Genomic DNA, 71,432 nt, shown 5'->3' on the forward strand with positions numbered 1-71,432 from the left:
ACACTGGAGCAGAATAAAGCTTGATGGGATTGCCGAAAGCTTCTGGACACAGCATCACTGTCATTCTGGTGTTATGGGACTACCACACACCCAGAAATTTGGACCCAGATGCTCAGATGAGATACTAGAAGAGCACCATGGCCCTGAGTGGGCCTGGACTAGAAATCTGAGAAGCTTTCTCATGAGATTTCCCCTCTCTCTCCTGGTTCTGTTTGAGCTGGAAACACCATGAGAATTACTTTCCTCCTCACATTTCAGCAGTTTTGCTTCCGGGCCTGGGCTAAACAAGGAAGTGCAGAGGCGTGGGAACCAAAGGGAGACACAAACATATGAGAGCATGGGCTGAGCTGCTCCAAATCTCTGTACACAATTCATTGCTTCCATCGAGGCAGTTCTGCCAAAGTAACTCCTCCATCTGGATGGTACCTACAGATGGAGATGGCTTTGTCAGACTTCGCAGTGAGCCAAATCTCATTCAGACAACAAAGCACTCGCAGAAATAGCTTCTCAAATTGTAACAGTGCCAAATACTGTGTTCACACACAGATTCAGAATTCTGATGCATTTCAAAGACACATCAGCCCATGGACTACAGAGCACTTGGGCTTGAAGACCAAACCTTCAGAGAACCTCAGTCTTCTCATTGTCTACCACAAGACACAGGAAAAGGGCTTCATTTCTTGACTTATTATCTCAGCACCCTGAATCCAAGGAGCATTTCAGGTGACTGAAGTTAAGCTTCCAGTGTGGAGAACCACAAACTATTGGCAGTTCAGGAAGGGGTTGACCTTATCTTCCAGAATCCAGACTGCTTCACTGTCATTTGTCTTCAACACCAGCAAACCAAACAAGGTGTGCTCACAGCAGCACGTATGGTATGCAGGGATGAATAATGCTCCTCTCACCTCTTATGTATGTCAGGATAAAGTTCAGCCATCACCACGGGCTAATGCATAATGTAGGTTTAGACCAAACATGCAGTATCTCAAAGCTACAAAGAATGAGGAAATGGGAAGGAGCTGTTCCCACCCCAACCGACTTGCAATTTAAGACATTGCTCTTTCCCACAAGCTGCCACCAGATTGGCATGAAAATCTCTTTAGGATTAGGAGGATCTGTGCAGTAGCTCAAAGGTTAATTGGAGCAACAACAGAGTTACAAGCAGAAAGATGGGGACAGCTTTTCAGTAGGACTAGAGGTAATGGCCTTAAGATGTGCTAGGGGAAGTTCAGGTTGGATATTAGGAAACACTTATTCCCAGAAAGAGTAGTAATGCATAGGAACTGGTTGCCCAAGGAGGTGGTGGAGATACCATTCCTGGAGGCATTCAAGAAAAGATGTGACACTGAGGGACATGGTTTAGCAGGTATGGTAGTGATGTGTTGGACTAGATGATCGTAGTGTCCTTTTTCAACCTTAATGATTCTATGAACTTCTAGCATTAAGGTCATGGAGCTCCTGAGCACAATCCTCTGGAGCATTTGTCAATATTTACTTATTGCTTTACTAATAGCTAATATGATTTAAGGTATTTGAGATCTCTTAAGCTTTTCAAAAGAAGCAAGTCTGTTTTATTTGAGGACTTCCAAATTGGAGATGGATGTAGCAGCCTTCTAGCTCAGCAGGCCTTGTTTCAGCACTGAGCACTTAAGACCATAGGATTTCATGACTTCTTATCGGGATCTGGCTCAGATCACAGGCAAAGCAGTTCAGGTGTATCTCAAGGACCTGATTATTGTTTACACAGACCCTGAGACAATTTCAGTGCTAGCCAGGACAGTGACTCAAGAGTCATTGAGAGCAACTCTGAAAAAAGAGGGATTTAGGGGTGCTGATGGATGAAAGATTCCGTATGAGCTGGCAATGTGTGTCTGCAGCCCAGAAGGCCAACTGCATCCAGGGTTTCATCAAGAAAGTGTGACCAGAAGGTCAAGGGAGGTGATTCTACCCTTCTACTCTGCTCTCATGACACCCCACTTCAAGTACTGCATCCAGTTCTGGAGCCTCCAACACAAGGACATTGAGCTGCTGGAGCAGGTCCAGAGGACAGTCACAAAGATGATCAAGGGCTGGAGCACCTCCCCTATGTAGACAGGCTGAGAGAGTTGGGGCTATTTAGCCTGGAGAAGATTCCAGGGGGACCTCATAAAGGCCTTCCAATTGATGAAAGGGGCCTACAGAAAAGCTGGGGAGGGATTTTTGTAAGGGCAGATACTGACAGGATCAGGGGAAATGGCTTTAAACTGTAAGAATGTAGATTTAGACTAGATATTAGGAAGAAAGTATTTACTGTGAGTGTGGGAAGACACTGGAACAGGTTACCCTGAGATGTTGTGGGTTTCTTCTCCCTGGATGTGTTCAAGGGCAGGCTGGATGGCACTTTGAGCAACCCCGTCTAGTGGGAGGTGTCCCTGCCTAGAGCAGAGGGGGTTGGAACTAGATGATCTTAAAGGTTCTTTCCAACCCAAACCATTCTATGATTCTACAATTCAAGATGTCACCTTCAATTCCATCTGAAAACATGGCTACCTCTACAAGCTGCTTAGCACCAATGGATCTCCATACATTTGGGAGACAAAGGGACATGGCCTGCCTCTTTTCAGTGGTCTGTGGGGACAGGACAAGGGGAAAGGCCTTAAAATGGAGCATAGGAAGTTCTGCATCAATATGTGAAATAACTTCTTCATAGTGAGGGTGACAGAGCACTGGAATATCTTCCCTTGAGATATTCAAGACCCTTTTGGACACCTACCTATGCAACCTGATGTAGAGACTACTTTGGCACTGGGAGTCGACACAATGATCTCTGGAGGTCCCTTCCAACCCCTTCAATTCTGTGATCCTACCAGATGCTTCTTGTTCAGTGTGTTACATCTGATTTTGAGTCTGGTATTCAGGATTAGTACTGGTTGCAAAGCTATATTCTCATTCTGAACAATTCTGCTTATCACCTAACCAGGTTCTGTAGTCCTTCCTCCACAGCAAGCACAATTTGCCTACTCTGTACACTGGTATTAGCTGCACAGCTGAAATTGCATCCCCAGAGGGTTGTGCATGGTTTCTCCATGTCCTTAGCTCAGAATTCCAATGGTCCCCCCCTTTGCCTGTTAAAAGAAGCAAGAGAGGTAGAGACATGCCCATGACTCTGGTCTTTGCCATCTTCCTTCCAATCTGTCCTGCCTAAGGCATTTTTCCCCATCACAGTCTGGCACATCTACTTTAGATCTGAAATTCAGAGGATTGTCACATATCATAGGGAATGAGAAACAGATTCCCACTGGGGAAGGCGGGTCCCAGAGCAGTGTGGTGTCAATGGCATGCCCTTGAAGTTCAGAGAAGAAGGACCCAGCTGTCTATTAATCCTACTTCCCAGATTTCTAGGGATAACCTAACCAGGGAATTCTAGGGAAAACTTTAGAAAAAATTCTGGCAATGCACTGTGAGAATAAAATCCCCAGCTTTGCAGCTCACAGGGAGGCAATGCTGCTCATTACACAATAAACCACATGTGCCACTGGACACAGATCCAAAACATGAGGGAACACACAGAAAAATCTCTATGCCATTCTAGCAAAATTGTCTCTCTGTTTGAAATGAAAGCATTGATTGGCATTAGAAACCTAGGCACAGTCTCATGCTCTGGGGTGGATTATATCATGTCTCCATGCCTACCTTTCAGACCCATTTTCCATGATTCTAGGATTTTCTTACATTACTTTACCCTTCAGTACTTCTGTTAATTCAGAGTTGCCTTGTCTTGGAGGACAGGAAAGAGCAAGATGGATGCCCAAGGTAAGGCCACAACTGCTTCTCCAGAGGACAAGCATTTGCTCAGTGGTCACCTTAATCATTCTTTGCATAGTCCTGCTGATAAGGGATAAGAAATGAATCAACAGGACAGTGTTTCACCTTTACACTGCAAGGAAGAAGAGTCAAGGATGAGGGTAAGTCATGACATCAGAGCTGCATCACTCAGCGTGGTCAGTGTGTCATCGCATTGTGTGACTGACCACTTGAGTCATACCAGTGGAATTCATCTCTCTCAAATTTATACTCCAAAAATGCAGACTTTTATGCCTGGCCATGCAACTTCATCTTATTTTATAGCCTATGATTCACTCGACCTCTCTTAGATACTGTTGTAGACTGAATCACACTTTGTTTCACACTTCTTATTTCTCTGCATCGGAAATGAAAAGAGCCAACAGTGACTGGTTCATCTGAAGTCAGACAGCTCTCTTTCAGATGCTGAAATAAAAGCAAAGGAATCCCTCTCTGGGCATTGTCATTTCTCCCTAATTGAAGGGCTTAAAACTTTCAAAGTAGGAGGACAATGACAGTTGGATTTGTGGTAGGGTTTTTCATGCCAACATTCAGAGATTGTTCCTCCCCTGCCAGCTTGCTCAGCTTAATTCATGGGAATGTCTAGAAACAGGAACCCCTGGAGCACAGCAAAAACAAGCCCAGCTCTGGCATTTGTGTGAGCAACTAGTTCTTTATTATTTGAGTAATCCTAGCATTGTGTACCAAAGAGACTACAAAGAAAGACCCACATGCAAACCTCCATATGGAAGGTGGACTAGCATATCTGCAGTGCTTCAGGTGCAAGGGTACAATACCCTGCGATGAGTTTGGGGTCTGTTTGGAGAGTTTAGAATGTGTAAGAAACCAGAAGTGGTCATGGCATCAAGCTGCCAGAGTTCAAGAACTGCTTGGGCAATGCTCTCAGACATAGGGTTTGAATTTGGTGTGGTCCTGTGTGGAGACAGGAGTTGTACTCAATGATCCTTGTTGGGTCTCTTTCAACTCAGGATATTCTGGAGAGGATAGGAGTTTGCTGGAAGTGGGAGTGATAGGAAAACCATGAGTGGGTAAAATTATTCATCAGTCCACAGAGGTTTGATCCCTGGGGAGATGTGGTTTCCCACTTCCATAAGAGACAGACGAGGGGAGGTTCAGGTTGGATATTAGGAAAAATTTCTTCTCAAAATGAGTGGTGAGGCATTTGGAAAGGTCGCCCAGGGAAGTGGTAGTCACCATCCCCAGAAGTGTTCAAAAAACATGGAGATGTGGCACTGAGGGACATGCTTTAGTGGTATGGTTGTCATGTTTGATGGTTGGACTTGATTATCTTAGAGGTCTTTCCCAACTTTAATGATTATATGATTCTATAGATCACATGTGACTAGAACTTCATCATTTCCGCTTCCTGCCCTGAGAAGTGCTGCTTGCAGAATAAGTAGGGTATGAAAAGGCTTGGGCTGTGCCCACAGACTGCATTCAGATCCCATGGAGCAACAGCAAAGCACTGGAGAAGGAAGTATTATGGCAAGGTTGTACAGCAGCTGTCTGCAGGAATGAACCCAGGAGCAGCATCCTCCTGGGATGGGCCAGGAGGATCTTGTGTTGACTGACTGCCCTTCCTGAGTTTGGGAGGAAATTAATCTCCCACCACGGGCTTTGGTTTATTTTTACTTTGCAAGTTAGCCCAAAGGGGGAAAAAAAAATCATAAAAAAAAAAAATTCTATTCCCTAAAAGGAATCACAAATTTCACAGCGAACTAAGGAGATTAGTCAAATCCCTGTGACCGTCAGCAGTTTCACTTAGGTCAAAGCCTGGCATAACTCAATCTCTGTGAGAATAGAGGAGTGGCTCAGACTGCCCAGCTCTTCAAGCCTCTCTGACAGGTCCCTCTTGCAATATCTGGAGGGAAATATCCCTTTTACTGGCCTGGAGAGGAGAGGCAGTCAGCCTGGCCCAGAGTGCAGACAGCATAAGGGAACATTATCTCTTGCAGATACCAGAGTGAGACCTTCCAAGCTGGGAAGCAGGAGGGGGACCAATTTCCCAGGCTAAGAGACATCAAAGGCTGTGTGAAACCTTCTGAAAATGCTCACCCTGAATTTCTCATGCCTGGTTGGGCATGTGGGATAACTCTCCATAGGGTCAGGGAAATGGAGAAAGTAAGAGCAGTTGGGTTCTGATTCACCTCTTGCTCTAGAGGAGAAAAAGAATTTAGTTCAGTAGCTAAGATTAAATATGCCACCCGTAGGTTTGGTTTTGCACAGAAACCAGCTCAGGTTTCTGAGGGCCCTTTTTGGATGAAGTCATTTCCATGCCTTGGCAAATGTGTCTCCACTGCTGGGCTTCCAGGACATCAGCCTTTTGAACCACGCTTCAGATTTCATCCTGGATATCAGTAACACTCAGGAGCTGTCATACTGTCGCAATGCACGTATCAAGCAGAGAAGTGCTGGAGAAGGAAACCAAGGACAATTTTTTTGATTGCTCTAAGGAGAAATTGGCCTTTCAGCTCGTAATCAGTGATTTAAAAAGAACTGTAAACTTTTCTCTCTGAGGAAGGAGCCTCCTGATAGTAATTGAACCAACAGTCTCCTTCCCTGTTATATGAACACAGACAGTATTGTTTTAAATCGTGTCATGAAGCCAAATAGGATGGGAAAGCCCATGGTGCCTGCCTTCCACAGCAGAGAGGCCAGAGGCTTTCTGCAATTGTTTCCCTTTCCTTGATAGAGTTGCTGGTGCAATTTTGAGATGAAATCAGCATTTTCTGCAATTCTTATCTCTCCTCACAGGGCAGATTGGTCTCTGCCATTTGAACCCTTTCAGTAGTAGCAGCCCCAAGGTTTCCAAAATTATGAGTCAAGCATGGGGAAATCCTTACACTGATTTAGAAACAACAAGATTAAAAACAAAACAGCAAAAAGAAAAACGAAATGTGGGTACTTTCAAGTTGCTTCTGGTCTTTGAGCCTTTAATGTTGAGAGTGGAATGGTCCCACTGTGGTGTTTCTGGGAACCATCATGCCTGCAATTCCAGGTGCAGATTTTATTCTACATTTTCAGCCCTTGGTATTTGCTCCTGACCCAGTGAGAGCTTTCCTGCAGGAAAAAGGAAAGAACAATGAAGATGATTTCAGTGGTACTGATGTCAAAGCACAGCCTGCATATAGAAAAAGACATTCGGGTCCTGTTTCTAATAGCAGACATTCCGGAGGTGCCTGAAAGACCTCTCTGATCAGATTCTCAGTGTGATTAGTACTGCTAGAGCAAGTGGGAAGATACTCCACTCCCAGAAAGTTTACATCTGTGAGGCAGAGCACAAAACAAAAAACACAGCCCTCACCTCTGCAGGAGGAAAAAGCAGATCCAGAAGGAAGGAGTAAGCCAAGATCCACCAGCACTGGTCTGTGGGATGGTCAGAAAAACAGAGATAGAGCTTCAGAGCTACACAGCTGACTCAAACATGGGCATGATCTACCAGCACCCAGAGCACCTCTTACTTCTAAGGGTCAGAGCAATGCTTGCACAGTACCATGTCCAACCACTAAAGCCAGTCAGACCTGCTCTGTCCAGCCCAGAATATCTCTTCAAAGAATATGTCCTTTGCAAGGTCAGGCTGCTCTGAGCTGGAGTTTGCAGCCCTGCACCTAGAATCCATGCAAAGAGGACACAAGCCCTTGCACTGTTTGACCAATTGATTGCTACTTGTTTCCAGGAATGCTGTGAAAGTGCCTTGTGAAGTGCACGGCTTTGTTGTTTCTGCCAGTACAAAATGTCTATGATTCTATGATTAAAGCTTACTTTGACCTTTATTTAAGGAATGGGAACTTAGAGGTATGAGTGAGGAAGCTGCAGTGGACTGACCTTAGAGACAGAATGCAAGAGTGGAAATGCAACTGAGAAAAGAAAAATGTTCAAAATCTTTGAACCAGATGGAGGAGCAGGATCAAAATCAAAGTTGTGCCTACTTGGCAGATCAGCCTACCTCAAGGCTGTCTTTCGTTCTGAATCCGCAGAAATAATCATGGAATGGCTTATGTTGGAGGGGACCTGAAAGATCACCTAGTTCTGCTCCCCTGCCATGGGCATGGTTGCCAGCCACTTGATCAGGTTGCCCAGGATCCTATCCAACCTGGCCTTGAATGTTTCCAGGGATAATAATATTAAAGCAGTATTCATACTACTTCAGTATGCTACTATTTTTATAACATTGAGATGACCAAAAGCATGAGTTGGACTTTACACCCCAGCAGGTTCAGAGGTAACATGACCTTTTGCTTCTGATGATCTCATCAGTCTGGTATTTGTTCTCACACACTTCCCCACACTCCATCCTATCTCCCCCGTCAAAGAAAAACCCTAACTAGAAACACACATTTCAAAGTAATATTTTCCAGACCATATTGCAAAAGGTAAAGCAGGACAAATTTTTTTCAGCACAGCTTTGGCAGAATCTCCCTGCTCTTACCTGGCCCCATGTTGTCTGTGTCCCAACAGATTCCTCCAGCAACCTCCAGCCCGTCTCGACTTCGCCTTTTTGTGGTGTTTGTTTCTTTGCCCTTCTTAAATAAACCATTGGCAGTTTCTATGGCAACATGCCTCATTCTTTCTTCCTCCTCCCTAAAAAGTCTATTTCTATTTAACAGGCTTTTAAAAAGACTATTTATACTTTCTTTTGTTATCCTGCCCCTGCTCCCTTGCAGCCAGACAAGGGCAAGCAGCGAGAAGTGCATGCACGAGCTGATGTTACTAATAATGGCTATAAACACAAGAGCGAGCCACAGGGATCAAAGCTGTGACCTTCATCAAGAGATGTTCTACGTCTCAGATGAACAAAAAGAAAACCTGAGACATGGCACATGGTGAAGAGTGGCAGGAAGGGGCCATCCCCACCTTCCACAAAAGGCCACAAGTCCCCAGAAAAGCATCATGTGAAAAGCAGTCATGCTATCACTACAGGCAGTTTCCACCTTTCATCCATTCTCAATGTCAGACGTGCGTCTGCTCTGCTGGCAACTGGATAAAAAGAAGAGCCGTGCTCCTTTTTGTTTCCGGTGAAAAAGAAAGGCTGCCTTCTTCTCTTTGCTTTTTCATTTTAAATCTCAGGGCTATTAGCAAGTGTCAGTGTTTACTTCCTTAAGGCTCATTATATCATTTCAGTGTGCAGACCACAATTTATCTTAACCCTTAGCTAAAGCAGTAGGTGTCTGATTTTTTACCATGGCAGCTTTTCTCCTATTGTTTCTCAGGCATTTATGTTCATACAAAACAATGGGTCTGAAACAGTCTCCGTTGAGAGGTTTCACTTGCATGGTCAGGCTGGTGCCAGAAACCACACGTTTTCTGGTCATCTTTAGGGTGTACCAGGAAACATATTGTCGACAGATCTCAATTTTTCAGGAGGAAAAGCAAGCAGAAGAAAGACGCCCCAGCCCTTCCCTTCTTTCCTTCACATAAAGATAGCTTTCAAGATCTCTTTATTGATGAGGCACAACCCCAAAAATCGTTAATCCATTCTTTTTATCGCTCGCAATTTCTGGACGGCACTAGAAAATGAGATGCTCTCAGTGATACTCCAGAAAGGGTTAAGATATCTAAAACTTCAGCCTCAATAAGCATCTAGCAGAAGTGTCCTGTCCCCAGGGTAGGATCAGTGTATGAGAATTTGCTCAGATCATGTAATGTTTGTAACTTGATTTCCTGCCGGAAAGCTTCAGTGGGTGGAGTTTCTGCTGAACCAGACAGAACTAGAATTATTTCCTTCTCCAGATTGCTTGTGCATGTCCAGTCAAGCTCAATTGAATTAATAGCAACCGGCTCATTTCCCCCACACACCCCTTCCCATTCACATTTTGCAGTGGAGGTGCGGGAAATATGTGATAATCTTTCTGCCTGAGGATGTGGGATGGTCCTCCAAACTTGGCCAAGTCCCCTTCTTTCTCTGTACCTCTTATCCAGGTCTTCTTGAATTCTGGAGAGAGGATGTCCTCATGACCAGCTTGCTGCCCTATTGATTTCCTACATGACCTTGGGAAAGTCACTTAACCTCTGTTCTTTAAAATGGAAAGGAAACTAGTGGGAGGCTTGGCCTCCCTGCTGCCAGCACCAGCATCAAAGCAGGATCCAACAGAACTGAAAGAAGGAATTTCTCCAGTTTAATAAGCTTAAAAAAGTCACAGTCTTTTCCTGGAAAAGTGGTGGATTGCCACAGAGGCACTTCTGCAAAAGAAACACAGCTCCCATGCTCCCAACTGCAAACGGATTCATCTATCCCCTGACTCCATCACTACAAGAACTATGAGTTTACATCATATCCATCACTGAGCACAACCAAGCCTCCTTCAGAAGGCCAGTTCCTTTTTACCAAAGTTCTGGACTTCACCTAACCTATTGCCGATGTGGCCTAAGCGAAACTTCAGCAAAGTGCTTTTGTCTGTATCAAGAGCATCTCTAAAGGGATGAGCACTTGCTTCACCAAGTGAGATCCTACAGATCCTGTAGGAGAATTAAGAGCCAGGGCCAGGTTTCTATACCATGTACAGATTCAGGACTCTGTTGGTTTTGAATTGTGCCAGGTCAAGTTATTTGGCATTCATCTGGTAACCCAGTTAAGAATCACAGAATATCTCAAGTTGGAAGGGATCCATAAGGATCATCAAGTCCAACTCCTGGCTCTACACAGGACCACCCAAAAATCAGACCATAAAATGAAGACGGACAAATTCCTTTCCCCCACTCAATGTTCAGCAGCACATTTTGAAAACCTTTTTCAGTTACCCTGACCAAAATAAATGAAGCACCCTTTTGTTGTTGTTTGTTTTTGTTTTTATTTTCACATGAAACCAAGCAAGAAACTCCTCCAAGGCACAGATATACCTGAGCTCCATTTTTCTCACCCTTTTCTAGTTGCAGAATCATAGAATTGTAGGGGCTAGAAGGGATTTCTAGAGATCATTTAGTCCAACCCCCTTGCCAATGCAGCTCCCTATACCAGGTTGCACAGGTAGGCGTCCAGGCAGGTCTTGAATGTCTCCAGAGAAGGAGACTACACAATATCTCTGGGCAGCCTGCTCCAGGTGAGGCCTCACCAGGGCAGAGTAGAGGGGTAGAATCACCTCCCTCGACCTGCTGGACACATTCTTTTTAATGCACCCCAAGATCTCATTGGCCTTGGCCACCAGGGCACACTGCTGGCTCATGGCCAACCTGTCATCCTCCACAGCCCCCAGGTCCGTCTCCTCAGTGCTCTACTCCAGCAGATCACCCCCCAGCCTGTACCAGTGCATGCAGATATTCTTTCCTAGGTGGAAGACTCTACACTTGCTCTTGTTAAATCTCATCTGCTTCCTCTCTGCCCAACTCCCCAGCCTGTACAGGTCTCACTGACTGGCAGCACAGCCTTCCGGCATGTCAGTCATTCCTCCTCAGCACACTTGTCGTTTTCTCTATCAGCCTGGGGCACACCCTATCCCTTCCACACCAATAGTATCATGCCCTTAGGACTTGTCTGCTCTCCCATGTAGAGCTTGTTACACAGAATAGTCCTTTCCATAAGTGTGACTGAGTCTGGATGCTTGTGTGTGAGATAGAAAGAAGGCACTGCTGCTCATCATACAAGGAAAATTATGCAAGCTTGTCCTTTACTAAGGGAAAGGCTAATCTAATAGTTGGTTGCAGGTAACTTTGGGCAGTGAGAAGGGCTCTTGCAGCACGTACCAAGTTTTCCAAGTGCCAGATGAAGTGGGGTAGAGATGGAGCAAACAGCTGCACCTCAACAACTTCCTTAAATCAAAGGACCACTTCATCATCTGGAATGAAAAAAAGGACAAAACTTGAGGACAGCTGCATGTAGCATGACTACAGGGACTGCCACCAAGATGCAGAACTCAAGATTTTTATCTATTACTATTACTCCTTTGCTACCTCCTTTCTGATTGGTGTCTCTTTCTGGCATGGGAACAGCTTCTGTATGCATGTGTACAGCTTAGGGTTTTTTTGTTGTTTTTTTTTTATTTGCAAACAATTTGCAGACCACATTCAGGCATGCTGGAGACCACCAATAGAGCAGGGACCACAGGGGAAGAAGCCCTGCCCTGGGAGACCCATCCTGCCTTCTCTGATGTGATTAAAATACCATTCCACGTTGCAAAGATGTAACCAAGTTCTCAGACAAAAATAAAAGCTCTGGACTATGCCATGTGCCTCAGCAAGAAGGACTGAGCCACAGCTGCATTGGATGGTAGCAAGGAGGTTATCAAGCCATAGCAATGATCCCTGCATAGCCTCTCCCATCTCTCCAAAATGCAAATGAAACTTCTTAGTGCCTGGGCCTAGCTCTTTCTATTCTGAAGTCTTCATGAGCTATTAATACCCACAGAATCTATGATGTATGCAAATAAGGTTTTGGTGAGTGTGGGAAAAAGAAAGGCTGTAACACGTATGAGTGAACTTCAGTTTCACTCATGTGCTGAATACAACTCAATTAGTCAGTGCCTTCAAGTGAACTTCATGTGCTGGTCCAGCTACTGAATGACTCTTCATGAACGGGTAAATGTTCAATTTTCAGCCTTTCCTGGAAGAAAAAATAAATAAAAAATAAAAAAGCCAATTTAATTTAAGTAAAAACAAACCAACACAATAATACCTACATTTTAATCATAACTTTTGCATATGTATATATATATATTCTAGCTTGCTCAGCTCTCCCAGAAAGAAGCACTCACCAGTCACTGCACAGCAGGTTCTGAGAGCTCTGCAAGCTGGAGAAAACCAGATTGTTTGTAACACAGGTGAACATGATGTCTGTCTACTAACTAGAAACCTCATCCAGATGTGGAAATCCCAGTGGAACACCATGTGTTAACTCCTCCAACAAAGCAGCAGCAAAGTACTTGTGTAGAGAAGGTAGAGAACTTGTTTACTTAAAACAATTAGTAGAGGAGAAGGAGCAATTAGTGTTGAAACATTGGAACTGACCTATCAGGAATCCATGTTTCACATCCTACTCTGGAGTTGTTTCTTCTGCATCCTTTCCAAACTGGAATTACCATTTTCCTGCCGCTTTCCTCTAACACAGCAGCTATGAGAAGTATTCTCTGCAAGTGGCAAAAAAAGATAGAGCAATTTTTTTCCATCACTGATGTGTTACAGTACCCTGACTCAAAGAAAGCTTTTGCATTCAGCTGAAATGGAAATGACAGAAGTACCATGGAAAAAAATGATTACAGAAACTCAGACAAAGCAGGTGCATGGGTGCTGTTACCATCCTTTCAGAAAACATGGTGGCTGCACGGACTTGATGTGAGCAGGTGTTCAAGCTGTAATACAAGCCCTTCCACAAGCACACATGAAAACACAGCCAGGCTTTCCACTAACTCTAAGGCAGATACAGTCCTCTGGGATTAGCATCCACACAGAGGTTACAATCCTCCCACATCGCTTTTCAGTGCATTATGCTGGAAACTGTGCTCAAGGATGCTAACGTTCACAGGAGATTGTCGATATTTCTGCTGCAAATCCACTCAAATTCAGGAAATTACAGCTAACATGAAGCCTATTTGATCCTCTTAAGGCAGTGACCTGATTGCAGAAACATTTCTCTGTCTGTTTTTCTAAAATATAGAGAAGTGAGTTGGCTGAAGATGAATTCAGGCTTGCCAAGAGACCTGAAGGTGTTCCACATATCAATTTTTAATGTCGCCATTTCCCCTTCAGCTTAGATGGGACCCACCAAAGAGCAGAAGCACAACCAGTATGAATTTGTACCCTTGGCCAAGAAACTCATGCCCAGCAAGACTTCAGCTTATTCCATGAAAGAAGGACCAAATTTTGATGTTTGCGGGCACTTCTGAGACGTGCAGGAGGCTCATGCTGTTCCCCTTTTTCTTTTGCCAGAGCTCTCAAGCTGAGATTGCACTCGAGTGCTTGAATTTGCCATGTGACATTTCAAATGGTAAGTAAAGAACAGCCTGCCAAACAGCACTCTCAGGTTCTCAACTAAATAAAAACAGATTACTGGCATTTGCTGCATCTGAAAGGAAGGCAGGCAGATCATATTCACAAACAGTAAAACAAACACATTCCCTTGGAGCCAAACGCAGTTCCCCCATCATGCCTGGGAAACCCCATGGAAGGAAAAAGGGTCATGCTGTTTTAACAAGAAAGCATTTCACCAAAAATACCGAAGCAAAGGAGCTGCAAAGTTGTTTTTCTTTGTGCTGTTGGTTTGTTTGTTTGTTTCAGTTGGTTTTTTTTTTTTTTTTTTTTTTTAAAGAAAGCATTCTCAAGTTTTCTCAGTCATTTCTAGCATCACCAGCACTAGCAGGAGTGCTATGGTCCTTGCATTGCCAAAAGACACGCTCTGAGTATATTGTTATAAAAGTTGATGTGAATAACAGATTATTTTCCTCACTTAGAAAATGTAGCAGGGAATCAAAGTGCAAAACCCAAACGGTGATAGCAAAGGAAGTAACAGTTTTGTTTCCTTTTTCAGCAAAGTTGAATTGTAAGGTGTGAATTTGCTGATGTCTCATCAAGGTTAAGCTTATGCTATGCCTCTCTTGAGAGGGGAAGGAGAGAGGTAGGTGTGCTGATGGATATCCCTTTTATCCAGCTGCCTACTTTCAAACCTGCCAAAACCCAACATCCCCTGAAATTCATCAACAGCTTCAAAAGTTTTAGCAAAGGAACCATTCTATATCCTTATCCACATACACTGTGGTCACTTAAGACTCACTGCAACAAGAAAGCTTGGGAAAACTATCTTTTATTAGTAATTCTTGTGTGTGTGATGCATTAAGAAATTCTGAACCGTCTCTTTTCTCCCTCTAGAAACACTGAGATGCCAGATGAGACATTCTCAGGTTTTGACAGAGAACTTGTAGATTGGCCCTGAGTTGAGGAGGAAGCCTCCTGACCCCTTTAATGAAACTTGTTCTCAGAAATGTAAAGCTCCTGGACAGTTCTGGTTTCTCTGTATTTGAGTACAACTTCTGAGAACGAACTGCCTGTCCCACCCAAAGAGGCCTAGCATACCATACCATCAAAGGCCACCATGTTTTCGGCTGTTTGAGCAACGAGTTTCGCTAGAAGAAGCCTGCAGTAAATTAGAAACAAATGAAAAGAGGCCACTGGCACTGAAGTCGTATGTGCTTCAATTTCCTTCTTCAAATATTAAGGCAGCTACTTATGCTAGGAATCACAGAAACATAAAATGAATTGGGTTGGAAGGGGCCTGAAGTATCATCTTCATAATCCCTTGCCAGGGGCAGGGTTGCCACCCACTGGATCAGGTTGCACAGGACCCCATCCAACCTGGCCTTGAACACCTCCAGGGATGGGGCACCCACAGCTTCTCCGGGCTGTTTGTGTCAGTGCCTCACAGCCCTCTGAATGAAGTTCTTCCTAACATCTAACCTAAATATCTCCTCCTTTAGTTTAAAGCCATTCTCCTTGGTACCTTTGCTACTATTTAATGTAAGAAGTAGATCCTCGTCTTGCTTGCAAGCTCCCTTCAAGTACTGGAATGCCATATTGAGGTCTCACAAGGGCTTTCTCTCCTCCAGGCTAAACAAGCCCAGCTCCTTCAGTCTTTCATCACAGGAGACGTGCTTTTCTTGTACTTCTTCTGGACTCACCCCAACAGCTCCTCATCTTCCTTACACAGGAGGGTGTTCCAAGCTTAGACACAGTACTCATGGGGCCATACAAGGGTAGAGCAAAGGGGAATTATTTCCCCCTCCCCTGATGCCACCTCTCTGTTGATGCAACCCAGGATATCGCTGGTCTTCTGGGCTATGACAGCGCACTGCTGGCTCATGCCCAGCTTTTCACCCACCCGAACCACACAGTCGCGGTCAGCAGGAACGGAGCGCACCCCCCCCCCCACAACCCACACCAATTTCCCGCGCTCCCCCGTGATCCCAACCCTCACCCCTCTGCCTCACTCTTGACCAAACTTCATCCCCTATCCCCCATGACCCCGCCCCCATCGCCACGCCCACCACCACGTATCCCCGCCCACTTCTCTCCACCCCTCCACCTCCCCTTACTCCCCATTGGCTCTCCCGCGGCCACGTGACTCCAGGCAGGGGGCGCGGCTCTCAGGGGGCGTGGCCTGCTGCGCGCGCGCGCGCGGCTCGGGACCAGCGGGAGAAGGAACGGCGGCGGAGCGGTACCGGCGGCGGCTGCATGTGCGGGTGCGGAGCGGAGTGGGCGGCGCGGGGCCGAGCGGGGCGGCGCGGCCGGAGCTGGAGCCGGGCGGGCAGCAGGTCGGTGCTCACCGGGGAACCGCGGGGAACTGGAGGACGGAGGCGGCGAGGCACGTGGGGGCGCAACAATGCCGGATGGGGTGGTGGTTGGGGCGGGAAGGGGAGGGGGGTGAGGGGGGGAAGCAGACCGCGTGTTGCGGCCTCTCCACGCGGCGTGGGGCGATCGTGGCGGGGGAAGCGGTGAACGGAGCCGTCTCGCCCGCACGGCGCAGTCGTGGCGTGGGGTTGGGGGGGTGGGGAGGCCGCGCTCCGTTGTTACGGCGGGCGTGGGCGCTGAGCGCTGCGGTGCACTTCGGAAACGGGTGTTAAGTGTGGGGGGTGGTCTCGCGTGGTGCAGGAGCCATGAGGGGACGTGCAGGCGTTGCACAGTGCAGTAAGCATGGGTGTGGTACTGAGGGGGGGGGGGGGTCGTACACGCATTGCACGGCGCTGTAGCCCTGGGGGAAGGATAGCACCGCATTGCACGGTGCGCTAATCGTGGGAGGGGTGCAGGGGGGTCGAGCACCGCGTTCTAAGGTGCGGTAACCCTGGAAGGTGGGGAATAAAACGGGTTAAGTACCGTGCTGCGCGGTGCAGTAACAGCGAGGAGGTAAAAGGGGGTCATGTATGGCATTGCACGGTGCAGTAGCCGGGAAGGGGGGAGGGGGAGGAGGGGTAGTGGGGGTCTTGTACGGTGTTGCATGGTGCAGTAGCACTGCTGGGGGATGGAGAAGATCATGCGCAGAGCGGTGGTCGTGAAAGCAGCTGAGGTTTCATGCACGATGCTGTATCAGTGCAACAGCCCCAAGGAGGCCACGTGCAGGGCTGCACACTACAGCCCCCTATCCTAATGGGGCTGTGCGTGTTGCTCTGCACCACCAAGGCAGCTCCACGCAGAACTCCATGTTGCTAGGGACAAGTATACGCTCCCTTGAAGTGCTCGTTTTGTCTCTTTGCATAAAACAGCGTCAGTTGGATTGGTTGTGAGGGGTTGCAGTGTCTTTCTCCACACTAAATAAGGTGGATATTGCTTGGGATTGGGATTGCTAATAGCAGCAATGAGCTGGAATCTGGCAGGCTGCTGCCAGTTTCCAGTTAATTTGGTTACAGCCTTGTCTTCCTGCTCACAGGAGCTGAAACGTAAATGGGGCATCTGGAGCTGTTGGGTTGGCTCTTTGCGCAAGCCTGGCATCCTTCCTGCTGAGAAAGGATCAGCAACCAAGCAGAGCCTCTAAGAAGTCATGTTATTTATTGATAGCGTTAGGGAAGGTGTATTTTGGGTAAATGTGTAGTAGATGATAGATACGGATCTCCCTACCCAGTGTTTGTTTACTGCAGTTATAATATTTCCTGTTTTTTGGGGTCAGGTTGCTGCTAACAGTGTGCAGTGAACGGCTGCAGGTGGGTTTAAAGCTGGGGGATCTGTACACCCACCAGCATTCAGCACTGTTAACTATATACAGCCCAGGAGGGTTAATCTTGTGTTATCAGTAGGCTTTGTATAGTTAACCGTCCAGGTGCATGCAAAGGGTATTGCAACATCAGCAGAGCTGCATTTTGGAGATGTCAGATGCCAGCAGCTGCTGTCAGATTTGGCACTTGGGCAGGTGGAGGAAGCGACTTTTACCCTTTGGTGAGTGCTCTGCACTGAAATCTACTCCCTCTGGAAGGTGATACTTATGTTTGCATGGGGCTGAAAATAGTTGTCACCAGAGCCCTGTCAGCTCTGCTTGCAAAAGCTAAAACCTTCTGCAGGACCCCAGAGTGGTTGGGGTTGGAAGGGACCTCATGAGGTTATATGGTGTAACCACCTTCTTTCACTAATACTCTTTTAGTTTCATTTTTGTGTGTATCTCAATAACTGGAAATCACACATTGGTTTCCAGGTAGTTCCTGATCATAGAACTGGTTAAGGTTGGACAGGACCTTTAATATCAAATCTGTCCATCACCACCGTGCTCACTCACAGAATCATTAAGGAGGAAAAGACCACACTGAGATCATCTAGTCCAATCCTACCCCACCATGCCCACTAACAGACATCCCTCAGTGCCGCATCTGTCTGCCGAGCAGCATCCTCTAGGATCAGCCTGTAAAGTGAATTCCTTTGATCTGAGGTACAAGTGCCTATAAAAAAACATTGAAAAACAAACAAACACTTCTAGCCCCATTTCCAGCTTAATTATCAGAAAAAATCAGTAAAATCAGTAGGAAGGAAATCAGTACCTTAAGGTCTAGCAGCCCTTGTTATCAAAATAACCAGCAGTAAACATTAGCTCCTATCAATAACTTTAATTACAGCTTGGGTTTTGTCTTAAGTAGCTGCATGCTGCTACACTATAGGGAAATCCAAGGTTAGCATCTGGATGTGTTTTTATAGCCTAAGTGAAAAAAATAGGATTTCTTTGCCTATTTTTTTACCCATAACGTGCTGTTGTGGAGGAAAACAACCAACTTTGGGGTTGGGAGTATGGGGCTTCCAGGCTGTGTGTGAGACTGTCCCACCTATTAGGCATCCTCGTCTGCATCCTGAATGGAAACAATAAGTTTTACTGCTTGATTGCTTATTTATTTTTCCTCCAATTTTATCCCCGATGGATGGAGGCGATCAGCACCCGTTGCTCCATTACAGTCCCATTTTCATGTGGTTATACCACTTCATGAACACGAGAAGGGCCCGGATTCCTGTGGCAAGGAGCCCTTAAAATTTCAACAGCCCTACCTATAAATCTATAAATATATTCAGCGTGAAAGGCAATCTGCCTTAAAAAAAAAAATTAAAAAAAGGAGGAGAAGATATGCACAACTCATGCTCTTTTTTTAGTCCAACTGCATCTGCCTGACTTTAGTGCAATGCAATGCAGTGCTTCTCTGGAGCTGAGCACTGATTTATATGGACAAAAAGTCATCGTTGCAGAGTGAAAGACTGGGATTTGTCAGCTGGGGGGGTGGGGGGGAGCAACTTTTGCAGATGGACTTTTGCTGCTGGTTTGGTGCTGGAGGAGGTGCGGCACTGGTGGGTGATGCACTCAGAGCCCTTTGGATGTGGAATGATGCCTTGGGTGAAAATTAAAGCAAAAAAAGAAAAAAAAAAGATGGTAACAGAGGGAAATCCATCTCTCCGAGCAGGAGCTGGGTGTTGTCCGTATGTCTCCGGTGCAAAGCACAGGGTCACCTTGCAGACTGAAAGCCGGGGACCGCCGGCTGGGTGGGGAAGTGCTGCGTGTGCACTTCTTGGGGCTGCGCTGGAGCTGCAGACAGCTCCTCACGTGACCGTCTGCATTTCAGATGATCACTGGACCACTTTGCCAACAGCCTCTTGCAGCTCGTCGGCTGCAACAGAGCTTCTTCTTTCCTTCCCCTCCGCTTTCCCCCCCCCCCCATCCCCCCAAAAGTCTGATTTCCAAACAGGAGCGACAGACGGCTGTGACGGAGGCTGGCTGCAGATGCACACAGCTCTGCATCCAAATGATTTTCAGGAAGGCAAGTAGTTTTATGGTAAAGAAATAATTTTTCCCCTCTCGTCTCTGCGCTGGTTGAATGTCAGGTTTTGTTTCCCATGACATGGGTGGGGGGAAGGAAGGGTCAAATGCCTTTCACGCATGGATCTCCCTGCTGTGCTATCATGCCCAATCAATGGCAAATGTGTCCCCTCTCATCTCTGTGATAGTTCCTGGCGATTTCCTCTTTACGTCACTGCAGTTAATAAGATGTTTAACTTGGGAGCTGGCAGCACTGATGCATTATCACATTGCAAAGGGGGTGGGGGGGGGAAACAAGTGCCCTGACAGCCCAGTGCTGGGGAAGAACAGATCTAGGCAGCCTTTGGAGTGGGGGAGAGCTGATTGTAAAGCCCTTCGCCCTCCCTATGTCCCCTTTTTATTTTTTTTTAATTTTTTCCTTTAAGTGCTGAGGGAAGTAACTCAGTCCCTGCACCTGCTGTGTTGCTGCAGTCAAGAACTTGAGTGCACTCACTGTCCCTCGTGAGGGATTTGGTTTATTGAGTATAGACTCACAGAACCATTAAGGTTGGAAAGACCACTAAGATCATCTAGTCCAACCATCAACCCATTCGCATAAACTGTCCCTCAGTGCTACATCCATCCTTTTCTTGAACAACACCAAGGACAGTGATTCCACCTCTTTCCTGGGCAGTCACTTTTATGATGCATGGTGCTGCTGGCTTGACCATTGGACTTAAGTGATTTTAATGGTCTTTTCCAACCTTGATGATTCTACATTTTTTTAAGTAGTTTGTATTTACTTGCCTGAATATAGGCTCGTTTTTTCCCATTTTTTTCCTTGCAGTGCATTGAATGAGTATATTTGATGACTTTTTAGTATTATCACCTGCAGAGCCAGAGCCATCCCCAACTCCCAGCTTGGATTTGGGAGTCCCCTGTGTGTTCCTATTTGATGATAAAGTGTCTCTGAAACATGTGTCTGGACAGGAGTAACATCCCTCCTGGCTGTGGTTTGTAGGATCAGCTTGCTGGGAGCAGGTGAGTTGGTCAGAAGTGCTTCCAGTGGCACCCTTAAGACTCCTGCACCAAAATGGAAACACTGATATCCTTCATCCCTTCCTTCCTCACCAAGCAATTTCCTTCCTTGCTCCAATCTGCATCTCAAATCCTTTCCTTTCTGCTGTGTTTTTCCATAACTCTTTCGAGCATGGCAGCAGTGAACAAAAGCCAGCATGGGGCCATGGGGCTGTTGCTATCAGCCCCTATTGCCTGTGGCTTTTTGGGATGTGGCAGCTGCAAATGTTCTTGCGGTCAGCATTGCTTGCACATAGCTCAGCCCTTCCAATTTAGGGTTTGAGGGTGCTTCACACACCAACAGACCCACCCCACATGCCTGCATCTCTACTCATAGACTGGCCTTGGTTGGAAGGACCCCATCCAATGTGGCCTTGAGCACCTCCAGGGATAGAGCATCCACAACTTCTGGCTCTAGTTAAGCTTCTCATCTGCGAGAACCCCCAAGTCTTCCACAGGGCTGTTCTCAATGAGTTCTCCTGTACATATATCTGGGATTGCCCCAATCCAAATGCTGCACTTTGTTGGACCTCATTAGGTTCACAGGTGTCCACTTTTCAAGCCTGTCCAGGTCCCTCTGAATGGCATCCTTTCCTTCTGTGGTGTGAACCTCCCTGCTCAGCTTGATGTCATCAGCAAACTTGCTTAGGGTGCACTTGTTCCCAGCATCTGTGTCATTGATAAAGATGGTGAAGAGTACTGGTCCCAAGACAGACCCTTGGGGGACACTTCTCATCACTAGTCTCCACCTGAACGTAACTCTGATCAATCCCAGGGTTCCTTCTCCTGGTCACCCTAGTGGGTTAACTGAGATGCCCCAGTGCAGGTGATGAGTCAAGAAGTTCCACATAACCTAACTGAGCAATGGGGTAAGTAATGGGACAATAGAATTTAGCAAGAGCAAAATCAGCCCCAGTGGTGGCATCTCCCAAGGCTTCCAGTCTTCACGCAGGACCTGCTGCTAGCTCAGACTTCATGCTAGTGATTTTGCTCAGTAATCCATTTTATTTTTATTATTATTAATTTTTACAAAGAGCAAGATGCTTCCTGGCAAATAGCTGAATGAGAACCATGTGATGAGTTTTGGAGTTGAGGGTGCATGCAGAGCAGGGCTCAACTGCCTTGTTTTTTGGAGGGTTGCAGCCTCAAAGCTCTTCTTTGAGTCCAGGAAAGCTACATGGATGCAGTTTTCAGCTCACTTGTGTTTAAAGAGACTTTTGCATCCAAGCTGTGTGAGCTCATATTTAATTGCTGGGTCTGGGAGTTAATTTTTCTTGCTTCTTCCATGCAAAGCAGCCTTTCCATTGCAGGAGCAAGGGGAAATTAAGATGAGAGTTGGGGCGATCCCAACTCAGCATTTCCCTGATCTGGGCAGCCACCAGGGGCCCCTTGATGTGAATGGGGTCAGCAGCTGGGAAATTGCAGAGCAAAGTGCCTCCATGGTAATTCCCAGCTGCCATTAAAGCAGCTTTAAAATAAATTCCCTCTGAGAGCAATTTCAAGTATTTGAGGGTTTGAACTTTTCCGGAGAGGACTTTGGGAGCTGCTGTGCTGCACCCTGGCACGGCGGGGAAGCGAGTCAGGGGAATTGGTTTGATCATCTCAGATTCTACATTAAAAGCATTTTCTATACGCCATTATTTATAAAGTATATACTGATATTTATATGTATGTATCATGATTTTTGTTTATCAGTTTCACGAGCAGTGCACCAAAGCGCTGCTGGAAGCACAGCTTGCATTATGCTTGAGTACACACTGAGCGTTGGAGGTGTTGCCCACAGGGCTCGATGGCCCTCACTTTGCCACCATACCTGTCCCCACTCGTCCCCATGGGCTGGGTGCCCCTTTGCCACGCATTCCTCAGGCAGCACTGCTTGGTAACGTGGGCACAACAGAAAACAAACTTTGCAACGTGCTTCACTCTCCCAGAGCCCCTAAAGCTTGCTTAACAAAACAAAAAAAAAGAGAAGAAAAGAATGAACTTTGGAGCAATGTGGTCCTTTTATTTATTTATTTATTTTCTCATGCTCTTGAAAATTCTCATACCAAAGCAGTAACCTCTGCTGTCCCAATTTCTTTTTTTTTTTTTTTTAAGGTGGAGTCTGGGGGCATTTGAGGGGAGTTTCATCCAGCCTTTGCCTCCCTTTTCTTCAGCACCCTTTCAGTGCTGGATTGCAGCTTGTTCTGTAGGCAGAAAAATGGGGTTTTTAGTCAGCAGGTGGGAAAATTCTTCTTGACCTCATGCAGATGGATACCTGATATCCCCAAATAATAGGGATGCTGACAGCAGGGCTCAGTCCACACTTGCTCCTCTGTGTCCCCATAATCTTTGCCTTGTGTGTTGCTGCTCAGAGCACTCTGGGGATGAGCTGAGCTTGTCTGGGTTCAAACCATGCTGCAAACCCAACTGCAGCAGAATTTTCCACCTTTCTTACGGCTCAAACCAAGTTTGTACAATTCTTTGTGAACTCCTTTTCTATTCTTTCACCTAGCTGTTCTTCACTCCAGCGCCTTTAAATTAATGATCATGTTCATATTACTGTGCATGGAGATGGGAGAAACACATCTACTTAAAGACAGAGCAGAGAAATGGCAGAGAACTTCAGATTGCATGGGATGAGAGCTCAGTGGGTGCAGTCCTTGCTCTTGGCGGGGTCCAGGCTCCCATCCGCAATTCACATCCATCAGACCACACACTGAGCTCTCTCCTTTCTCACTCCCAAACTAATCCCTCCAGCCCCTTAGGCTTTGTTGTTGTTGTTGTTGTTGCTCCTCTATGAATTCCTTCTCATTTACAGGCTTGCTGCCAGCATACAACACGCTATAAAAAGGGGACTTGTTCTTCAGGCTCTCCTCTGGTACAGAACATTCACACAAATAGCAACAGAAGTCGGCCCCATTCCCCCTGCTAGGACTGAAATGTTGGTAGGGTGCTTGGGGGAACAGGGCCACTATCTTAAGAGAAGCCAAGACGAATTTCACAGAGCCCAAATCCAGTGAGCAGTTAAGCTCCCCTCCTCCTCTTGTCAGCTGGAAGAACAGAGCCATGCTTTTATTTTTATCCCTTCTCAATCCCCGCACAGTTACCCTAAGAGGATGCATAGACAAGTGCATTGCAGTGGATTTATAGTGCCATAGAATCAAACAATTGTTTGAGTTGGAAGGGCCCCTGAAAGATCATTTAAGCCAACTCCCCTGCAGTGATCAGGGACACATACAGCTAGAATTTGCTTTGCATCTTTTTGGGCAGGTATGGCCATTGGGTAGGATTTGGGCACAACCCCCCAGACAACTTCCTTCAAACAGCAAACCTATTTCATCACAGCAAATCCTCTGGAAACATGCTACTTGTAAAGTGTTCTTGTTTTTAATTTGAATTCAGTTGTGGATGACTTGGACCCATTTGTTCTTGTGCCTGTGTTGGCTTTTAGAGTCACAGAATGGCCTGGGTTGCAGGGGACCTTCAAGATCATCTATTTCCAACCCCTGTGTTTCATTATTTACCCTTTCCTGGGTTTTACCCAGTGTCACGGGGTTGCCAGCCTAAATAAACCCAATGCTTGTGGTTCCAGTGTGGCTGGGAAAGGTTTTGCTATTCTGGGGGCTCTGTGCTCATTTGTGGAGGTGCCAAGATGCTCATCCCTGTGTGGACCACACAGAGCTCTCACTAAGCTGCTCCTTCCTCAAAGCTTCCTCATAGCTCCACCATCTAGACCTGCAGAAGGATGATTTGCCATCAGCTGATTTCATTACCACTATTTTGCAGTGCAAAAAGCCTTTTTGGCAGAGGAGGATTTTCTTAATGCAGCCTTCCCTAACACCCTTCCCTTTCCCTCCAGCTTGAAACCCTGGGTAGCAACATCACAGTTTGCTGCTGGCTGTGCTAATCTCTTGCTAATCTCTGCCCTGGTTGTGTGAAGCAGAAATTTCCTGTGTGTAGCTGAGCCAGGTGTGCTTTGCTCATAGTTGATGTTTGTTTATAATGTTTAAGTTCATCAAGGCAAAATGCACGTGTGTCTTTGTAGCACTGATCCCCTCCAGGCGCATGGGACTATCTCTGACTTGAGATGATTTGGTTAAAACTCTACTGAGTGGGTTTGAGGCTCCATGCATGAGACCTTGCAAAACTCAGGGTGATGGTTGGGAGCCTGCTCAAATGTAAGAATTACTGTGAGGAGTCTGCTTTCACCTTAGAGTTGACAGGTTCTCACTTCATTTCCCCCACTCTTAACTTTGAACATTTTTGCCATGGGTTTTTTTGGTGCCTCTGTGCTCCTTCCTGGAGATGCTGAGATGCTCGTTATAGTCTGGACCCTCTCTTTGGCAGGTAGAATTCAGTTGATACCTCTGATGCAGGGAAGGATGCTCCAGGTGTCCAACTTATCCAGTCTATTAAATACCACCAGCCAGATCTTACGCTTAGAGTTAGATTTTACTTCTTGCAGATAGAAGCTGATTTCTGTGGGTTTTTCATCCTTAAGCTAAACTACATCAGCATGTGCCTATTTGCAACAGTTTTATATTCTGCCGCAGCGTTCTTCCCTAATGCCATGTCGTCGTTAAACCACGCATAAATTGGCATCATCGAGGAGGAGCTGGGCTCTGCGGTTATTAGCAGGATTACTCTTGGCTCTCCATTTACCAGCCAAGCTGCTCTGCTGTAATAACACAATTCCCAGCTCTTCTCTGCTGTCGGGTGCCAACCTGACGCTGAGGATCAGCAGCAAATTCCTGGGAGCAAACCAGCAGAACCCATCGCATTGCTCCACGTCAAGTGGTTTTCCACCCTGAGCTTCTCTTCTCCATGCTGTGTGGTTTTGTACATTACGTCGGGCATTAAATCTCCAACCCAAATCCTTTATAAGCAGCCCGCAGGCTTCTTCGCAGCCCAGATCTCCCATTGTGCATTGTGTCCTCCTCACTGGTTTTGCTTTCTTTTTTTCTTGTGGCATTGTATTTTCTCACTACCTAAATCACCCTCTGCTGCTTCCAGCACTTGTGGGTGCAGGTGAGCATTTTCTCCCTGCAGTTGGTCTTCCTCTTTTTTCTCTCCCCATTTCCTCGATTTGAAGGCAGGCGTGCGTGTTTTGCAACCTTCCACTCCTGTTGTTCATTTCTTAGAAACGAAGGGGAAGGAACCACAAGTAGCAGAGAGCCCAAGGTTTCAGGACTGGCTGTTTATTTGTCAAACCTAGAAATGCTGAAGGAGATGAGAGGAAATCCTTAGCAAAAACGAACCTCAGTTACATTCAGGCTTGGGTACTTCAGAACTAAGGTGAATATGGAGGACTGATGAAGCAAGGTAGGACTGATGGAGCATTGCCACAGTAGCTGGAATGGGAAGGATTTCATCAAATCATAGGCTCATTGAGGTGGTAACTCCACCATGTCCCTAGGCAGCCTGTTTTCACTGCTCTTTCTGAGAAAAAAAAATCCTAATAACCAATTTGAACCTCCCTTGAAACAAACTGGAGGCTATTCCCTCTTGTCTTGTCACTGTTACCTGGGAGAAGAGGCCAAACCCCACCTTGCCACAAACTCTCTTTAGGGAGCTATAGAGAGAAATGAGGTCTCTGAGCCTCCTTCAGACTCAACAGTCCTAATTCCCTCAGCCACTCCCCTTAAGACTTATGCTCCAGACCTTTCTCCAGCTTTGTTGCCCATCTTTAGACACATCTTCAGTTTCCTTCTCATGGAGGTGTTATCATTTCAGTGATAGCAAATAGTATCTCAGGTTTTTGTTTTGCAACCCTCTGACTGGCACCTGTTTGCACAGTGTTGCCCATCTTGGTGGCACTGTAGCATCACCTGCAGTGGGTTTGCTTGTGGTTGGCCATAAACCAGCCCAAGGGGTGCAGGTGCTCGCGAGGAGACTCAGACCAGCTGTGAGATAATTCAGAGAAGGAATACAGTGCCGAAGCACAAGATGCTCTGAGGCCTAAAAAGGATAGAAATAGGTCTCCAGATTATTAAAGAGCCTTGAGGACTGATTAAAATCTTTTCCCTTGGAAGCAGCAATTTACCAGATGAAAGAAAATGTCTTCTAGTAGGCATCTAGAGATGTTGGAGCATCTGTTTTGGATTTTGCAGCTGTGTTTGGGGCAGCAGGAAATGCTGCTTGCCATGTTTATAGCTGGGCAAGGTGGAGCAGTGTCCTTCAGGGAATACTACAGTGCTTATGAAACGGTTTTGACAGGAGTGATTTCCACATCTTCCCTCTTTCAGTGTGCATCACTGATATTTTTTTCAGGTGCTGACACTAAGCACGAGCTGCATTTCTGCTCACAGGAAGAGTCCTTGCACAAAGGAACAGGCTGGGGGGTGAACATGCAGTTTTCTCTTTTCTTTTTTCCCCTCCTTGCTGCTGAGGAGGCATGGGCATGTAATTACCACCAGCTGTAATCCAGCATGACCAACTGTCTTCCTGGCAAATGCAACCACAGTAGGAGCCAAAGACTATTGCATGCCCTAGATAAACTGATTACGGCCCCCAAGCAGTTTGCAAAGTATCCAGCATCAACTTAAAGCTGTTTTCTCAAAGCCAGAAGTCTTGGTTTGATGGCATTGGCCAATGTGGTTTGTTTTTTTCTTGGTTTCTATGCTAAGCCACCTGCCCATTGGCACTGGCTGCATCTTGAGGTGCACCTGCAGCTGTCAGCAGCAAAACATGTGGCTGCTGTTAGCAAGCCTCCTACGGACTGTGCTCTCTTCAGAGCTTTTTTGCTAAAATTATTCATGTATTGAAACCAGGAGTGGGCAAAGACATGTTGAGGTAACTGGCACATGACTATGTCCAGTGCTTTTGATGGAAGGATGGAGACACCAGGCATTGTATAAAGAGCCTTGGAGGAGCCATCCTGGAGCATCTCAAGGGCCACTAAGATATTAAGGGCCTGGAGCATTTCCCTTACAAGGAAAGACTGAAACAGCTGGGACTGTTCAGCCTGGAGGAGACTGAGAGGAGGTCTTATCAATACTTGCAAGTATCTAATGGGCAGGAGTAAATTGGATGGGGCCAGTCTCATTTTGGGGGTATGACAGGACAAGTGGCAGCAGGAAACAAACTGGAACATCAAAAGTGCCATATGAACAAGAGGTATGCGCAGCCTACTCTGTGGAACCTTATTTTGTAGGGGGACTGGACTGAATGTGGTCCCAGAGTTCCCTTCCAACCCCTACAACTGATTCTGTGATCCCACTGCTTCACCTTCAGCTCTTGCTCTCAGCTGAGATTTATAGTGAAACTCAAAGGATTTAACTTTCTAGCCCTGAGCAAACACAGCTCAGAGTGATGCAAGTGCATGACCTGACCCAAATCTCAGGAAGAGGTAAGTATTGCATCACACAGAGCTGGCTGTCACCTTTGTCCAACTCTGAGGAGCTTTGCTTTTTCCATCATCCTCCCCAGTGCTTTTGACAGAGAAGAAGGTACTATAGAATCATCAAGATTGGAAAAGATCACTGAGATAATCTCATCCAGCCATCAGCAGCCCAACCAGTAGTTGGGCTTAGCCCTACTGACTGTTCATTTGAAATGCTGATGGTTGTCACCCAGCTGGAGAGGCACTTCTGCTCTTGCATTGCACAAATCTGAAATGTTGCAGCTCAAACCTAGCTCTGACCCAAGCAGAAGGTTTGGAGAAGGTGGGGAGGAGATGTATGATGGGAAAGGCTTTGCCCATGTCACCCAGTTTTAATGTTTCTATGATTCTATAATGATTAAGGTTGGAAAGATCAGTCAGATTGTTTAGTCCAACCGTCAACCCATGCCTGTGACCACTCTAGACCATGTCACTCAGTGTGACATCTGTCCTTTTCTTTAACACCTCCAGGAGTGGGTGTCACCATTTGTAATGTGTTAGGCATCCATCCTATTCCCCTGGCTGCCAGCATCCCAGTAGAGCTGCCAGCAGGGAGTAATTGGGTTTCACAACCTTTCCAGGCTCCCAGAAGATTACTGGAGGGAGAGGAATGTGCCAGAGAAAATATCCCAACTGCTGTTAAAAGGCATGACTTTCTCTACTCCTTCCCTCCCCATGTCACCCTGGGGTGCCTTTACCCTCCTGGCCTCCCCTTTGTGTGAAACTAATTGCAGATGTGATAAGAAGGAGCTGTTTGGCTTTCCTATGAAGGAACTTGTTGCTTTTCCTCACCATGCTCCTGGGACAAAACTCAGCCACTTGATATCTGAACAATAAATCTCATGGCTGCCCAGGACACACCCTTTGCACAAGGCAGTAATGCCTCTTAAATAACGAGCTTGCCAGATTCTTATTCTGTCTAGGTGAGTAGCACACCAGCCAGTTGTAGCATCTATAAGTGGTTTTCCAGGAGGGCCCAGACAGCACGGGAGTCTAAGTCAAATCTATTTCACCCAACACTTTGAATCCCTGAATTTATTTCTCAGTGCTCGGAGAGGAAACATCAATGTGCTGGTTGGTCCCTACACATCTTGGGAAGTAAAGTCATTGAATCTTTAAGGTTGGAAAAGACCACTAAGATAATCTAGTCCAATTGTCAGCCTATCACATCCTATAACCATGTCCCTCAGATGGGTGCTGGGGAGGAAGGTTGGGAAATATCCCTCCTGGCTCCTCCTGCTCCTGAAAAGCAAGAAATCCTTGCCAGGCAAAGGTTAATTTAAGCCATTTGGATCCATTCTTTGTGTCCAGTGATACCTTGAAGTATTAAAAGCATAGCTTGGAGAGATGTGGTCCTGGGTAGTGGGGATGGTGGTTTGTTTGCTTTTGAATTATCTCTTCCTTGTCCATGTGGCCTTAAAAAGGCTGAAAGTGGGGAAAACTGATGTTCTCCACTGCTCTTGTTTTGGGGTACCCATGACCCCAGTCACATTTTTCCTTCAGCGAGAGGAGCTCCTACAAATTCTCTGCAGATCTCATTGCATCTTACACATCAGGGATGGTGTCTTTGCAGAGCACTTGCCTTGGTTTCTCTCCCAGGCTAATTACAAGCCTCTTGGACTCTCTGAAGCGGCTTTGGCAGGTGCTTTGCTTTTCTAGCTTCAGCACTGGGGAGCCCTGGCCGCAGCCATCAAGTCTTTCCCCAGCTATTAGAAAGCATCTTCCGTTGCTGGAATCTGCAAAGTGAAAGGGACCTACACAAATAAAACGTCTCAAAGGCAGGGAGTCAAAATATCCCTGGGCATGTTTGGTGGAAAAAAGTTAACCAGCTTGAAGCCTTGGACTTGCTGCTGACCTGACCTTGTTGACAAAATGTGGTGTTATTAATTGGAGTTGCAGGCAAACAGCCTGAGGATATTTAGCAGGAGTTTGCCCATCGCAGTGACTGAGACCTCCCTGGGCAGCATTGTGAGAGCACATCTGACCCTGCTCTTCGGAGAGCTCTGCAGAAAGCTGAATGAAATCTCTTCAGGATGTGTTTGCTTGCCAAGCTGCCCTGAAAGACAAGGCTGCTGTGCAGTGCTCAGACGGAGAGGATGCTGCAGCAGACCATGCTTTCTTGCTGTCCCTGATCGTCTTATAGCCATAAGTTTTATCTCAAGAGTATAATGCCTTTGGAGATGTACCTGAGGTCCTAGCCACAGCTCTTGTTTGATTAGATTTTCATTGCTAAGGATAATGGGTGAAGGGGTCTCAGGTTCCCATAATGACTGTGGGAGCATGAATAGTGGGGTACAACAGGGGGAAACCTAAATTCAGATTTCTTCTTTCAAACTTAGTCCTACCCATAGCAACATCACCTGGGCAGGAGCAACAGCTTCACTATTAAATGAAGCACGTAATCCTAAACCTTACCCCAATTTGTGTGGTGTTGGAGATGCTCACCATCCCCTTCCACCAGCTAGGTGGTTAATTTTGTATCACAGCAGAGTGACCGTGGCTCTTTTGGGTGTATCCACCGCATTTCATCTGTAGAGCAGGAGCTGCTCCTATCGTGGCTGGCAAGTTGATTCACAGGATCTCACAGCAGCGAGCAGTCCATCTGCTTGCTTCCCTTGACTCAAAAAGTAAGCAGAAAGCAGTGCTGGCTCTGGCCCAGAACAGAAGCTATGGGATTCCTCCTCAACAGCGTGACAGCAAATACTTGTCTCACACAGGGCCGGTGCTGGGAGATTCACGCCTGCCGAGCTAGCAGCAATGCCCATCCTGTTTCAGGAAGAACTTGCCTTGGTCTGCCAGGATTCCTGCACCTGAGTGACTAAGTGTGCTGGAAAGCACCTTTAGTACATGCCATGGTGGTAGAAATAGGGCTGCCAGCAAACAGACATGTTCATGCGCATGCCACCGTGCTTCAGGGAGGTGGGTAGCACTTGGCAAAGGGGCTGTGCCTTCCCCTCAGTCTTCTTGAAAGGCTGAGATCATCTCCTAGGTAAGATCAAGCTCATTTAGGTTGTGCCCCATGTGGGTGAAGTGTGCTCCTCGAGGTCCCTGTAGTCTCACAACTGAAGCCCCCTTGCTTGGAATGCTCAGTTTTTTATTTTCTTCCTCAATTCAAGTTATGCTTTACTAACAAGCAAGATGCCTGATCATTCCTCTTGTTCAAACCCTTGACATGGTCTTGCCCATGGTGGGACCATCACAGGATGGAGCAGGAATGAGGAGCAGCCCAACAGTTATCCACAGAGTGACGATGGCAAGCAGCCCGCATTGCACAAGTGGGGTTTTCCCATCAGACTTTACAGCTGCTATAAATAACAGGAAACATTTTGTCATCTCTACTCTGGAGAAGGTCAGGAGGTGGATTCTGCAGTCTTAGGAGTTGTAATGAGGTTGGAGATGTATGCAGAAGTCCCATGGGAGAGCCTGCCTGAGGCCATTTAATTCCTTGGATGAAGAAATCTTGAGCACCAGCCTTTGGCAGAGTTGCTTTAGCCGCTCCGTTGAGATTAACTTATCCTTCCCATTCAAAGAATCATTGAATCATAGAATGGATTGCACTGGAAGAACCCAAAGGGTCATTGAGTTCCAACTCTCCTGCTGTGGATGGGGTTGCCGCCATCTAGATCAGACTGTCCACTGAGGAAGTTGGTTCTTCCCGAATCATCCCTGAGTCTGACGGACAAACCCTTTGACTCCTGGGTACCTATATCCTCAAAATGTCTTTTGTCTTAGGAGCGTCTTGCTGGAGTACGCTGTCTGTAAATGGATGGATGCCACAGCAAGCCTCCTACCAAAGCTCTCGTTCTTCTGTTGCCATTCTCTATGCTCACGGGTAGTACTTCGGTTGATGTTAGGGGATGCGTTCCGCACTCATTCTGAAATTATTATGAGGGATGGAGAAATACTTCCAGAATTTGTCTTGCTCCACAGTCATGGGAAGTGCCCTTTCTCTATATATTATTTAGAATAAAGAATAAAAGAATAAAATGTTAAGGCTAAGTAGTGTCCATCCAGGTCTAGTTGGTGTGGAATCAAGACATACTCACATTTTCTGGCTAGTGGTAGTGATAGATCTCTTTTGAGGCTGTATTATTTCCCGTTGGGCATCCCCAGCTTCTCATGCTTCTGTCTGCATGCTCTGGGAGTTTGCTGAGTCTCAGCAGCTTTCCCTTCTTGTGGATTGCTGGGTGGAGAGCTGTGCAGGGAGGAGGCAGACGTCTGCTGCCTCTCCCTTTTCCCCAGCAGCTGCAGGAATGCTTTGATGTTCGCTTTTCCAGCCCCAAGCACCCAGCACCAGGATTAACCAGCAGTCAGACCCCTCCACCACCTCCAAATAAATCTCCAGATCACAGACAAGACCTGCTCAGAGAGGTCCTGGCATTCCCTTCTTGCAGGCTAAGAGTTAAAAATAGCTTCTCTCCTTGCACCTGCTCCTCCAAAGCCAAATCTGAGTTTTATTTTTACAGCTCAGATTTCCTGGTGATTGTTTCCACTGATGGATGAGGCACAGGAACAGGGAAGAGTAAAGAAATCACACGTCTCAGTGGCACAAAGAAGACAGGCAGCATGGAAAGTGCTTATGCTACGTGTGGGTTGGAGGGAGCCTTTCCTGTCCTTATAACCACATTTCAAAGCAGAAATGATGGTCCTTAGTAAAAACACATGATTTTAGTCCTTTTTGCATTTTTCCAGGCAAAGGGGTGAACAATTGCAAATGGAACTGTGTTTTTTAGGAGTGTTATTTCTGCTTACAATACGTTTCCTGGATCTGAATTAGCATCCCATGTGCAGGTCCATGAAGCAGACAAGAAAGCCTGGATCGACCCCATTTAAATGGTTTCTGTGAGACTGATTTTTTTTTTTGTCTGTGTGCTTTATGTTTCATAAGCTTATTTTAAAACACACATATACAAGAGCAGGCTTAATTATAAGGAAGAACAGCCTGCTGTGTCCTTACCTGACTGGAGTGTAAAGGAAGCAGCTTTTTTTACTTTTTACAAGCATAGTTTAAAATAAAATACTGGTTTGTTGCACCCCAGTGGAATCTGACCAAGAGGAGGTCAGGGCAAGGTCTTGTTTTCCAACTGTAAAAAACTCTTTTGCTTGTTTACAGATCCTCTTCTTGCCAGCCATCATTTTAGGGCAATCTGTTAATGACAGCTATAGGTAAAAAAACTCATTTCCATCCTCCGGAGTTTTGGCAAGCCTACACTGCTCAAATCCCAAACCAACCCGTCTTCCCAGCAATAAGCACTTGGGTATTTTCCATCTGTAGAGATGGATCTTCTGGGTGACCCATTCAGTTGATGTCTTGGCAGGGTTTCTGGCTCCAAATCCCCAAGGTAAATTCATCAGAAAGCCTTTTCAGGGCAATGGATGTTATTTCCCTGTTAGTCCTGCTGGCTACATCCTTGCTGTCTGCATCCAAGGAGCTCCTCTACCAAGAAAGGGGTAGTCCCAAGTGAGGAGGAGATGGAAAAGAAAGAGGATGCCCGGGATTAAGAAAGGATTTTATTTTTGTTGTTGTTTTAACCATTTGAATTGGCAGGAAGACACATTGTGGTGCAGGACAGTTTTAGGTGGATACAAGTATAGCGAGATCTGATGCATGAACATTATTGGCTGGACAAAGCAGCCAAAGAGAGCCCAGGGAGTAAGGTCAACCACTAATTCACACATCAGCAAAGCGAAACGAGAAATTTGGCTCATACAAACGAGGAAAAGCCTGTAAATGTTCTTATGCCTACACTGAGTTATTTTATTGCCTCCATCAAGCTTCTGTGAAGCACATGGTCGTGATGGCTTTAAAGATGAAGACCTAGGAGGCAGGAACACGAGCAGCCACCATTTATTTATACCCAAGGAAATAGCTGAAGCAAACATAGGATGAAGGACATTTTTTTTTTAATCTAGCAAAGCTGTAAAACCAAAGCCCTGACCACTGGTGGTTATTTAAAGACTTCCTGCAATGGGAAGGTGCTTGGCCTGTGTTCAGGCTGGGTGACTGCTCTCTGCAAAGCCAAATAAACAGAGGCCACTTGAACTTTCCACCTTGCGGGCTCAGCCTCATCCCTTGCTACATTTCGAATGGGCTTTGCTGATGGGATCTGGTGTGACCACCATGATGTGAGGTACTTTTCCTTTCCCCCAAAGGAGGAGTTTGCTGCTGCCATGCAAGTGCTTGGAGCTGGAAGGCAGAAGCTGGGTGGAAAGGTCTGTGTCTCCAGGATGGGCTGGGATGCTCTGCATGTGGTCTGTGTCCTGAAATGACTGTGGGCAGGGCAGGGAGACAGGAAATTATATCCTTTAATGCTAGATGTGTAGTTTAGATGCTAATTTCCCTGGAGGAGCACAGATGAGATATTTCCATGTAGCTGAGACCAGGAATTTTGTCCGTCCATCATGTACTTAACTGGAGCAAATCCAGCAAATGGTCATGAAAATGTTGGGACTGGAACACATCAGCTACAAGGAGAGAGCTGGGACTGTTCAGCCTCAAAGAAGCTCAGGGGGATCTTAACATATGTCCAAAAAGGGAGATCCAAAGAAGACAGAACATGGCTCTTTTCATTGGTGCCCAGTGCCAGGACGATAGGCGCTGGCACGAACTGGAGCCCAGGAGGTTCCTGCTGATCATCAGGAAGCTGTCGCGTTACACAGGTAACCACTGGCACAGGTTGCCCAGAGAGGTTACTGTTCCCAGAGAGGCTGTTTGCTTTCCTCTTTGAAGATCTCCAGAAGCCACCTGGATATGCTTCTGAGCATTCTGCTGTAGGTGTCACTAGTTGAGCAGGGATTGGACCAGATGGACCCAGAGGTCCTGCCAACCTCAACTATACTGTGACATGAATTGTGGAACGTCAGGCCCTCACCTATATGTATTTCCATGCTTTTATTAAGATTTACATAACGTGCTGCATGCCTCTCCCTGCTTCTGACCCTTGGAGACCAAAAATGGTTTTGCAACCCACATAAACCTGCAAGGGGTGCACCTCCACGATGGCTCCCTGCTGCCAGCAGCAGCCCTGTGGCCTGGGAATTTTTGCAAGACTTGGCAGTGGGGCTGTCATGGGATTATTTCACACAGGACCCAAAAATACTGTCGTCAGGGTAGCGTTGGTCAGTTCAAACACAGGGTCAGGTCCCCAAGAAATCAAGACTGTTGATGGACAAACTTAAGCATATTCAAATGTTTTGTCTGATTTTCTTGGATTGCAAAGTTTCCAAGGGAGCCAAAAAGCTTGCTTCTCTTCTTGTTTGCTTTGCAGACCGTCGAGACAGCTGGGTTCAGTGAAATTAGGAAGCTCAAGTTCTTGCAGCAGAGGGGGCAACAGAAAAAGCTCAAATATCTGTTTCAAAGTCCATACAATCAGTCCAAGATGTGCCTCAGTCTGTTGCCCTATTTCTGCTCCCTGTCTGTGTTCACCATCAATGCTAGTGGTTCAGGCATGGGGCAGCCCTAGTATTGAAATCCTGGCTTGAAATCCCTCTGAATGTGTAGCGAAGCAATGAATCTGGAGGCGTTTCTCTCCATAAAGGTCGAGTCGAGAGCAAGCAGGCGTTTGCAAGCTCTTATGTGCCAGCACTGAGTTTGGATGATAGCATGGGAGATACGGGGTGCGACCAGAGCATCGTTTTAAACTGTGAATGAACTCTGAAATAATAGCATACTTGAAGCAAGCCCGTGTTCTGGGCCAGGCTGGCTGTGAATCAGCTTTGGAAAATTGAAAGATGAAGCTTTCTGACTTCAGCTCAAGTTATGAACTTATAAACTCCGAATTATCCGATTAACTGGAAGCAAGCCAGAGAAAAACATTTTTCGAGGCAAGCGTATGGGGTGGCTTCCTGAAAGTGAACTCATTCAAAAAGGCATGATTTGGAGACAAGAAGTTACATTTAAAATCTGGTGTTTTAAAACTGGGTTCATCCTGCACACAGTTAGCTTGCTATGGGTTCCTAAGGTACTCTTGAGCATCCTCTGTCCTGTTGCTATTTGCTAAAATGTATAGGAACAATAAATCACACAGAAAAGTTGAGAAAATATCTCTTTTAAAGCCCATCTGAATCATGGCTTAGATGAGGGCCAGTAGGACTGCCCACAGTCTAATTTTGTTCTTCTCATTGCACACTTATGGAGCACTCAATTCCCTTCTAAAATATTCATTTCTTTTCTATTTTAAATATGGCCTTGTAGTCTCCAGAACTGTTTTCCAGCATGTACTCAGATTTTATTCATAGTTCTTGACTTCAGGTCAACTCTACTTTTTGCATAATTTAAGCTAAAAACGATGTGTGTATGTGTAACGCAAAACTGGAGGGAATTAGAAAAATATATTCGAGGAAGGGAAGACTGGCTTTTGCATGCTTAGAAGGTGAAATGTCATCAACAGGTTGGTTACTAGGAAAAATTTCTTCTCAGAAGGAGTGGTGAGGCATTGGAACAGGCTGCCAGGGAGGTGGTGGAGTCATCGTCCAGGGAGGTTTTCAAGACGAGAGTAGATGTGGCACTGAAAGACATGGTTTAGTGGTCATGGTGGGATGGGTTGACAGTTGGACTGGGTGATCTTAATGGTCTTTTCCAATCTCAGTTATTCTCCATGAATGGAGAATGGATTTGGAACCAGGACAAGAACAAACTTGGTGATGGTCTCTTTCTGTGTTTCTTTGACCATCTTAGCTTTCCTGTAGATAAAACATAAAACACATAGATAAAAGTGTCACTGTACCACTGCTGGTGGCCCTGGTGTCTGTCCCCTCACTGTGTTTCCAATGATGAGGGCATGCTTTGCATCAGGGGGGTCATTTGAAACAGTTTTGGAGACCTTAGAAAATTCAATTTGCAAAAGCCTTGACTTGCTTCGGGATGAGCCCAGCTGTCAGGCACAGCCTGCTTTGCCAAGAGTTGGAGATCTAGTGTCCCCAAATTCTTTTAGGTGTCCGTTCTGGGCAGAGCAAATGCTGCCCGTGGGTCATGCTCAGGGGAACTCCTTTTATTGTGTTTCTAGTAAATGCCTGCTCAGGCCTTGCTAATGATTGCAGAGAGGATGTCCTCTATCCAATTGATGAGGGTGCCATTTGCAGTAGACTTGGAAATGGAATGGGGAAGGTTCTTTTCAGACAGCTGATAAAAATGCTGGGGAACAAGCAGCTGAGTTTCATTCCATGCTGGTGTCTTCAATTAGCACTCATTTAGCGTCTCTTGGCTGTCTGCCCTTCCTCATGCTGCCCACTGTGCTGTGCCAGGGTGGTTGCAGATGGGTTGCAATTGGATCCAGCTGAAAATATGTTTTTTCTCATTCTGCTCCCCTAGGTAGGATCAGACTCCTGGGTGCAGTTGCCCAGAAGGAGAGCAGCCAGCAAGAGCCTGTAAGAAATGTTGGGTTCTGCTGGGATGGAGGAAAACCCTCATTTTGCTTTCAACTTTTCAATGTTCTTATGCTGATGGGGCTCAACGAAGCTAAGATTTCAGTGTGTGGTGTCTTATGGGACATATTTGGTGTCCCTCATCCCCCAAGCCCCCCAGGTTGGACAACCCATCCCTGGGCTGGTTTTACTCTTAGTTTTCTTGTGGGTTTTACTCTTAGTTTTCTTGTGCTAAATCTGCAAGACGACCTTTATGCTGGCTGCCCTAAGTACACCATGCACAACTCCTGTAGGGCACAGTAATATGCTTTTTTTTTTGGCTGAGATAGTTAAAATTGTATGGATTTCAGCACAGAGACAGGTATATTAATAGGCATGCCCTCGTTTAGTTGCACTGAGTTTGTAAGGGAGGAACCAAACAGCATTAAGCACTGGGTATTTCTGCATGGTCCCCAGAGATTTTCCCAGTGTTATATTTTTCTGTTTGCTGTAGCTGCAGTATTTAGGAAGCATCAGGAAACAGTGGTGGAGAGAAATGCAGGTGCAACAGGGAGAACTAGGAACAGCTGTGTGTCTGCCAGCCTGAAACCAGCTCATGTGTCCCTCTAACCCCTAAGCCGAGAAACCACTCCCAATGACTTCTGCTTTCATAAGGAGAAAGAGGTGATGGGGATGCCAAGCCCAGCCTACAACAGGGTGTGTGCCAAAATGCATTGAGGTGAGCCTGAAAATAAATATTTATTATTTTCATCATCACGACTGATGAATTTAAACTTGTAGCTTAATTGATGCAAGCCGGGGAAGCTCATTCACTTTCAGCCTGGTCAGAGCCTGCTCCAGCACAGCAAGAGTGGCCGGGAAATGCCACCCACGCCGAGGTGTCAGGATGTCACTGAAACGATGGGGAACGGAGCAGCTTGCGTGTCTCCAGTCCATCAAATCCTCCCCCGCGGGGCTGGGAAGGATGTGCAGAGCACAGATGAAACACCGAGTCCTGCCTGGCCTGTCCCTGCCGGATCCAGCTGTAGGAGCTGGGGAAGATTTCCTGCTGAGCAGGGTGGGGAAGCTTTGCATCTCAGCCTTGATTTAATTTTCAGGTGATAGAAATGTTTGCTTCCCTGCCCAGCACGTCTGAACAGCGAGCACGTCCAAACACTTCCCTTTCTGCAGGGAATTTGCGTTTCCCTATGAACTGCACTGGTTTTATGCAAATATCCTAATGAAAGAAAGCCAAAACGTGCTCGTGATTAAGTGTTCTTAGGCAATACTGGAGAAATCTGGTGCTCTCATGTACTACCATCCATGGGCTCCTCCAGCCTTAAAATCACTGTGTGATGACCTCTTCTCCTCCATGTAGTCCCAAAAGTCTGGCAAGGTGCAGTGTCCTGCTCAGCATCACACAGTTGTTCTCTTCCCTCCCCTCTTCACAGTGGGATGGGGGAGAAAATCGGAGAAAAGTAGAACTCCTGGGTTGAGATAAAATTATTTACTAAGGTAGAGAAAAGGAAAAGGATAATAGTTACAATTACATATATTTATAAATGCATTTAACAAGTGATGGACAAGCAATTCTCTCTGCCCACCAGTAGATGACCAGCTAGCTCCCCAAGCAGTGGAAGAGAGAGTGATGAGCCCCCACCCCCTTCAAAAGTCCTTCCACATGATGTCATATGGTATGGAGTACCCCTTTGGCCAGTACAAGCCAACTGTCCTAATTTTGTTCCTTCCCAACCACTTGGGCTCTTTGCTGAGAAAGGTCTTGGCTGTGTGCAACACTGCTTAGGAGCAACTATAAACATCATTGTGCTAACAGGATTGTTTTTCTCCTAGAATCAAAACATAGCATCATACCAGACACTGAAGAAAAATCCATCCCAACTGAAACTAAGACAGTGTGGCATCCCCACTTGTTGTGGTATTCACATGATGCTCTGCAGCATCCGCTTTGTTGCTACAGGCAAAGGGTTTCTGAGCTATAAACCTTTAATCTCTTCTTTCCTTCCCTTCCTGCCATTCCCTTGAAGACGTCATACTTCTTCAGTGCTTTCCAAAATCACCTGGACACAGTCCATTGCAGCCAGCTGTGCAGTGCTACACAACATCCTCCTTGCTTTCTCTGCTTGGACAGGAAGTTGGTGGGTAGCAGCATCCTGTACAGTTTCTGGTGTCTCCTATTCAGAGCAGGCTTTTTTTTGCTCATGCAGATAGTTCACTGGTTTTTATAAAGGCCAGGCTGGATGGGACCCTGGGCAACCTGATCTAGTGGTTGGCAACTCTGCCCACTACAGGAGGGTTAGAACTGGATGATCTTTACAGTCCCTTCCAACCCAAGCCATTATGTGATGAGGGCACTGGGTGCTGCACTTGGAGGCTTTCTGCACCGTGTGACCCCAATGTACATGGCTGGTTGTTGATTTGGGAGGTTGGTTGCCCTGTCAAGCAGTGCTTACATCTCCACATGCTTGGTGATGGCTACATGTAGCTCAACAAAACATCTCCCTTCTGAAGCTCTCCTTTCTCACTCAGGCTTTTTCTTCCAAAGCTGTGTTTGATCCTGCCTCCTCCTTTCAGCTTCATTCCCCGTCTCCCTGATGGGGGGATGTCAAGGGCGGCTGTGACTTTCAGCATTTTGTTCCCTTTGATCTTTTATTTGAAAGAAAACCACCTTTATTTGCTCTGCAAGCTCTGGTGAGTAGGGGAGGCCAGCACAGCATCTCTGAATGCTGGGCTTTTGCGCAAGAGTAGCCACGGGTCAGAACAAAGCCCTGCTGGGTTTTGTCCCCGTCCATCAGGAACAGGCAGGTCAGAGGTGCTCACAAGCCCCATTTTTATCCCCAGAGCTTTTGTCTTCGTGTAATGTTTGCAGAGTAATGTCCCAGAATGACCGAGGAGCTCTTGCTGTGGCTTTTTGCTAGAGCTAAGGTTTCTGGATGGGCTTTTCAGGGGAAACTGTTATTTGTTCTCCACGTGATGCAGGCTTAGGGTCTCAAAGCATAAACCATACATCAGTAGTGGAAGGGTAGTTAATAGGAGCAGTTTCTGCTGACTGGTGACAACATTCGAGGCTGGTGAGGGTGAGGAGGAGCTATCCCAGGGTTTCCTGTGCAGCCCCATCCTCATGGGCTGATGGTTATTTTGAAGAGTGCTTTGGTGCCCAGCAAGACAGAGAGGACTCATTGCATTGCCAGCAGCCTCAGTGCATCTCAGTGCATGTCAAAGTTCCTAACAGGCTTTCAGTATCTAAAGGGGTGCTGTAAGAGAGAAGGGGACAGATTCTTCAGCCAGGTCTGTTGTGATAGAACAAGGGGAAATAGACTGAAATGAAAGAGAGAAAATTTAAATTGTAAATAAAGTTTTTTCCAGTAAGGGTGGTGAGACACTGGTACAGGTTGCTCAGAGAGGTGGTGGATGTCCTCTCCTTCGAGACATTCACAGTCAGATTGTACAGGACTCTGAGCACTTTCTTGATTGCAAATGTTTGGGACGACAGCCACCAAGAGCACATACACTGGGTGATGGTAGAAACTTAAAGATGGGGTAGGAACTGTGAACAGTCTGGCTTGGTGCCACCAGGGAATATCTCTCCATAGAGCTTATCACTCAGGCAGAGCAGGTTTTCTCATGTTCCACATTGCCATCCTCAACATATCACAGGACAGTGTGTACTTTCAACACTGCCCGCAGATCGAAATCCACCTATTGAGTAGGTAGAGTCCTCATTTTCGTCAGCAAATGTCCATCAAAGCCACCGACAGCTGTTTGGTGATGAGGTTGTGCAAGATTCGCTGCTGATGCAAAAAAGATGACCAGTGCCCTTTTGTTCAGGTCTGCTGTCATTGGCTTGCCAGAATGGTAGGACCAGGTGGTGAGAGACACATACACAACAGGATCCCACCACCAAGCAGAGACATGTAAATCATGAAAATCGTTAAGGCTGGAAAGACCACTGAGATCATGTAGTCTAAATGTTGACCTATCACCACCATGGCAGCTAAACCTTGACCCTGAGTGTAAGATCTCCATATTTCTTGAACACTTCCAGGGGCAGTGACTCCACCGCCTCCCTGGGCAATTTGTTGCAATGCGTTACCACTCTTTCTGAGAAGAAATTGTTCCTAATATCCAACCTGAACCTCACCTGGGTCAACTTAAGGCCATTACCACTGATTGTTCTCTGATTCCTCCCCTTCTCTTCCCCACAGGGACAGAAGCTGCCCATGTCTCTAGTGCTTCCTCAGTAAGGGGCATCACTCCCCTCACGTCTTGCCCTTCAGGCACCTGCCATGAGTATTTAACTTTTACAGCACACTGCAAGAAAACATAAAAATAGAGATCAGATGTTCAGCCACAGTGGGTATTTGGGGTAGAAGAGGCACCAGGGTTGAGGTGTTTGAGGGAGATGGCCACCACCAGAGTTGGCTTGTGCCCTGCCATGTGCTGAGGGCAGGAATGATGCTTCAGATTTTATCTTTCCACAGAATCTTTTGGATAAGGCTGGAAGCTTGGAAATGTCTGATCATTCTTTTTTTTTTTTTTTTTTTTCTGATTCTTGTCACCAAAAGAAATCCCTGAAGGAGGTGAGGGGACCCAGCACCCAATATTTCGAGCTCCCTGTGGAACATGGGGATCTTCCATCTCCAAACGGCCAACCTTTTCCCCCCCAAAAAAAAGAAACACTGCATATTTGGGAGGCAGCCAGACTCCAGCATGCAATTACCATTCCCTGCAGAGTTGGCCTCTTCCCACCCCACCACCTTTTTTTTTTCTTTTTTTTTCTCCCTCTTTCCCTTCACATCCAAGCCAGGAAAAGCCTCTGACGTAGGCTCTGCAGCCACAAGCTGGTGGGGGAAGGCAGCAGAGGGGGATATCCCTGATCATAAAACAAAGAGTATGCAACGCCTGTAAGTTAACCCACTGCTGGGCATGGGGTGGGAGCTGGATCATTTTTCCCCAAATGCTGAATGTTTGGTGCCTGTTGTGTGTTTTTCTCGAGCTTCACCCACTTGCTGAATCTCTTAGGGTGCAGGCAAGAGTTGGATTAAAAAAAGAAGTTGACACACACCCCAAATTTGGATTGCTCAGGGGTTGAGGAGAAACTTGAAAACAGCAGTAAAGGGCTGTTAAGGGGATGTCTGGAGCATCTCATCTTGTCTCCAGGGCTGTAGGTGCCTCTCTTCAAAGAATAGAGCTGCAAATAAAAGATAAAAAGGAGTTGATCATGTTACCCCGGCCTCGGGTGCATTCCCCGCTTGCACAATGCTGGGAGGACTGTGCTGTTCTTGTTATCTGTCTGTCTGTCTGTCTGCCTGGCTATCTGATCTTCCCCATTCCTCCCTCTTTCCCCACCTCCCATGCTTGCCAGTCTCCACCCTGACACCGTGCCAGCATCCTTGCTTCTTTCCTAAATACCACCAAACTCCTTCAAGTCTGGTTAGGGCTATAACATAAGGAGCTATACAGTGCTTTTCCGTGACTTTAGGTGCAAGCTGCTGATTGCCATGAGCTATAACAGAGGTGGAGAAAGAGGTGCAGGAACTCCTCAGCCACTCTCTCCATCCCAGCACCTGGAGCAGGACATTGGCAGCTGATGGCGGCCTTAGCTCTGGGGCTCCTGCAGGGTTTCTTGTTTTTGTCTCTCTCCTTCTGGACCTTTCCTGTTGAATTCCTGTTTCCTTCCATGCGGATGCGGCTGGAGGAAACCTCAGTGCGATCACTTCCCTCCAGCTGGCCCCACTTCTCCATGTCTTGAGGCACAGGGGTGGTGGTGGTTCTCCTGTAGACACCACTGTGATCAAAGACGTGAGTGGCAGTGATGGATTGGTGCGAAACCCCTACGTGAGAGTGACTCAGAAACTCGCATTCAGTTTTTGGGGTGTCGGGATGGAAATGCTCTTGGTGCAGCTGGGGTTGGGAGCAGAAAGAGAAGGACTCAATCATATGGGAAATGAACCGGCATCATCTTGTTGCTTGGGATGAAGCCAGGAGAGTAGCTGAGCAACTGAAGCACAGATGGGTGTTTTGTTAAGTTTTTCTGAAGGTGAACTTTGAACGTGAGATGTGCGCTAACTCAGGAGTTAGCTATATTTATATACGGGTAAGATACGTATCGTCTGGGTGAGTAAGGCCCTTTGTTCCAAGAGCTGCTGCTAAAACCCATGTGGAGCAACAATTTGGCTCTGCAGAGCTTCCTCTTCCTTTGCTTAGGGAATTGCTGTGTTTAGGAAAAGCTGACTGTATCTCACTAACCATAGTGTAAGGCTTAACACACAGCCAGTCCAGCAGTTTGGCATCTGCTCATCTGACCAGTCCCTGTCATTAACTGCATCAGAGAAGACCTGATCTCTGTTTTTCACCGAAGTACCATAAAGACAAGCAGCCCCATCCCTGCCATTACTGGTCCATCCCCGTATGTCTTTAATGAGGCCAAGATATGCATAACAGAGCAATCACACTGTAAATAAATAATTAGAAAGAGAACCTAGTGATCCCCTGTGCTTCACAATGGCCCCAAGTTGCACCAGGAGGCATTTAGATTGGATATCAGGAGGAATTTCTTCAGAGATAGGGTGGTCAAGTACTGAAACAGGATGCCCAGGGAAGTGGTGGAGTCATCCATCATCCCTGGAGATATTTAAGAGACATGTGGACATGGCAACAAGGGATGTGGTTGTTCAGCAGTGGGACTCAGTAGGTCAGGTTGGACCTGACTTTGATGGCTGGTCTTGATGATCTTGAAGGTCTTTTTCAACCAGGATGATTCTCTTATTGCATCTTCACCATGCCAGAATGTGTTCACCGTGGCTCCTCACTGGGCTTTTGGCCACAAAGCATATACATTCTTGATTTCTACTAAAGGACATCCCCATAATAAACAGGAGCTGTGGGAGGATTTCCAGATCATGGCATCACTGGAGGACTTGCTCCAGGTTTGTGCTGCCCCTAAGCCAGCACACTTTTTTGTGTCTGAGCTCTCCAGGCCACCCATCCCAAGGTTTCTTGGCACAAAGGATAGCAGAGGGCTCTTCCCTGCACTTTGGTGTGCACCAGGATCCAGCTGTGGTCATCCCATGCTTGCAGGACTCTCACACCCAGCAGTGTATTACAGTAGGTAACCCAAACAGCAAATTGCAGTGGCTTAAGAGCACAGAACCCACAGAGTGTATGGAGGTTTGTGGGGGAAATACTGCTTCACCCATCCAGACAAGCTGGAGTCCATGTATGCATGCAAAGATGAAATTCAGTTTTCAGCTCAGCTTGGGGCAAAATGAAATCCTGCTGTGCTGTCAGCCAAGCTGAGCTGCAAGGTGAGGGCACTTGGGGCTACATGGCAGGTCTCCAGTGCTTGTCCTTTGCTGTGTAGTGGTTGGGCACCAGGAAAGAATGACCCCATCAAGTGCCACTGTGGCAGTGGCTGTTCTCATTCCCTTGCTGTCAGTTCTGAATGAATCTCTTTTAACCCAGCAACATCTCTTCCTTCATCAGAGCCAGAGTGCAGATATTAGGGTTGCAGTGTTGTGCGCACTGTGGGGAGATGGTCCCTGTCCCTCCCTGTGCTCTGGTATACCAGGATAATGGTGGCAGTGGGGACAGAGAAGGGCATCCATCTCCTCTACTTTCCCAGCCTATATTTCTTTCATTGGGTGAGTTTGAGTCTGAAGGATCAGCACTGTACCACTACAGATCTTTGTCCAGGGCTTGTTTATTGCATATAGGATAATTGGAGTTGGAAGGGATCCTTAAAGGTTGTCTAGTTCCAACTCCCCTGCAATGAGCAGGGACATCTGCAGCTTGATGCAGCTACATCTTCGTGCTTCATCCCACTTCCCTGTAGCTCTGCAGTCTGGAGGATATTTATTCACTTGACAGGTTATTAATATTAGCCAAAATACCCTTGTCTGCATTGTTCTGCCATACTTAATATGGTAATCAGCATTGCTGCCTGTATAGCTAAGGATGATTTGTGATTGAAAATCCATTAGGAATTTATGGGCTTTGGGCTGAATTGCCAGGACGTGTAGTTGCCAAAATACTTGAAATGCTTCCACTGGAAATGAGACCTTGTGGGAAATGAGTACTTGCTTTTCTCATACACAGTCAGTTCCCATTGAATCTCCATTGCTGGCAGCTAGTACACCCAAGGCAATAAAAACACATGTAGTACTCAGGGCACCTATGGAGCATTAACGTTATGTCAGATGATGATGGATAACAGACTACAGCTCCTGACACACAGTGCAGAGTTGGTGCTCACAGGAGCTCAGCATCCCACAGCATTGTTTCAGTGGCTGGCTTTAATCTGTGCATGAGGCACTTGCTGCTTTTTGCTGTGCCTTGCAAATTGATGGTTGGACTAAATGATCTTAGTGGTGTTTTCCAACTTTAATGATTCTATATTCCATAATACCATGCAGATACAGTGGGAGAAAAGCACGGATGTGTCTTGCAAGGATGCAGTCTGAGGCAGTTCCCACTTTCTGACATCTCCCTTTAAGCAGGCACCTGTGGCTGCCTCCCATCCCTGAGGGGGATTTCATCTCTTTTATCTTAAAACATATAGAGAAGAAAGGAAAAATCTTGCTGGAGAAGACAAATGCCAGCCAGTTTTTCTTGGATAGCATTTGCTTGATGGGTTGCTGCTTCTTCTAAAGTCCAGTTTTGAGCAAAAATCCCAGCTTGTGTGAACTGACGGTGAGCTGCATGGGGAGATCTGCAAAACCCCCTCAAGACATCCCATTCACCCCTTGGCTCCAGTATCTCACCAAGCCCAATTTTAACAAAGCTTTGCAGGAAACTGCAGCTGCCCTGCACTGATCACTGCAGCCTGTATTGCTCTGGAGTCCAATCCAGCTTTGAACTCCATGAAGCAGCAAGGCTTAGCATCACTCAAGCAAAGAGCACCTTGAGGAACAGCAGAGCTGGCTCTATCCCTTCTCCTCCTGGCTCCAAAGTAGCCTTATCCTTTTTCATATGGGAAAAAAGAAAAACATCAGGAGTGAAACAATGGGACTGACGTTTCTGGGACTGAAACGATGCCAGGGGTGCTCCTAATTCGCAGCTAAGCACATGTCTGGAAGAATTAATTGGCTCTGGAAGTACTGTAGAATCATTAAAGTTGGAAAAGACCACTGAAGTGATCTCGTCCAACAATTGGCGCATCACACCATGCCCACTAAACCATATAATATGGAGGAGTCCTTCAAACCCTGCATAGTATGGTGTGGATGCCATCACTCCCATCCTTGTGACCCCCTCTACCTACTTCGTAATCCATTGCCCAGAAAAAAAGGGTTTGGTGGGACCACGATGCTGAAACCTCTTCAGTTTTGCCCTTTTCCAGCTCCCAGCCCCCTCTAATCTCCTTTCCTTAAACCCATCTGCATGGGACTGGGCTCTGTGCTGTACACCCTGGCAACGCCAGGGCTGGCACGTGATGGGAATAATAACTAATTAGCACACGAACATTGGGAAAGTCCATGATTTTCACAGCCAACTTGGGCACGTTTCCATTGGAAAGCTTCCCGAGGCCACTTCATCTGCTCCCTGGTTTGGGGTTTTGGTTGTGTTTTGTTGTTTTGTTCTGTTGGTTTTTTTACCTTTTCTGTTTCTATTCATTCTTTGGACACCACTTGCAAAACAAACCTGGCAGAGCAGCTGGAGCAGCTGGAAATGATGCCTGGGAAGTGTGATGAGCTGCTCAGCACACAGCTCCATTCCTAGCCCCTCTTTCTCTCTTTACGTCAGAGCCTTTTCAGTGTAAAACAATGTAGGGGAGATTTTCTGGGCGATGGATGGGAGGAGAGGCGAGGGGATGCATATTCTCCCAGCTCAGGTTACTTATGTACTTATGTTCTATTTTGAGGCTCCGGCCGCACGGCACTAAGCAGCCACTGACCCAGGGAAGGGATGAGCTTCAAAACAAGAGTCTGGTGGGTGACTGTCTGGGGAAGTGATAGGTTTCTCTCAAGACAGAGCAGGGCTTACAGGATCATCACGTTCTCTGTTGGCTGTCCATGGGGGACTTTTTTTTCTCTCTTTTCTCTATCTTAATCTTGGCAGCCAGAATAAAATTTGATGATGAACATTGCTGAATATGCCCTTCGTACCCAACTTTGGTTGTATCTGTGCACAGCAGGAAGTCCTGGGCAAACCCTTCCCTGGAGGGGTTCAAGGCCAAAGTTGAGTGGGGTCCTGGACAGCCTGATCCGGAGGGTAGCAGCCCTGCCCATGTCAGGGGGTTGGAACTGGATGATCTTTAAGATCCTTTCCAACCTAAGCCATTGAAGATCGTGAAGGCAAAGATGTGTGTCAGCTCTGGGGTGCTTTATAGGGAGCGATATGCTGGCAACAGTGGGGATGCAAATGAGCAGAGTGAGCAAAGGAGCATCCATCCTCAAGAGTTGCAAAACCACATGCGTGCCACCCCCCTTCCTCCACCAGTTACCCTGAAAAAAGCTCATTTGCAGGCGGCTTAGGTGGCCTAAGAGCATTAGAGATGCATTTGGTTGACATTAGCTGCTCGAGTAACTCCGGGAGCATGTGGCTGATTAGGGGCAGGCTCAGCTCGTTGCGCACGGTGGAAATATTGCTGGGACGATCCGGTAAGGTCTGGAGGGACAGGATGGGTGAGAATCGGGTTGCTGCCCCAACACGTCACCCCCATGGGGTGCCTGCAAGCTTCCCATGGGTGCTGCTGGGTGATTACGAAAATGCTGGGCCGAATTGCATAAAAAAATGCAGTTGGCTGCAGAGGGATTAGGGTGAGCACGTGCCAGCCGGCAGAAGAACATTGGGACCACCAGCACTTCGCCTCCTCAGCCCCGTCGTTCTCCGCCTTGCACCCTGTGCATCCAGATGTCAGTGCTGAGGCTGAGGATGCTCAATGGGGGATGCGGTGCAGGGCTGTAGGTCATCCCTTGGATGGAAATGGAGTTTTATCTCCTTATTCTGATTTCAGGGGGAGCCCCCATCCCATCAGCCCATCCACTGGGACGTGCAGGGCAGTTCCGAGACACCATCCCAGGGCTTTCTTTGGAGGTGTTCTCATTAGAACTGCTCTGACCGCTAAGTTTTGCCTTTTTCTCCCTTTACAGCCTCGCTCTCCACTGGAATTTATGGAGGTGCTGAGAAGCAGCTTTGAGCTCTGCAGGCCCCGGCCATCTCGCCTCACCCGACATCCCGACCTTCGGATTTAACCATTCAAGGCTCCCGTGCATGGATTGCCCGAGCCAGGCACCGCTGCCGGCCGCCGCCGCCCCGTAGGCTCCCGGCCCCCCTTGTCACCCCAAAGTACTCCACATACCCCGATGGGGTAACGTGACGGGGCCACCACCGTGCCACCACCATCCCCATATGCAGAGGCCTTTCTAGAGCGCAGCACCGGAGGCGACAGCCGCTCGCCATTGCACACGCCGAGAACACCGACACTACAACAAAGGGATTTTTTTTTTAATTATTATTATTATTATTATCATTAATATTATTATTGCTGTTTGGCTTTCACCCCGGGGGCTTGCGGTGTGTCGAGGAAGCCAGCGCGCTCCCAGGAGCTGGGATTATTTGCACAACGTTTGTACATTGAGTTCTCCATTCTCTTCTGTTGTTGTTTCTTTTTTTGTTGTTGTTTTTTAAGTGCAGAGAGGGACGTTGGTTTCTCTTTTCCCCTCTGCTCCACTTTTCTTGGGTTTTTCCATCATCAGCATCACCTCCACATCATCCTTCTCTTATCCCAACCATGGCCCGGATGAACCGCCCTGCGCCGGTGGAGGTCTGCTACAAAAACATGAGGTTCCTCATCACCCACAACCCCACCAATGCCACACTCAGCACCTTCTTGGAGGTAAGAAGGAAAATGTGGATCGTGGTCCGCATCTGGGGGCTAAAAGCTAAGCTGCATATGGTTCATTGGAGTGGAATGGGATGGCCCTGTTCCATTGGACTATGCAATGGAAGATCCTATTGGTACCGGAGCCCTGCTGGCTTCCCAGCCATAGTCCATATTGACATCTGTTTCTTGGGGCAGTACACTTGGAGGACCCTGAATATAGGGTTTGTCTGAGCTTTGTCAGTCCCATTGCATCCCCTACCAGCTTCCTAAAAACGCTGCACAAATGCAGCCTCCCCTGCATCTTCCAGCATGTCAGTAAAGGATTTCTCACCCCAAGTAGCTCCAAAGCTACTTCTGAGTGCAGGAAAACTACAGACACACACACACAAAAAAGGCTTAAGCACCATGGTCTTGCAGCAGAGAGAAAGTGGGGACAACCACCCCATGCCCCTGCACACCACACTGGTGGCAAAATTAATCTTCCCTCCAGATCTGCAGGTTTTTTTTGGCTGAGCATACAGGGATTTTCAGTGGTTTGGAAGCCTTATGCAGGAAAGGGATCAATGGGATCATCCAAGCCCCCAGCCTGCTGCGAGCAGGCACAGAGATGATCTCACTCGGCGCCCGGCCGGGGCTGATACGCCAGCACGTAATCCAGGGGCAATCCGTGCTGCGGGTGATAAGCCCAGCTGGAAACAGCCCAAGTCCCGGCGTGCCTGCAGCACGTTCAAGTAATTAACTCATGGGGTACAGCAGAAAAAAAGCCTTCGTCAGTCAAAGAGAAGCCTCAAGCAAATGCTCAGTGAATTCATGGGGAATGAGCCAAGCGCTCACTCATCTCCACGCACTTTTGCAGGGGAGAGTTGAAACCTTGCTGAACACCCAATCATTTCTCCTTTGGAGGATTTGTTGCTTTGGAGGAATTGTCCCCTTTTTTAGGGATTTTTCTCTGGGACATCCATTGCAGCTGAGCATCACACCCCGTGCTGTTCTTTATGCTTTTGGTGCTGGGCCCCTAGATGCTGGGTTTTTTTTCAGCCTGGAGTTGGACTCAGCAGCCTTTGTGGGTCCCTTAGAACTCAGGATGTTCTGTGATTCTAACTTCTGGCTGCTTAAATGGGGTATGCCTTCTGAGTACCTTCGAGGCTTAAATGGGGAATGTGATGTGCTTCTGAATACCTTCAAGGCTTTAAAATTAAATGGTTCCACTGATGCTCTGGATAAAAAAAGTGCTTGCCCATGTGGAGTGCCTATATGATACCCTAGGATTTAATTTTAATTGGGAATTGGTTGCAATTTTTCCTCCCCAGCCCAATGCTAACCACGGGAATTTTTGCTTGGGCGTACAGGGTTTGGGCATGATGTTTCTGGGAGTGTGTGGATCCATGTGGTCATAGAATCATAGAATCATTAAGGTTGGAAAAAGGACCACTAAGATGATGTCGGCCTGTCACTACCATGCCCACTAAACCATGTCCCTCCATGCCACATCTGTTCTTAACAGCTCTGGGAAAGGGCCACCTCCATGGGCAGCCTGTCAACATAGGGCTTGGCCACGCTGAGCATAGCCAGGATGCAATCCAGTGGGATTTTCCAGTGTCTGCCCATGATAAGATCTCTCCTTCCCTCTCCAGGATCTGAAGAAGTATGGTGCCACCACAGTTGTGCGAGTGTGTGAGGTGACCTATGACAAGACCCCCCTAGAAAAGGACGGCATCACTGTCATGGTAGGTGGACAGCATCCCATCCATGCCTCCTGTCCATCCCATGGGTACAAAAATAAATACTGCTCCATGGTGGGGCATGGAGGAGCTCGGGGTCCTTGCATTCTTGGGGGGCAGCACTGGGATATGATGGTTTATGCGCAGGCACGTGTTGCTCCAGGTGAGCACTCAGCTTTTTGCACACCCCAAAATGAATGCTTTAAGGGCAGTTTGGCTCAAACGAGTTTTAGGGCATGGAAGGGAAAAATGGGATGGTACCAGTGTCCTGACACCTCTCTGCTACCCAATCCCTGGTGAGACTGAAGGCTGCTCACTCAGCACATTCTTGTCATGGTGTGAGCAGCATCTCTGCATCATGTCCAAGCACCCACGTGATTCAATCAGAGGGACTTAAAGATAACCAGGCTCCTGCTGGGAAAGCTGGAAGTGGCTGGTCTCTGTCCAGGACAGATAGGAGATGACGGAGGAGATGTATGTGATGTATTGGGGCAGTTGAGGCCTTTCCACAGCACTGCAGAAGCCTTTGGAGGATTTTTGTGTTGTCTGAGCTGCAGGCTCCCTGCCGTGCAGCCAGAGCTTCCCACTTAGCTACTGTTGCTCAAATAGGATTCCTGCAGCAAACCTTCCCACGCAGCCAGCAAAGGGAGTGTTTTAACAAGTGGGGAATTCTTTCCAAAATAAATGAAAAATCACAGGCTTTCCTTGGTCGACAGAGGGAAAAAGCTACAAATAGAAGGAGAAATTCAGCTTGCTTTGAACCAGAACGCAGCAAGTGCTTCCCAAAGCAGGGGCAAAACTGAGCAACAAACACCATCCCTGGGGTCTCCTTAGCATCCCTCTTAACAGAGTCGCTCCTGCTTGCCCGGGAGCTTGAAGGCAGCATTTGAAAGCCAGCTTTGGCCTCAGGCAAAGGCAGGCAAACTCCCGGTGTCAGGCTGAAATTGGGCTGGTGCTTTAAAAAAAGAAAGCATTGCCCACGCACTCGAAACTGTGACTCATGTAGCCGAGCCCGCAGCTGCCTGTGCTGCCCTGTGCTGGGGCTTGGAAGCACCCAGGGAATGAGAGCCCTTGATCCCACATGGAAGATATCCATCGTTCCCGTTAGCCTCAGCGTTATCTTATCTAAGGGATATTAAAAAAAAATAAAACAGGCAGCTGTTATTTTGTTTGTTTGGTTGGTTTTTTGCTCTTTTTTGGTGGAGGGAATCAAAGGGAGAGAGCAGCCAGGAGGAAAAAAAAAAGTGAGGATGCTGAGCTGGCAAAGTTTGCTTTATCTCAGGTGATAAATAATTGGAGGTGATGTCAGGTGTGATTGCTGCGCTGGGGAATTGGCACAGCTGGTGCCAGGTGAGCTTAAGCCCTACGGGGCAGTGAGTAGTTGGATAAAGGCAGTAAGCTTTTGAAAGGCATGTTTCTGGTGGACTCCAGCCCAGAGTTTCTTAGAAGGGTCTGGGGAGTCTGGCAGTACTGAGAGCATATGGGGAACTGCCTGGTGTAGGGTGGTTGAGAGTTCTCTTTGAGATGTATCCTGGATATAATGAATGTCGTAGATATCATAGAATCATTCAGGTTGGGAAGAACCTCTAAGATCATTTAGTCTAACCATCAGTATGGATAAGACCTAGATGAAAGATGTATCTTAAGATACATAGAGAGACTGAGGTTGGATGTTAGGAAAAAAATCTCAGAGTGATGAGGCATTGGAACAGGTTGCCCAGGGAGGTGGTGGAGTTACCATCCCTCATAGACAGAGAAACTCAGCCTGGAGGACTTCAGACAGAAATAGGGTAAAAGGCAGAATTTGGTCTATGCAGGAGCTGTGTCCTACCTATGCATTTTTTATGTGGGATATCCTATACAGAAAGATAATCTGCATCCTAGATCTATGATAACCTATAGCATATGGATATCTCTGTATATCTTCAATAGAGAAATAACTATATATCGTATTTAATTCTGTCCAGCTGTCATCCCATCGCATACAGACAAGGTATCCTGTTCTTTTCTTTGAGGAATAGGTTCAGACTGGTCCTGTCTTGCACACCCTTCCTGGCTCAAGCATTAGAATGCCCAGTATTCTCATTTCCTATCAAAGCCTGACAGAAACTACATCACTTGTTCAAATCCCAAGTGAAGCTTAGTGGCTTTTTTGACATCTTAAACCAAGGATGACTCCAACACAACAGTTCAGTGACTCAGCTTGTAGCTGTGAGGATTCTGGCCCCATGCTTCTCACCTGTCAGATTTCACTGCATCTCATCCCAGTTATGCTCTCCTGCCCATCCTTGTCTCACACGCCACATTCCTCCTGTCAAATCCCCCATTTTGGAAGAGAAGCTCTCATGCTGGGAGAAATGTGCAATGTCAGCTGCTTGATGGTGCCCTTAGGGGTGGACTCTCCCTTCCTCAAAACACTGCAGAGGAGGAGGGGGATGCTTTTTCTCCCTTGCAGAGTTGCTTTGTGCTCCCAGCACTGGATTTAGATGGGAGCTGATGAGAGGAAGGATAGGGATTGTGGCTACCCAAAGCTCAGCATAGCCACTGCCAAACCTTGGTCCATTGGAATGAAACCCTAAATGAGTTTTGGAGGAGGCAGACAATGGCCTGCAAAGGCAAGAGGACATGGGGACAGGACCACGTTGGAGGTCGTGACTTGTAAAGGATGAGCTTCTTCCCAGGAGATGGGAAGACCATGGACCTGGTATCATCCAACCCAAACCCTGAGCCAAAGGATTTGTTCCCACCTTGCTGTACCTTGAGCTCAACTTTCAAGAACACACACACCAAAAGGCATCACCTCAGGATAAAAGCAGTCCTGTACAGTTATCTGCGTGGGATCTGACAGTGTTTCTCACTCTTCTCATCCCTCTCCCATCCCTGCAGGATTGGCCATTTGATGATGGAGCACCTCCTCCCAGCAAGATAGTGGAAGATTGGCTCAACTTACTGAAGACTAAGTTCTGCGAAGACCCCGGCTGCTGCGTGGCCGTGCACTGTGTCGCCGGCTTGGGGCGGTGAGTCAAGAGTCTGCCACAAAGTGGGAAGCCCTCACTTGTTTCCCCTCTCCCTTTTAGCAGGGTTTTGCAGCAGTGAGAATGTTAGTGGAAATAGGCTTTGATGTGCTGCTCTCCGAGCTCATACTTGTCAAATTCTGGGTACCAGGGGTATATCAGTGGTGCTTAGTGCCTAGTAGTGCTTTTGCTTTTGTAATCTTATTGCAGTCCTCTCACTGAAACCAGGAGCTGCTGCTTCCCCTTGCAGCAGGTCAGGGCTGCGTTTTGCATGGAGGTTTGCGTCTGCTCGAACAGTTTGCCTCCAAAATCCTTCTGCTCAGTAAAGTGCAGCTACCAGCCCCATCTTTTGGTTTTACCTGCAGGATCAGCTACAATTTGGGGCCACATTTGCAGGCAAATTTCAAGAAATAACAAAATCAGAAAACGGTGCTTGTTGACTGCCTGCCAGCCCTGTGGTCCCCACCTTGGGATGGAATGTGAGCTCTCGGATTGGGGGCTGCTTGGCTTGGGGTTGAACACTGCTGCTGTTGCCTTTCAGCGCTCCTGTCCTCGTTGCCCTGGCTTTGATTGAGAGTGGGATGAAGTATGAAGATGCCATCCAGTTCATCCGACAGTAAGTGCCCTGGCAAGTGGCGTTTCAGCACAGGGGCAGAATTACGGAATGATTTGGTTGAGGTTGGGATGGACCTCTGGGTCCAACCCCTGGTCAAGAAGGGATACCCAGAGTAGGTTTCCCATAACCATATCCTGGCAGTTCCGGAGGATTTCCCAGGAGGGACACTGTATGTTGGGGAGAAAGCAGCCCTACTCCAAGGGAGCAGAGTATCAGAACTGTAAAAGTCTCAATGCCCACCACGACCCTTGGGGGATGCACAGAGCTTCAGCCTCCAAAATCCCATCTTTGATTCAGGTGGGGGTGGGTTTGGGTTGGTGTTCTCCTGCTGTGATGCTGACTGCACCCACCCCTCTTTTATCCTTCCTCATAGAAAACGCAGAGGAGCCATCAACAGCAAGCAGCTGACGTACCTGGAAAAATACCGACCAAAGCAGAGACTCCGGTTTAAGGACCCTCATAACCACAAGAACAAATGCTGCATCATGTAACCTCAATGACCTCTTGCCAAAATTTGTGCACACAGACACCCGGGCACTCACACACATCTCCCCTGTCTCTTCCCAGCCCCGTGCACCCCATGCACTTCCCTGTTCATGGACTCCACTGCTAGGGGCTGGGGAGGGGAGGGGAGGCAGAGCACTGCCAGCGTGTCCCAGCACCTGGAGCGCACTTGCCTTGCTGAATCCCCCAAAAAGGATGCTCAGTCCAGCTGCAGCCCCAAAGAGGAATGGCAGTGCTGCCCTTTGACTCTTGACATTAGCAGGCAATGAGTTCATGTGCCGGTTCTTTGTCGCCTTCCTTCTCCTCTTCCTCTTCCCCTTCCCTTCCTGTTGCACTGAGATCAAGTCCGGCTCAAGGAAAGTGTGCACAGGGGCACTTGTTTTGGGGGTGATGCAGGTAGGGCTGTGCCAGCTATGGAGGGATAGGAAAGCTGAAAAAAACCCACAGAAAAAAACTTTCCCACCTCTTCCCCCCCAAAGGTCTGCAGCAGTGGGTATGGAGGTGGGGATGGCTCGGTGATCTCAAGGGGAAGATGGTGATGTCAAGGGGAGGAAAGGGGGCTCGTAGCATGGTGGTCATGGGAATGGCTGAGCTAAGTGCCCCCCAGCACCATCCCCTTTCTCCTGCCCCCTCTCCATCACCTTCTCCCTATGGGGCTTGCAGGAGGCTCACTGCTCTTCTTGGCCCTGCAGGTATATGGTGAAGGCATCAGAAAATTTGGGGATGATGGCAGAGCCTCGAGGCACCCAGCTTTCAGTTGGTGCAGTGTCAACACTGGGTCCCCTCCAAGTGCTGGATGCTCTTATTTATGGCTTCCAAACTCGATGCACGGAGTGGTGGTTTCTCTGCCATCATGCCCCCTCTGCTGAGCTTGCAGTGATGCTGTGGGACTGAGCATTTGCTCAGCATGTTTGCCATTGCATCCCCAAGTCACGGCGCAAACCCGAGTTCTGGCTGTGATCCCCAGTGAACACAAAGTGCATCTTGGGGCATGTCCCAACTCCACCACTACGTTTGCTGGCCAAGGGACTGGGTGCAGCTTTCCTGGGGGATTTTGGGTGCTCCTGGCATGAGCACATCACCAAATTTTGCACCTGCCTTTCCTCCCTCCTGTTGGCATCTGCAATGTATGTGGCACCCAACACCCCAAAACTTCACCAGTATGTGCCATGGGGTGGATACAGAGTTGCCCCTGAGCCAGGATGGGAAACATCTCTCAACTTTCTGCCTTTGAATGCTTGCAGCAGCAGGAGCAGTGGGCATGTAGGGGGCAAAGGTGTGGTTTTTTCTTTTGATGAGGGTAAGAAGAAATTTGCTAATTAAAGGAAAAAAAAAAAAACTTGTTTGTCTTCCGCACGTCCTCTGGCCTTTATTTCTCCCATTGCTGTCCTGTAGAACCCAGGAGGTGACTCACAGCCCTCTGGACCGATCCCTGGTACTATCACCAGGACATTCATGTGGCTCCACATATCCTGTGGGCTCACTGTCACTCACCCCTCAGCTGCAGAGTCACAGATGTTTGGGTACGATGAGCTAGTCACCCAGCGTCTTGTGGTTTGGGTCTGCCCAACTTGAGATGCCTTCAGCACCCTGTGTGGAGTGTTTCCAAAGGTTTGTGTGCCTTCTGAAATGCAGGAGATCCAGAAACAGTTCAGAGGGCTCATTTCTTGGGGTGAATGGTGAAAAAGCTGGGCTGAGGTTGAGCTTGGAACCCTTTCCAGAGAGCTAGACCCATTGTATAGAAGAGATGACCACCCTGGGGAAAACTGATGATACCAAGCAAGGTGGACGTGTTAAACCAAGGTGTTACACCAAGCTCCACATAGTGGGGCTGCCCAAGATTCCTTGAGTTTCTGCTGCCTTGTTTCAGGCTGTTGATTCCCATGTTTCATGGGGAAGATGGTGGTGGCTGTAGGGTCTGCTCTGTTCGGAGTTCGGAAAGGTGATAAATTAGGCTGATGAAAAGACCTGATCCTGTATTAAAGCAGTCTCTCTGGGTGGGTCATTTTCCTCTTCCTGTCCCATCGTGTCTTGCTGCTAAAATAGGTGCTGTGGCTGCTGCTTCGTCCCCAGTGGTTTTGGGAAGTGGCTTGGCATTGTGACTGAGATAGCCCCAGTTCCTCTTAAAGATGAATGAAGGGTTTAGGATAAAGTGATGGGAAGCACCAGAGAGAGATTTTTTCCCTGACAAAGGGAGGAGAAGTGTTGAGGTCTGAGCTTGTTTGGGGGTCACCACGGGACAGGTTTTGCAGTCTTCTTCACCCCATGTAGCATCAACCCAACTACCTTAAAAATAGGGAACTCCTCATGTAAGAGCAGTCCTTGACCTGGAAAAATCCATGTGGCCAAATCCTGAGCACCTCTGGCTGGCAGAGCATTGTCTTGATGTCCTTCAGTTTTGTGAGTCACTGCAGAAGAAACCATGCTGCTTTAATTGCCCTATTTCTTCTCCTTTTTTTCTTTTTTCTTTTTTTTTTTTCTCTAATGGATGTTTCCTTCTGTCATAGAACTCTGTCACTTCCCACACGCTGCTCTTGCAGACAGCTCACTCACCTCAGCAGCTCAGGAGCTGCCAACCTTGCACAGAGGGCTTTAACACTCTGAGGTTTCTCTGTGTTGGGCTGCCAAATATTTGGAATTTTTTTAATAGAGACTTGGGCTCCTTCCTCCAAGGTACCAGCTCCTCAGTGTTTCAGCCTAAGGTCAGTTACAGAAACACAACAGGGTGGGGAAATTGAGGGTATGCCAACTGGATTTTGGGTTAGAAATCTCAAAGAGAGGCCAATTCCTTAATGTAAGTCTTGGGATGGTAATAGGGAAGGTTGGAGCTCAGTAGGTACAGAGCACCTGAGCAAGTTCTGAGTGACCGAGGGCTTGTAGCTTGGCTGGTTGTGCAGTCTTTTCTTTATTCTAATCCCTGTTTCATCTCAGATGAAAGAAGAGATGTAAAAAAAATCTGCTACGTTTGCCAGTTTTGTCACGGCCCCAATTGTCTTCACTGGGTCTTGCAGAAGTCATAGGGAATTAACACCCCTATGGCTCTGGCTGCAAACAAACCACCTTATCTTGCCCTTATCTGCAGAAGCAAAGGCACAAACTGGAATTCATCCCTCCTACCCCTATCCAGGAAACCCTCCATCTTTCCATCAGTAAGTTATGGGCTGAACATCACGTGGGATAAACCTGAGCAGCAATTTCAATCGTGTCCTCTTGCTGGTAGTACAGGTGTGCCTCTCTGCATTTTTGGTTAGGAAACTTGCGTGTCCTCTCTGTTCTCCATGATTGCCATCTTGATGATGCACAATGGGAGCAGTGTTTGAAAGGAGAACAACACGGCCATCGCAATCTTTAATTTAAGAAAGATCTGGTGGCAAACTTCATTTGCAAATTTATATTATGGGTCTTGTAGTAAGGCTGACACTGTGGTGCTTGAACTAAGAACTTCAGATGAGGACGTTTATGAGTAACAGATTTTCTGAGGATGCAAAATGATTGTCTACAACAGAAAAAAAAATCCATTTATTTTATTTTCTTTTTCTAAGTTTGTTTCTTTTAGTTATGAGTCCCAATGGGGAAGTACACAGAGAGATTCGTGACTTCCACGCAGTTTCCAGGGTCTTATATCTCATTTGCTACCATTGGGCTGAGTAAGCAGGGTTTGGTGGATGGGTTTGGATGGGATGCTGTCTGGTGGGACAGAAATGCAGCTGATTTCTTTGCATGATAAAGGTTACAGGGGGCTGCAGTCTCCTTCACAGACTAGCAGACATTGATGGGGAGGGGGACATTTCTCCACCCTCAGCTTCCCTTCAGACGATGATCTCCAGATGAACTCTCAGCTTCCCAGCTGTTTCTTTCTGTGCAACAAAGAGCTGCATATTTTCCTTTTTAACTCTATGGGCAATCATAGTAGAATGTAGATTAAGCCCAGATGACTTTTTTTTTCCCCCTCAGTCTGAGCCATAGCTAAGTTATTATACCCAATGCTTTTTGTATCAGACAGCATCACTTTGAGTATGCAGATGAGGTATAGGATCTTGACACTTTATAACCTTTTTAAAAAGAAACTTGTCTGTTTACTTATGTCTCGTGTAAAAAGGAAAAAAAAAAAGATGTATGCCTTTTAGTAATCGCTTTTTTTTTTTTTTTTTTTTGAGTTTTATGAAATAACAGTGGTTTCACTCCAGCGGCCGCAAAATAAAAAGTGTTCACTCTTTTGTACATCCCTGTGTGCTGCAGTGCTGCTAATGGGAAAGGCAGCGAGATGGGAGGAGGCAGAGGCAAGGACTAAAAGAGGTACATAGGGAGGGCACACTGGGGTCCTGTGGACTAATCACTGTCCCATTCAGCACTGTCACTGCATGGTCAATCTTCAAACCCCACTTAGCAAGATGTTATGGAGTTCTGTGCTGACAACCAGCCCAGACAGCCTCACATAGATGTTGTGATCTCAGTATCCCACCGCTGCAGGGTTAGGAGGTGGCAGCCTTGACAGAGAGAGCCCAGCTATCACCAAATCTCCTTCCAGTCCAAGCAGGACTTCTCCAGAGAAAGTTCTAGTAATAGAGAGACCCTGAAGCAGCAGATTTGCCTGAGCTGAAGAAGCTAATTGCATCCCTCAATTGCCCAAGTGTGTCACAGCTTTTAGATATCTACCAATTATTAAATAATTGGCGTAAGCAAAGCCCACACGTACACCCTTATCCTGTGTATAGCATGTCTCAACTGATAGAGTTGGACACATGTTTTTGCTATAGATGTTGTAAGGTTCAGAGATGCCTTTATCCCATGTGGAAAGAGTTGGCCTCCTTACAAGACTGTAGGATACTGTTGGTCAATGTGATGAGCTAAGAACGCTGGCTGAGACCCCAGAGGGCCATGGCTACAACATCAAAACCTTACTTGCTCTTGAGGTCCCTGTGCAGTGGGCAGCCCTTGTCGCTGAAATACCTGTTAAGTGTGACTGGCCTCTCTCAGCTCTGGCATGAAGCAGCAGTGGGAGTAACCAGCTTCTAAATAGCTATCATCGACCAGTATGAATGCAACTGGGATGCCTGGGTTAGGAACCTGAGCAGGAACTGTGACTGGGGTTGCTCTCCCTTGCAGTTTCTCCTATTACAGACAAAGACAGCTAAATCTACTGGGTAGAGAGCAGACATTGCTACTGAGGTCTTGGGGCAGCAAGCTGACCTCAGTTTACCTATGAAGTAGACTGGTGTACCTACTGGGTGGACTGGTCAGCTCACCAGCAAGGAGACAGGCTGGATTTGTGGGCAAGAATTGTCGTGCCTGTTGGCAAGAAGTGGGCTTTTGCACGGAGGATGCAGACTCACAGCTTTTTGAAGACTTAAAAGAGCAGCACTGTTTTGTCCCATCCAAGTTCAGTATGGGAGTATGACCTCTGCAATGTGAATTTTATCCCAAACCACATTAATGCTCTTGGGGTCAGCTGTGGTCCAACCCAACTCCACTCCAAGCTCGAGACCAACATAAATTAAACTGCTGAGACAACTGAGCTAGGCAAGATATAGGGCACTCTGAGACATGACGGATACCTCGACATTTCTACAGGAACTGGAATGTGTTTTCTATGGGAAAATATCTTCTCTTGCGTGGGAGAGGGGTTAAGGCTAAAATGGCCAGGACTCACAGTGTTTTCGGCAGGATGGTCCCATATAGCCAGCATTCTTAGAAGAACTGATCACCACAGTGTATCAGCTGAGCTGCCAGTTAGGTGGGATTTTGGGAATCATCAGAGCCAGTACATCTGGGAATAGTTCTGACCCACTCCAAAGAGTGTTGTGCTCTGCAAAGGTCTTGAAGGGAAAACATTCAACTGATTCAGTTAGGGCAGAGAGCACAGGCTAATGGATTGGTGCATGAGGAGCTGTTAGAAGGTTTCTGCAGGGTAGGTGCTTCCTTTAATTCAGGAGTGTTATCAGTTTTCTTCACACTTCCCCTACGCTGATGGTTCAACATTAAACTTGATGATGCAGGCCCCATTTGTCCATCTTTTTCTCCCGAGGCTTCAAATCTAGTGGCTGATTATACCTCACAAAAGCTTCCAGCACCTTCTCATTCCTACAGGGCCAAAGACAACAGCAGATAAAGGAAAGACCTAAGCAGTATGTCCAGTAGACCATCACTCAACCATGGTTAGACCCATGGGTGTTTACACAGAGGAGATTTTACACATATCTCACCCACATGAGATCTGCTCAGTGCTTCATTACAATTGGGGACCACCCATGAGGAATGAAACTAGGCTTTGCTCATGAAACCAGTGGGGTTTCCCACTCTGCCTCCCATGACCAAGGCACGAAGGCAAAAGCTGGAGGCTCCATGGAGGCCAAGGAGCAGGAGCTTACAAGAACAGACTGGTAAGTAAGGCTGAGGCCAATTGTGTGAGCTCCTGAGTAATTAACTAGAGGGGGTCAGGTGGGGTAAGCAGGGGAGGGTAGAAGAAGCTTTTCTTGCACTGCTGTAGGCTCAGGGAGAGTTTTTGGTGTGATTCCAGCTTGCAATAACAGAGAATCACAGGTCAGATCACACTGAGGCAGCACTGCAAAAGATGTCCTTGGTTCGCCCCAGTGCTCCCCAAGTACTGTGCAAGGCAGATTGTTATCTCCCCACCCGCTTTGAACCAGGCAGCTGCAAGGGGAACTGCCTCCAGAGTTGTGCAATAAGCAACTGGGCCTTCAATGAGCCTAATTGCTCCCTCACCTCCCCACCAGAAGGGCTAGGGGGATTTCTGAACTCAAGTGTGTGTGCTGGAAGAACACCTGCCCATGCTCCTGCCCATAAATGCTGTCTTCTACCAAGCAGCTTTCCTCCTCTCCCTTCATCACCGAAAAACGTGTACCCCTTTAGAGGCTGGACCTTAGCTCTTCCCTCAACCTTTCTTCATGGGAGAGGTGCTCCAGACCTCTGATCATCTTCATGGACCTCCTCTGCGCCCACTTCAACAGCACATCTTTCTTGCTCTGGAGGCCCTAGGGCTTCAAATGGAGTCCTGAGATCTCTTCCCAAGTCACACCATGGTCTGCAATGCCCCATTCCCCCTTAGCAGAGGAGGTGAATAAGGTGGGTACCTATGAGAACTACCATAACTATGTATCTCAGATGCCACCTCCACAATTAGTGAGATCTACCCAGCTCAGTGTTAGCATCCATGATGCGAACTCATGACTTTCCAGTCAGCAGATATCAAGTCAAGTGTCAACATAGGAGATCCAGGAGGGATCGATCTCATGCTGACATGGACGTTTCTTTTGGAGCTTCACCATCACAGTGGGACCCCAGTCATCCAGCTTAATGCTGGACACCCATGCTGGAGACATGCAAAGCCTTACAAAGCCAGCTCTCTCCAGAGATGTGGAGGAAAAAGTTGCAGAGGTGTCAGCAAAGTCTGGACCAGCCATGGAACAGTGCTGTAACAGCCAGCACTACATTGTCTTGGGCATGACACATCTCTCCTTGTTGTTCCTATCAAGCTGCTTGAGATCTGCCCTTTTGCAACATCTCCATCTGTGGGAGAGGAATTTGTGCTGTCTGAAAGGGGACTTCCAGCTTCTGCCTGTGCCTGGAGGGAGATGCCCCATCAGGGAGAGGCTGTGCTTGGTGGGAGGCTGCAAAGGCGAAGGTCTCACATCTCCTCATGTCTGGGTAACCTTGTGGTACAGGAGGATGGGAGGTGCTGCCTGCTTGTGCTGTGGTATCTGGAAACTCCCATTCTCCCAAGTATAAAAATGTAGGGCAGAGCTTGGGTTGGGAGGAAAATTAAAATGTTCCCAGAAATACAACTAAAAAGTCAACTGAGGAACTAGGTGCTATTTGGCAAAGTTACAGGAACTTCAATTGCCGGAGGTGGGTTTTGCCCTGAGATGTTTCCCTGCAAAGAGAGTGAGAAAGGGAAGGAGAAATCCTGTGTCCACAGGCTCCCAGCCTCATAGTTTGGAAGGGGGTTCAGCAAATCCCCGCTCCTCAGAACAACCAAACCAAGGAGTTATGCTGCCCCATGTGAGGTGCTTATCAGGCAGGACCTCAGAGCAGAATTTGTTTTAACTATCAGGTAGAAAAAATATTTGAGTGTTGGGAGGGGAAGAAGCTTGCAGAGAGCCTGGAAAGGGCTGAGTCACTTGCTGCAGTATCCAAGGAGATTGTACTGCTGCTAAACAGCCACCTGGATCTTTGTCAGAGCATCCTTAAAATAAATAAATAAGCAAACAAATAAAAATAAAAAGAAGAAAATTGGTTGAACTGACGGCCTCTCCCTCATGCCAACGTGTTATGCGTGCTGCACACAGCCAGGGAGTTCCCTGCTGTGGAAAATGCCCATCCCTGGCTGCAGGTGCTGGTTTCTGTTGCAACACCTCCCTGGGGCTCATGGAGCAAAGGAGGCTGCGCAGCACTCCCACAGGAACCAGGCAGCCTCCAGGGATGTGTCATGACCAAGCTGGGGCTCGGTCCAAGGACTGGAGGAGGAAGATGATTAGAGAGTGCCAGCTGGGTTCTAGGAGAAGCCAGGGCTGCCTCTGCCTCACGCAGATAACTGTGACACTGGAAGTGCTGCTGACTTCAGCCCGAGTGTGACTCACCCACGTCTGGATATCAGGTGGAGATGGAGAAGTGCGGCATTTAAACGAACAAACAACGCTGGCTCATTTTGCAGCACTCAGGCAGCTATGGGAGGGAGATAGACAAGGAGAACAATTTCATAGAAGTGTAGAATATGTCCAGCTGGAAGGGACACACAAAAATCATTGAGTCCAACTCCTGACTCCAGACAGCAACACCCGAAATCCAAATCCTATGTCTCAGAGCTGTGTTCTTGAACTCTGGCAGCTCAGGGCCAGGGACTCTTTCTGGGTTTCTTGACTTCTCTGTGCATCAGGTGTGGGGAGATAGTTTCATAGTGCCAAGTGACCCAGCCAGGAAGTTAGGTTGAGTTTTGTGGCTGCAGCTCCTCAGCCTCTGACATCTGCACTCTTCATTCTGGGAGGGTTTCAGTACAAAGCTCTGAGCAACCCGGTCTTAACTCCAAAACTGACCCTGCTTTGAGCACCAGGCTGGATTGGAAACTTCCAGAGGTTCTTTTCAGCCTGTGTTACCCTGTGGTCCCATGAGGATCTGAACAGAGTAAAGAATATTTAGCAGCTCATACAGTGCAAAGCTGGGGTGCTGAAAGAGTTTCCAGAGAAATACTCCTCTTGGGGCATGCATGTTTGGACACTGACACTGTCTCCTCCAGCTCTGTGTGTTAGGATCTAGGTGTCCATAGCAGTAAAAGGAACAGTGTCCAGTCTGCATGCTCCCCACTCAGCTAATTCAATAATAATTACAAAGACCCACCTGATCTGCCTTTACAACACGGTCCGTGAGATGACTTTATCAAGCCCAGAAAGCTGTGTTTGGCTGCAGTGAGGAATGCAGTTTTTGTGTGAACTTGCCAGGGTGATCAGCACAGTCCAAGGTATGGGCACTCATTCAGTTAGCTGCAGCAACGTGGTTGGATGGCCAGATCTTAAAACTCTTACTGTTAGCTTCAACATCCTCTATGAAGAGTGGACACCAAACCAAAAAGTTGTACCCTATCTCAAGCATCATCTAAAGCAGTTAAATCTTTTCCCTATATTCACCTCTTATTGAATCTGTAATCTATTTTTTACAGAGATCTTTTGATCCTAAAAGGCAGATTTTCCAGTTTCAAAGCTCTGCAAAGAGATGTTTCTGCCTCCATCAGCTGTCACTGTGCAATCCATCATGCTTTCAATGAAGTTCAGCTTCAGTCCATCACATTTCAATCCATCCATCAATCACCATAGTTCTCTTCCCCATAGATATAACTTTTCCAGCTGTCTGGATTGAACTCTGCATACAAATGATTGATCTCTGTGGCTGTGTCTCCTCATTCACATCATTCCACTCTTTTTAATCCCTTCTCAGCTCCATCAGGAGCAATTTGGGTTTTATTTCCAGCACACTGGTGGAGAATACTGCATGGCTTTAGATTTTCCTCAGACAAAACAGATCCATTCACTAATGATTCCACACTGATCATCTTTTCTTGAGGTCTGTCAGTTAGCCAACTCTTAGCTCATATAACATATGTTCTATTGATGCTGTGTGGTGCTTTTTCTCCCCACTGGAATGTCATTTTGTATAAATCAAATATTTTACAAGCATGTTGTACATGCAGCTATGTTTATGAACCAGTCCTGTGATCTAAAAGAACAAAATCAAATTGGTCAAACAAGACCTTTATTCCATAAAAGCACTTTGACAGGCACTTTTTTATTGCTGTTCTCTATGTTTTTATTAATCAGATTCTAGATCAGACTGTTATTATTAACAATCAGACTGTTATTATTATCCTGACATCACTCCTAGACATGTCTGGCCCATAAAGGCAGTTGAGTTATTCAGCAGGCTTAGCACCACATTAGTATGGATATTGGAGACTGAGAGAAGATGTTGGCATGTGTAATGAAGTCTTTGCATCTCCCAAGGAGCTGAAGACTAGCAAACATCACTTCACTGTTTCCATATGGATCCTCCTATTGCCTCAACTCAGACTCTGCTTGGAACTGTTTGGTAAAGAACTGGTCCCACTTTATTCCATTTGTACTTCTTCGTCCACAATACAGGCTTCCAGAAATTTCCTTCAATCAATCAAATCCTCAGTCAAATTCCCATGAATCTAAAGAAGAAGAGGTCTCAAGTTTTGATCCCCAGACCAAACCCTAGTCATAGAATCATAGAATCATAGGGGTTGGAAGGGACCTCAAGAGATCATCGAGTCCAACCCCCCTGCCAAAGCAGGTTCCCTGCACCAGGTGTAGGATGTACTCGATTCTATCCTCTATGTAATTGATAAAATTGTTAAAGAGCACCTGTCCCACTACAGACCCCTTGGGGTCACTGCTCTTCACCTCTGTCTCAACCTGAGCCCACACCCAACCCAACCTAATCTTCTGCTCCAGTAAAATGCTAAAAAATGCTTAAGCCATCAGCCAGCACAAAAAGCCAGCTGCCCACCCGTGCTCTCAGCCTGCCACCAGGGTAGAGAATCAGCATTCTTAAGGACGCAGCCTTGAACAAAAGCCAGGGAATTAAACCAAAACAAGTTCCTCTGCAGTCTGACCTTTTATTGTCCATATGGGGCTGCCAAAACAAACTGCACAGTGAGTCCTTCCTGCTTCTTGCAAACTCATCCGAGATTCCTCCCACCAAGGCTCATTGGGAATCATCCCCAGCTGTGTCATGGGGACTTCCCTGGTGTTAGGAAGACAATGGGGGAAGAAGACAATGAGAGGATCCTGGGTCCAGCAAAGGCTGCCTTCAGACAATAGCCATGGCTGGTAGCTTCCTCTGATTCCATCTGGGAAAGGAGTATAATGGGGAGGTTGAGTGGAGGCTGGGATGTGTAGTTCTTGGCAAGTGGAATGGAAAGGTGAAAGCAGATGCATCCCTCAGAGAGGACCAGAGTGAACACAGTGGATTTAAATAATAAAAAAATCAAAAAAGTCTCCCTGTGAATATCTGGTACCAGCTGCCAGAAGAAAAGCTTAGCTCTGGGCTGCGCTCACCCCTGCAGAGCCTGCCTCACTTTTGCTGCTCTTCATTTTAATCTGCTGCCCCACTCAGCTTTCGATCTCCTGAGGACATATACTTGAGCTTGAGCAGCCAAGAGCCCATTGCCTGGAGGTGGCAAGCCCTGCTCTCCCTGCCTGCAAGCACGCAGCCGGAGCTTACCCACATCAGTCAGAGCTGGCTGCCTCTAATTAACAATGGGTGATAAATCTGTGAGGGAGATGACAACCCAGCAAGATGAATCCAAGCATCCTGACTTCTCAATTCTCTTCTGCTCATCACACATGGCCAAGTTTACCCAGTCCTGTAATCTCCTGAGTTAACAATCCAACCCTTCAGATGGGGGATGAATTCTGTGTCCCCATATGCAGTTCCATCTGAGGGAATAACCACATTAGGAATCTGTTTTGTGTCCTCCCATGGGAAAGCAGAGGCCATCCCAGCTTTGTTTTCCCACTGTTAGGGGAGAGAGATGATACCAGGCGTCTCTTGTTAGACTATGGATGGGCTCAGCCATGTTGTCCAGCGTGGACATGCAATGCCAAGCCGGTCTGAGGTCCTTCACAGGATACCAACCACTTTGTCTTGGATGAAGAACCACATGGTCTGATGGTCTTTTTCATAATTGCTCTCTCTTCCTGTAAAACAGGCTCTTGCATTGACAGCTTGGATTTGTAAAGAATGTAAACAGTCAAAAGAGCTGACTTCAAGCTTGCACCCTTCTATTATCCTTGGTCCAGACCAGCACAGTAGACTTGGATGCCATCTTGTCTAACGTCTTGTTCCTAAAGCTGAAGTCTCACCACCCATCCCTGCTCCCAATCCACCCCAATATTCCCTGCCCGCAGTACACCTGTGTTCCCCTCGCTTGCTCAGAGCTGAGTCACAGAATCACAGAATTGTAGGGGTTGGAAGGGACCTCTAGAGATCATCTAGTCCAAACTTCCATGCCAAAGCAGCTCCCTAGACCAAGTGGCACAGGTAGGCAGCCAGGCAGGTCTTGGACGTTTCCAGAGAAAGGAGACTCCACAACATCTCTGGGCAACCTGTTCCAGTGCTCCATCACCCTTTCTGTGAAGAAGTCAAACCACTTCACAACGTCACCTCTGCACTCTTCCATCCAGGAGATGGAAATGCTGTGGGCATAGAATCAGGAGCAGAGGAAGAGCTTTGGCCAAACAGACAGAGTGGAGTGGCTCAGCACTGCACTTCCAGCCCTCCCTGGCCTCTCCCAGATGAAGGAGCTCCACGCCAACTAATGTGGAGGCATGGCTCAGCACTTAGGGCTCAGACCATTTTTTTGCCAATCGTTTTAGTACCCTGATCCTGCCAAAGACAGGAAGAGTCCCTCAGTGCAATGGCCCTCAAGGGCAGTGGCTGCTCTTCCCTGTCAGATCTGGAGGAAACATAATTTTCTTGAGGGCTCTTCAGCTCAGTGTCAAATGGGTTGAAACTGCCTGTGATGATTCACATAAATCTTTCTTCTTTAGAAAAACAAGGAAAGAAACTGGGGTGTGGTGTAAAGGCAGTTTGTTGTTCCAAATGCACCCCTGCTGGGTTTGCTAAACCTTCCCTGGTGGTTTGCAATCCAATTCTGCAATCAGAGCTTTTGGGAGGCTATAAAACATCACTGGGACTGGCATGGCTTTGGGAACTGCCATCTTCAGGAGTGGAAGACCAGCATCTGCTCTGCAGACCTCCATAAGCTGCTTAAACAGAGCCTAGCTCTGCTGCTGTCCCCTGCTGCTGAGTTCATCGCCACCAAGGAAAAAGTGGACTCACAGTCAGTTCTCACCCATAAGCAAAGTGTTCATCTCACCGGGGAGTTTCTTCCCACAGTCTTGTGTAGTCAAAGTTTGGTTTATGTTACATTTCCCATTGCTCCAATCTTTATTGCAGGAAAAATAAAAATTGAGAGAGAATGTAGGAAACACAGCTGTAGGGTGTGAGCTTGCAGTGGGACAAGTAGTGGAGAAAAGGAGCATGACCAACAGTAGGCCAACAATATCCTGGGCTGCATCAACAGAGGGGTGGCCCATCCCATGGGACAGGGTTTCACAGTGATGCCTTGCTCCATCTGAAGACTGGACTAGAGGTTGTCCTGTGGAGGCATTACAGACCCTGCCAGCGACCTGAAGAAACAAAAGTCATCATTAGCTGGAGCAGGAGGCAGCAGGTGAAGATACAGATGCAGAGCTGGTAAAGCCTGGATATTTAAGCTGCAGCCCTGACCCAGCTGCTGATCTGCCAGAAAATGGTTTCTCTTCATTTGGAATAACCCAATTCCTGATTTTGGGCAGAAGATGCCACTTAACTGTGTTGGGGGACACCAGTAGATCTGTGACATGAGGTATAGGTGGGAAAAATGCCCGTCCAGCTGTCTTTTACCCAGCCATGCATGGTGCATCGATGCCCCCTTCAGGAACCATGAAGGTACCGTCGCACCCGCAAGGACAGGGCTGCACACCACAGGCACCAAAAACACCTGGGAACAAGATTTCGTAGCTCTAGCTTACATGGGCTGTTTTTTGGACAGACCCTACAATATATGCAATATATTGTATATACAATATATGCAATATATCATCATCTCCAAGGATGTCCAAGTGAGTGAAAAGCACATCATCAAAGTTAACAGCTCTCCTACAGTAGTTCCTTTTTAAAGAAAAGTGGTAGAATAAATTGTAGGCTAATTGAATGTAGTTATCAATCACAGATGAGACCTGCCATCATCTTGTGCTGTCATGAAATGTGAGAGCTGTAAAACAGGTCCATCCATTGGAATGGGAGGAACAACAACACAAGCTTTGCCCAGCTCCTACACCACAGACCCAGCCCAACCCATATGCAAGAACAAAACACATTGCAAAATTTTTTTTCTGCTAGTGTGAGATGAAACATTTCTGCAGTTTACACTTCTGCAAGTGCACCTCAATGCCAGCTGCAGTCAGTATGATGTCTGGCTCTCACAGACTTAAATCCTGCTGGGGACAGGTCGTGAATGGTGTTCCCCAGGATTCATATTGCAGCCTCTCCCATTTAATATTTTTTTTATGACCTGGACAAGGGGAATAAGTGCACCCTCAGCAAGATTGAAGATGACACCAAGCTGGGGAGGTAGTGTCAATCTGCTTGTGGGTAGGAAGGCCCTACAGAGGGATCTGGACAGGCTGAATTGCCAGTGGGATGAAGTTCAACAAGACCAAGTGATGGGTCCTGCACTTCAGCCACCACAACCCCAGGCAATGCTACAGGCCTGGAACAGAGTGAGATGAAAGACGAACAGAAGAAATGGACCTGGGGTTGTTTGTTAACAGCTGGCTAGATACCCAAGAAGGCCAACGGCATCCTGGCTTGTGTCAGAAATAGTGTTACCAGCAGAAGCAGGGAGGAGATTGTCCCCCAGTACTCAGCTCTGCTCAAGCCACACTCCTAGTACTGTGTTCAGTTTTGACCCTCTCACTACAAGGAAAACAGTGAAGCATGTTCAGAGAAGGGCAATGAAGCTGGTGAGGAGTCTGAAGCACAAGTCTCGTGAGGAGCAGACAAAAGAACTGAGATTGTTTAGTCTGGAGAAAAGAAGGCTGAGGGAAAACCTTATAGTTCTCTACAGCAGCCTGAAAGGAGGTTGTGGTGAGGTGAGTTTTGGCCTCTTCTCCTACATAACAAGTGATAGGACTAGAGGGAATGACCTCAAGTTGTGCCAAGGGATGTTCAGATTGGATGTTAGGAAAAGTTTATTCTCCAAAATAGTGGCCACATGCTGGAACACGCTGCCCAGGGAAGTGGTTGTATCACTGTCCTTGGCGGTGTTCATGAAACATTTCAATCTTGTAATAAGGGATATGATTTAGTGAGGAAATACTGGTGATAGGTGTCCAGTTGAACTAGATGCTCCTGGAGGTCTTTTCCAACCTTAGTGATTCTGTGATTCTATGACAGGACTACAAACTCCCTGGCTGTTGACTGCTGAGTCTTAAGTAGACCCAGGACTCTCATGGTTTGAAGATGCCAGGAATGGATCATGGCTGTATGTTACAGAGCCACAGACACTGGAATTATATATAACTGTGGAGACTCCTCCACATTTCCTTCCTTTCCAGGCTTGGGTGGATGGCACTGGAATTCAGAATTGAGGCAAGCAGATGTGAGTTTTGGTCTGTAAGTTAATCACATAATCTGAACACTCTTGGGAATCATTCTTTGCTTTTTTCAAAGGAAGCTTATGTGTATGTGTTTACAAGTAGAAATCTGATGTGGTTTCTTTTTGGACTGGTACTGGATTAGGGAAGAGACTAACAAAAAGCAGACATGTGAATAGCTACTTCAAGTCTGTTTTCTATGGGTAAACAAAAGAAAAAGTCAGGTGTTTTGCCTGCTGCACCAATTACTCACTGGATTCATCAGATTTGTGTTCCCTATTTTCTCAAACTAAGCTAACACTTACAGGCCAAGGCTCTCACATGACAGTGCTCAAATCTCCTTCGACTCACTTAACTGTAAACTCATGCAGTTTTCTGAATTTAAGGACCTTGGATTTTTTTGATTACATGGATAACATCCACATAATTGACAAAATAAATGTCACTAAGTCGTACTAGTTAGCACTGCGACCTTCATCACTTCGTTCATTCTTAAGTGGTGAAATAGTAACTGGACATGGTGATTTTAGACGTTTTTACCTTTTTGTGTGTGTGTGGCAATCTTGACTTCTATGTGACATGTATGAATAACTTTCAATCTGGACTCTGAGCTTGGAGTGTTCATATCTTTTTGAGTTCAAATTTTTGGGGTATCTATCTTTCTGCAAGGCAACCAAGTGATTTTCTCTTATCTAACAGTGGA

At 47.1% G+C, this 71,432-nt stretch overlaps 1 protein-coding gene across 1 annotated transcript; it reads left to right on the plus strand.

Annotated features, from left to right (window-relative positions):
* The first annotated feature begins 15,945 nt into the window (after positions 1 to 15,945).
* On the plus strand, positions 15,946 to 55,473 carry PTP4A3 (protein tyrosine phosphatase 4A3). The gene is made up of 6 exons (XM_065753643.1): positions 15,946 to 16,073; positions 48,407 to 49,152; positions 50,775 to 50,867; positions 53,748 to 53,878; positions 54,417 to 54,491; positions 54,865 to 55,473. Exons 2-6 carry the CDS (start codon positions 49,048 to 49,050, stop codon positions 54,980 to 54,982), a joined length of 522 nt encoding a protein of 173 aa, XP_065609715.1. The 5' UTR covers positions 15,946 to 16,073; positions 48,407 to 49,047; the 3' UTR covers positions 54,983 to 55,473.
* Positions 55,474 to 71,432: the final 15,959 nt, after the last annotated feature.

This window comes from Cyrtonyx montezumae, unplaced genomic scaffold (assembly GCF_038088225.1).
Source record: "Cyrtonyx montezumae isolate F1298 unplaced genomic scaffold, pur_monq_1.0 scaffold_8, whole genome shotgun sequence".
NCBI classification, from domain to species: Eukaryota; Metazoa; Chordata; class Aves; order Galliformes; family Odontophoridae; genus Cyrtonyx; species Cyrtonyx montezumae.

Coding starts and splice junctions, on each gene's coding strand:
- PTP4A3 (XM_065753643.1), top strand. CDS start 49,048: ATGGCCCGGATGAACCGCCCTGCGCCGGTGGAGGTCTGCTACAAAAAC. Junction 49,153..50,774: donor CACTCAGCACCTTCTTGGAG/GTAAGAAGGAAA, acceptor TTCCCTCTCCAG/GATCTGAAGAAGTATGGTGC. Junction 53,879..54,416: donor TGTGTCGCCGGCTTGGGGCG/GTGAGTCAAGAG, acceptor GTTGCCTTTCAG/CGCTCCTGTCCTCGTTGCCC.